Here is a 72089-nt window from a genome sequence, read left to right as displayed (position 1 = left end):
GCTGCGCTCCTACTTGCTTCCCGGCACTTTGCAGTGGATTGAAGGACCTGCGCGGACGTCAGTCATGTGACGGGTCACGCGACGCTGACGTCGGCAGGTCTTTCAATCCACCGCTGCCGGCACCGAGCGAAGCAAGCCAGCGCAGGCCATCGGAGGGTAAGTATATATTTATTTTTTTATTTTTAACCCCTTTGCAACCCATGACGTCTTAGTACGTCATAGGACTCCTCCCCCGGTTCAGTGAGGGCTGCGGCACTGAGCCCGCACTGAACCGAGCACATGTCAGCTGATTCTTACAGCTGACATGTGCCCGCAACAGCCGCGGGTGGAATCGCGATCCACCCGCGGCTGTTAATATGTTAAATGCCGCTGTCAATCTCCGACAGCGGCATTTAACGCGCGCATCCGGGAGGCGCGTCCTAAGCCCCACCCATTGGCGACCCCGTCACGTAATCGGGGGTCACCGATGGGTGGGCATGACAACCCAGGGTCTGCAGCAGACGCCTGTGGTTGTCATGAGCTGGTCGCTATGAGCGCCACCTAGTGGTCGGCGCTCATAGCACAGGACCAATTCTGCTATATGCAGGGGATCTGCTGATCCCCTGTATGTAGCAGAGGCGATCGGATAGTTGCTGCTTCTAGTCTCCTATGGAGACTATAGATGCATGCAAAAAGTGAAAAAAAAAACATTCTTAAAATTATAAAAAAAATTAAAAAATATAAAAGTTTAAATCACCCCCCTTTCGCCCCATTGAAAATAAAATATTAAAAAAAAAAACTACATAGACATATTTGGTATCGCCGCGTTCAGAATCGCCCGATCTATCAATATAAAAAAAGAATTAATCCAAACGGTAAACGGCGTAACGAGAAAAAAATTCTAAACGCCAGAATTACGTTTTTTGGTCGCCGCAAAATTGCAATAAAATGCAATAACGGGCGATCAAAACATCGGATCTACCCCAAAATGTTATCAATAAAAACGTCAGCCCGGCGCGCAAAAAATAAGCCCTCGCCCAGCCCCAGATCCCGAAAAATGGAGACGCTACAGGTCTTAGAAATTGGCGCTATTTTTTTTTTTTTAAACAAATTTTGGAATTTTTTTTCACTACTTAAATATAAAATAACCTATACATGTTTGGTGTCTACGAACTCGTAATGACCTGGAGAATAAGAATGGCAGGTCAGTTTTAGCATTCAGTGAACGTGATAAATAAAAAACAACTGTGGTATTGCACTTTTTTTGCACCTTCACCGCACTTGGAATTTTTTTCCCGTTTTCCCGTACACGATATGGTAAAACTAGTAATGGCGTTGAAAAGTACAACTCATCCCGCAAAAAATAAGCCCTCACACGGCCATATTGACCCCCAAAAAAAACGCTATGGCTCTGGGAACAAGGGGAGCAAAAAAACGAAAACGCAAAAACGGAAAATGCTCTGGTCCTTAAGGGGTACCACTCTCTCGGGTCACACTATATAAATCCATGCAGTGATGCTAATCGCTTGGAAAGCGCTTGTCAATCTGCATGCGGAAATATCAGTGATAACGCTCCATTTCCGCATGTCCCTGGCAGGAAAACGCATGTACAATCCGCATGTACAATCTGCATGTACAATCTGCATGTACAATCTGCATGTACAATCTGCATGCGTTCTTTGCTGCCAGGGAGATGCAAAAACGCTCAGGAAAAAATCCTGAGCATTTCTGCATCGTGGGCACATAGCCTTACCAAGCGTTTTCGCTGCAGAAATTCCGCAGCAAAAACGCTTGAAAAACGCATAGTGGGCACGCAGCCTTACAATGTCAGGCAATCTAACAGAACATGCCTCTGTCAAACGCCTTACATACCAATGCATAAAAAATAAAATTACAAAATGGTTATTGCAGTAATCGTTCAGATCTGGAGAATCATGTTCCAGGTATTTTTTATCACACTAAATGCTCTAAAAACAAAATTTTAAAAACAATGGCAGAATTGTATTTTTTTCAAATTACTTGAACATTTTAAAAAATATGACTCTTGGAAGAGAAGGAAAAAGCAAAAGCGCAAAGAAATAATCACCTGGTCTGGAAAGGGAGTTACATGCTAGATCTAAACACTAATGAGCAAAATCCTGTCAGGTAAAAGTGAGGGAAATGCCACCATTTCCAGCCGCACAGCGACCTCTGAGAGACAAGGAGGCAGAGAAGGAACCCTGCTAATCTGCACTTGGGCCAAACTGACTGACTTCTGACATGGTTTATTCACACAGGATACATTAGATTTTACCAATGGGGCGACTCTCATTCTATTACACAGAACACAGCATGACATGGGCTAAACAAATACATGGCCTAACTCTTATTTATTACAGTAACGGTTCTACTAAGCTGACTACATTTAGCATGCACTATGTGTCAACAGCATTGCACATTCATTTCCACCTTATATGTATAAGTGCAATATATAAAGCCAGCCATCAATCATAAAAGTACTGAACATTAGTAGCACGTAGCTATTTCCATAATATATCGGATTTGCAGCTCATTTCTTTATAGAATAAATGATGAGGCGCAGTGGCGCCATTTAGCTTGCGCTCTTCCCGCCATTTTATGTGAGTGGGCGGAGCCTCGTGGTTTCCCGCCGAAAGTCCCCGCAGTGTATGTAGTCCCGGCAGCTGCAGTGGGACTCCGCTCGCTGTTCTCATCCCGGACATGACGGCTGTCTCCTGCGCAGTCCTAATCACCGACATAAAGTCCTAATCACTGACATAACAGACTTCTGCTGAGCAGGTCTCACTCCTGCCATAATAAAACCTTTCTAATACACCCACAGCAGTAATAGGAGAGCAGAACCAATTACAGGAACAGCCTCTACCCCGCGCTGCAGTGTAACCAGCTACTAGTCAGCCATATCCCGCACATTCCCGCTCCTCACCAGCTCATGAAGGCTCCTGTCAGCAGGCGTCCAGACATGGCGAGCAGTTGTGAGGGGAAACCTTCAGTCTGTCCTCCAGGTTGCTTGCTCGTCGTTGCTGTAGTTATGACGACCCCCTCACAGCTCCAGGCTGTATTACAGGGGGGCGGATACTGTACAGTGACACGTGTGAGGGGGGCTGTCCTCTCAGCTCTGAGTGCTGCCATAATGGCTTCCTACAGCAGTATGCTGATATAATATTGGCAGACAGTGCGGAGGTATAGACACATCCCCCTAAGAACTGACTCACTGGTTGTTCTAATTCATCCATTAAAATGTTATTCACTAATTCTTTTATGGATAAATTGCAAAGTGTTTGTGAAAAAAACAACTTTGCAACTATCTTCTTATTAAGGGGATTTTCTGAGCAGAACAATAAAGAAAGCATTGAGAAAAGCCCCAGAGAATGTAGTGGGGACATGAGAGAAGTATAGAAATGGTGGTCAGGTGTCCACCCTCTGGTGCTGGCAATACAGGAGAATGGTGACAGTGTGCGCATTGCACATTGTCGCTAGTCGCCAGTCTGTGTTCACACACAAAGTGACAAGTGCAGGCTTTTCTAATCACGCTAGAAATCCCTTGTAATCCCATTCCTGATACAACCATTTTCCTTTTTTGTGTTTTTTTCCTCCCTTTCATCCAAGAGCCATCATTTTTTTATTTTTTTTCAATCCACATAGCCGTATGAGGGCTTGTTTTTTTGCAGGATTTTTCTTATGGGAATGACATCAATCATTTGACCATACAATGTATTGGAAACCAATAAAAAATAAAAAAAATCCTAAATGCAATGAAAATGCAAACATAAACCTACACAATTCCAACATTGTTTTTAAGGTTTAGTTTTTACAGCTTTCATGTTGCAGTAAAAATAATCTTACGATCCACGTCAGTATGATTACAGCAATATCAAACTTCCGCAGTTTTTTTGTTATTATTTTAGTGGTGAAAACAAAAATTCAGAAATTTGTACAAAAAATAAAACATTTTTTTGTTTGTGTCACCATTTTTCGAGACCTGTCATCTTTCCGTTTTTCAGTCGATACAGTTATGTGAGGCCTTGTTTTTTGCATGATGAGCTGACAATTGTATTAACCCCTTAAGGACCGAGCCACTTTGTAGGTTAATGACCGGGCCAATTTTTTCAATTCTGACCATTGTCAATTTATGAGGTAATAACTCTGGAACGCTTCAACGGATCCCGCTGATTCTGAGATCGTTTTTTCATGACATATTGTACTTCACAATAGTGGTAAAATTTCTTCAATATCACTTGCGTTTATTTGTTAAAAAAAAATGGAAATTTGGCGAGAATTTTGAAAATTTTGCAGTTCTCAAACTTTGAATTGTCATGCCCTGAAATCAGAGAGATATGTCACGCAAAATAGTTAATAAATAACATTTCCCACATGTTTACTTTTTATCAGTGCAATTTTGGGAAAAAAATTTTTGTCAGGAACTCATAAGGGTTAACAGTTGACCAGCGATTTCTCATTTTTCCAACAAAATTTACAAAACCATTTTTTTTAGGGACCACATCACATTTGAAGTGACTTTGAGGTGTCTATATGACAGAAAATACCCAAAAGTGACACCATTCCAAAAACTGCACCCCTCAAGGTGCTCAAAACCACATTCAAGAAGTTTATTAACACTTCAGGTGCTTCACAGGAACTGACGCAATGAGGAAGAAAAAGATTAACCTTTAACTTTTTTTCACAAAAAATTAAATTTAGACCCATTTTTTTATTTTCACAAGGGTAACAGATAAAAATGGACCCCAGAATGTATTGTGCAATTTCTCCTGAGCATGCTGATACCCCATATATGGCGGAAAACCACTGTTTGGGCGCACGGCAGGGCTCGGAAGGGACAGAGCGCCATTTGACTTTTTGAATTCAAAATTTGCTGGATTAATCAGCAAACGCCATGTCGCATTTGGAGAGCCCATGATGTGTCTAAACAGCGGAAACCCCCACAAGTGACCCCATTTTGGAAACTAGATCCCTCAATGAACTTATCTAGATGTGTGGTGAGCACTTTGAACCCCCAGGTGCTTCACAGAAGTTTACAACGTATAGCCGTGAAAATAAAAAAAAATCACAAAAATTTTCTTTTAGCCCCAAATTTTTTATTCTCACAAGGGAAATAGAAGAAAAATTTACCTCTCATTTTGTTGTGCAATTTTCTCCTGAGTACGCCAATACCCTACATGTAATTGGGAACTACTTTTGAAGCACAGTGCAAAGGTCAGAAAGGAAGGAGCACCATATTATAGTGCAGATTTTACTGTTGTGGTTTGCAGGTGACATAACCCACTGGGAGAGCCCCCCGAGGTGTCAGAACAGCAGATTCCCCCATAAATGACCCCATTTTACAAACTACTCCTCTCAATGAATTCATCTAGGGGTGCAGTGATTATACTGACACCAAGGGTGTGTCACAGAATTTTATACCATAGGGCAGTAAGGAAAAAATAATTACATTTTTACCGCAAAAAAATTGTTTTAGCCCCAGATTTTACATTTCCACACCGGGATAATGATTAAAAATGGCACCAAAATTTGTCCCATAATTTCTGCTGAATGTGGCAATACCTCATATGTGGCTGTACAGTACTGCTTAGCCACATGGCGACACTCGGGAGGGACGGAGCGCTATTTACCTGCTGGAGCGCAGATTTTCCTAGAATAGTTTGCGGACTCCATATACAAAGCCCTTAAGTGCTAGAAGAGCCGAATCCCCCCTCAAGTGACCCCATTTTGAAAATTATACACCTGCCAAACATGTGGACACTAAAAGTGGTTTTGTACTACCAGTAACGTGGAAGCCCCCTATATTTCTCTGGCACCCCAGGGGTCTGGTTTCCACAGTAATGTAATGTTATGTCTGAGAGCAGGTGCGAGGTCCTTTGGTCAGGGATCCTGTGCATGCCACACCTCCTGCCCAGTCATGGGAGGGGAAGAACTTCCCCTATATGAACCTGGGGCTGAGGCAGGGTTAGTGAGTAGAGAAGAAGCAGAGAAAAGAAGCAAATATAGGAAGAAACAACAGGAGCTCTGTGGGAGCAGTGCTACAAGGAGTCAGGGGCTGGCAGCTGCAGAGCTCGCCCTGATTGAAGAATTATCACCGGACCCGGAGTCCGAGGCTGTGGGGACTAATCCATACCCAGCAGCAGAGAATCCGTCAGGCAGGGGATTCAGGTTCTCTGGCCAAGAAACCCGAAGGCACGGTCACACGCGTGGGACCAGCACCGCCGTCGTGGAGCGGCAGCTACCAGAAGGCCCCGAGTCACCGGCCATACGGGTGAGCACCACACGGTACACTCAGGGACGTGGGCTACTTTTACCCGCCTCTAGCAAGGTAGCCAGAAGAGTACAATTAGTTGGGGAGGCCTACAACTCCGCCTGGCCAGGGGAAATCCCATCTGCTCAAAGACTGACCAGGCCCCGATCGCTAGCCAGTACTCCGGGAGGGTCTATCTTTATCACCAGTAAAGACCCTGAACTACACCGCATCGTCTCTGAGTGGTTCCTGCTACCCCCATCATCCACGTCGGCTGCCCTGAGGCCATACCCCTCCCGTTGGGGGTTATACCATCTACGCTGCATAATCGCACCACCGGCCTCAGCGGTCTGCCCTGCAGTGGCGGCCTCATAGCCGCATTCAACGGGTGGCGTAGTCGAACATTCTAACATCTACTGCCAAATATACTGCCACTTAGTTTGACACCCTGGGCACGGACCGGGTCACCGCCACGAGGACTACTACCCCTGTCAGATCCGGCTCCGGGTATCCCCCGAACATGGCCCAGGGGGCGCGTCTACTTTTGGCGTAGTCGGCAGGATTTCGTGCCCGCAACCACCGGGTACTACGTGCCTGAAAAAGACTTTTGAATTTACCTGTGGTGAAGTTTTCCCGCCATCCGGCGCCATCATCTGCCTTCTTCCCGCCATCCGTGGAGTTTTCCCGCTATCCGGCGCCATCTTCTGCCTTTTTCCCGCCATCCGTGGAGTTTTCCCGCCGTTGGACGCCATCTTGAAGACGCCGCGCGGGAAGAAGAGGGGCGTGGACTCTGAAAGCGCGCGAGAACCGAAGCCCCGCCTCACGTCCGGACGTTGCGTAAGGTCCTGGAAGGAGCCCAGCAGACGCCGACGTCACAGGAGCGCGACGGAAGGTCCTCAACCCTGACGATCCACTGCGGAGCCGCGGCCTACGGAAGAGGATCATCGCAAGGTAGGCCACGGTCCACTAGGGGGGAGGAAGATGTCGGATACGGAGGAGAGCTTCACTGCCACAGCCCCCGCCAGCGCCACCGCTGCTGCGGTCATGCCTTTCACCATGCCCTATATCCCGGGGGCAGCCTGGCTACCCCAGTACTCAGGGGAGTCACATACCCTGAATGACTTTAAAGAAAAGCTGGATAGCCTCTTCCAGGTGTACCCCCTCACAGAAGAGCAAAAAGTGAGCATCCTGGTGGCCCAACTAACCGGGGCAGCCCAAAGGGAGGTAAAGTCCTGGCCACCTGGGAGGAGGACTGTCGCGGGGATATTAACCCGGCTGAGGGACACCTTTGATACCCGCACCTCAGCCGAGATTAAGCTTAGATTCTACGGGTGCAAACAGCGAGCACATGAGAATATAAGGGACTATGCACTAAACCTACAAGAGGCCCTGAGAGCCATTAAGCAGACCGACCCTGACGGCGTGGAAAACGAGGACAGGCTGTTGACCGAACAATTTATAGAGGGACTATATTGCAATGCCCACCGAACCCAGTTGCGGGCAATGGCCTTACAGGATCCTCATCTGGACTTTGCACAGTTCAAGGACAGAGCCATCCGGGTGCTCCGGTAACCGGCACCGGGTGGCGTTGTGACCCACAGGCGCCCTACTACCACTTACCACCAGGAGGCGGCGCCCTTGTCGGCAGGGCCTGTGGGAGCTGATGCGCAGGCTTTGAACAATGACCCGGCTCCAGACCTGCACCATCAGGTCCAAGAGCTAGCTAAAAGCGTTGCTGCGCTAACCCGAACTGTGCAGTCTTTACAGGTTTCTGCTCCAGGGAAGATCCAGCTGGCATCCGGACCGGAGGACATCCCGTGGCGTCGACCAAGGAGGACCCCACCGGCCAGAGGAAGACCCAGCGACCGATACAACGAGGACGGACAACCCATCTGCCGCCGCTGCAATCAACCCGGACATATGGCAAGGTACTGTCCTTTAAACTGGCACAACCTGGGGTAGAGGGCCAACCCCCAGGAATAAGATCACCAGGCCCATCGAACTGGCGTGACAAATATGTGGGAGGACGTCCAGTCTTGCCTGTAGTACTGGATGGCATTCCTATGAGTGCCCTACTGGACACCGGGTCACAGGTCACCACCATCCCGTACGTGCTCTTCAAGCAGTACTGGAATGACTCGGATATAACCCGCTACCCTGACGACGACTTGAGTATCATCGCCAGCAATGGTCAGCCCGTGCCACAGATCGGATTTAAAGAGATGACCATTAAAATCGGTAGAGTCGAACTGGCAGCGCAGGGACTGATCATTGTAGACATTGACAAGCGCGAGAGTCACCCAAAGATAACTCTGGGAACTAATGTGATTGAAAATTGTCTTGCAGAGGTGATTTTCATTTTACAGCAGGTTGCCAAGAACGCCAGCTCCGGCCAGCAGCGAGTGCTCCAAAAAGAGATCCGGGCACTGATGCGACGGCAACAGGTGGAACTCTCCGGTGGTGAGATTGGCAGCGTGCGAATGTGTGACCCTTTCCCTATTGCCATGCCCCCAAAAAGTGAAATGATGATTTGGTGCCGGGCAGCTATTGGTCTGAGAGGTAGAGATTACCAGGCAATGGTGGAACCAGTCTACTCAGACAGTAGGCCCACCATTTTGACAGCACGGGGGGTGGTTGATGTACGCCATGGGAGGGTGCCCGTTCGCATAATAAATATCGGGAAGAGGGAAGTATACCTGCCCCGGTATGCCACGCTAGCCAAATTGTATACCATCGACCAAAATTCTGTACAGTCCGTGGAACCCTTGCCTCTATCTCATCCAGAGGAAGGTAACGGCTCTAAGCAACAAATGGAGGACTGGTGTCAGCAACTACATTTGGGTACTGACTCCACTCCCTCACACCAGAAACAGGGAGTCTATCGGGTGGTTCAAGAGTACGAGAGAGTGTTTAGTAAACACCCGTTAGACTTCGGGCGAGTAAAGGGGGTAGAACACCACATCCCCACGGGAGGCCATCCACCCATAAAGGAGAGATACCGACCTGTACCCCCTGCACACTACCAACACGCCAAGGGGATGCTTAGAGACATGAAGGAGGCTGGAGTAATCAGGGATAGCTGTAGCCCCTGGGCAGCTCCACTAGTCTTGGTTAAAAAGAAAGACAACACCATGAGAATGTGTGTAGATTACCGGAAAATCAACCGCATCACACACAAAGATGCGTACCCCTTACCAAGGATAGAGGAGTCTTTGGCTGCTTTAAAATCTGCTAATTTCTTCTCTACTTTGGATCTCACTAGCGGGTACTGGCAGGTTCCTGTAGCAGAGGCGGACCGGGAGAAGACCGCATTCACCACCCCGATGGGACTTAGCGAGTTTACCTGCATGCCGTTCGGACTCTGCAACGCACCAGGAACCTTCCAACGGTTGATGGAATGCTGTCTGGGACACCGAAACTTCGAGACGGTCCTGTTATACCTGGACGATGTCATCGTCTATTCCAAGACCTACGAGGACCACCTGAAACACCTGGCGGAAGTGTTCGAAGCCCTGGCAAACTACGGCCTAAAGGTGAAACCCTCCAAGTGTCACCTCCTGAAACCAAAGGTGCAGTACCTGGGACACGTGGTGAGTGCTGACGGAGTGGCTCCCGACCCTGATAAGATCACCGCAATTAAGGAATGGCCAAGCCCCTCCAGCGTAAAGGAAGTGCGGCAGTTCCTCGGGTTGGTAGGCTACTACCGAAGATTCATTCCCGGTTTCACCAAAAAGGCAGCTCCTATGCAGGACCTCCTGATAGGCCAGTCCAGGAAGGCCAAGAACCAGAAGCCGCCCTTCAGATGGGAGAAGCTGGAAGAAGAGTCCTTCCGCCAGCTGAAGATGGCCCTCACGGGGGATGAAATCCTGGCGTACCCTGATTACAGCCAGCCCTTTATCCTCTACACCGACGCAAGTAACATCGGGCTAGGAGCCGTACTGTCCCAGATCCAGCAGGGGAAAGAACGGGTAATTGCTTACGCCAGCCGAAAACTGCGACCCACCGAAAGAAACCCTGAGAATTACAGCTCATTCAAGCTAGAGTTCCTGGCAGTGGTGTGGGCAGTCACCGAACGCTTTAGGCACTACCTCGCCTCTTCCCGGTTCACCGTGTACACGGATAACAACCCGTTGACACACCTGGACACTGCAAGACTCGGTGCCCTGGAGCAGAGATGGATGGCCCGCTTGTCCAACTACGAGTTCACTATCAAATACCGGGCAGGACGCTCCAATACCAACGCGGATGCCTTGTCCAGAATGCCAAACCTACCGGACGTAGGAGAAGATCCAGAGGAACTGGAAGAAGTTGAACTCCCCGCGTTCCACCGTCATGGGACTATCCAGTATTCCCACCGTGTAAGGGGTAAGCAATCCGCTACGTTCAACCCCTTACCTCATTACAACTGGGCGGAAACGCAAGACAGTGACCCCGCCGTCCGACTGGTGAAGGAGATGCTGACTCGGCCAGATGCCCGCCTTGACCCAGACGCTCCGGAGGAGACCAAGCAACTGTGGGCTGAGAAGAGTCGACTGTTCCTTTACAGGGGGAAGCTGTGCCGCAGAATGGTTAACTCCCGGACGCATGAACTGGTCTGGCAAGTAGTGGTGCCAAGAAGAGACGCGGCTATGGTACTGGAGGCATACCACAACAGAGCTGGGCACTTCGGATGGAAGAAGCTGGAGTTCCTGCTGCGCGGGCGGTTCCATTGGGTAGGCATGAGGGGAACCATCGAGAAGTGGTGCAGAGACTGTGGCCCGTGCAACCTGAGAAGGAAGGACCGTGCCAGCCAGAAGACTCCCCTGCAGTCCATCGTCACCCGGCAACCGTTGGAACTGGTAGCCTTGGATCATGTAAAACTGACCCCAAGCAGAAGTGGCTACGTCTACGCGTTAACCATCGTGGATCATTACTCCCGGTTCTTGGTTGTCGTCCCCGTCAAGGACTTAACGGCTCAAACAGCAGCTAGAGCCTTCCAGCAGCACTTATGCCGTCCACACGGGTACCCGGACCAAGTGCTGACGGACCAGGGACCTGCCTTTGAAGCGGAGGTCTTTCAGGAATTCTGCAATCTGTATGGCTGCCGGAAGATAAGGACGACACCCTACCATCCGCAAACTAATGGACTTTGTGAGAAAATGAACCAGGTGGTAATGGATCTTCTAAAAACGTTGCCCCTGGAAGAACGCAGTCTGTGGCCTGAGAAGTTGCCCGATCTGGTGGACCTATACAACCACATCCCGGTAGGTTCCACCAACTGTACCCCGGCTTACCTAATGAGGGCGAGACCTGGTAAGTTACCTGTTGACCTGGAAATGGGAGTCCTGACACCCGAGGACACTTCACCAGAAGCAGATTGGGACACAGAGAGGCAGCAGCAGTACCGGAGAGTACAGGAGAGCGTGGAGCGAAGTCTCTGTCAGGCTAGGGAAAGACAAGAGAAAACCTACAACCAGTATGCTCCCGCTGTTCCCCTGGTACCTGGAGAGCAGGTCTTGAAGAGGAAGAGACGGCTCCACAAGTTGGACGACCAGTGGGAGAAGGACCCATATACCGTACTGCCCTCAAGGCACGAGAACCCGAAGGTCTGTACCATCAGTAAAGACGGAGGGGAAACCACAGCCATTGTATCCCGGGACCACCTGAAGAAGTGTCCCGAACAACTGAGGAACCCTGAAGAGGAACAAGAAGACCATCGACCCGTAGAGGAAAGGGAAGTAATGGTTAGTACTGTGCTCGGGGACTTCCCTCGGTCTTGGACTCAAGTCAATGGTGCAGTTGTGGTACCCGTACTCACCTTCCTCCAACCAGCATCCCAAGCACCTACGGAGCAACAGGTAGAGCTGGAAGAACAGCCGGTCCAGGAGGCAGAAGACTCTACACAAGCAGACCCGGAAAATCAACCCTCTGCTTATAGTGAGCCTGCCACACCCCTAGTGAGCCAAAGGGCCCATAGACAGCTGCCCAGTTTACCCTTGACAGCTCCTACACCCTGTAGTTCAGGGCCAGACAGTCAGCTCCGTAGGTCCACTAGGGCCACTAGAGGCCAGTTACCCGCACGTTGGAGGATCTAAATGTTTAAGCTATTTTATAATGTTTACCTGTCTATAGTTGCTTGTGTGTAATTTTGTGTTTCTAGTTGTTTTTAGGAGTCTGTGGTGGATTTACCGGGAATCCTTTGTATATAGTTGGAGCGTAACCCAGGACGGACTAAAGACTGTTAAGGACTCGGGGCAAGACAGACCCCTACCTGGTTACGTCTCCCTGTTTTGGTGAAATGGACACCTTTGCTTTTCTTCAAAGACTGCACCCGGTTACGGACATGCCGTGACCACCTTTATGTGTTTTCTTATTGTATTATTATTGTTATACCTTGTTATGTTTTTCTAAAAAATATGTTTAGTCCCGGAGTACTAAATTTTACTAGGGGGGAATGTGGCACCCCAGGGGTCTGGTTTCCACAGTAATGTAATGTTATGTCTGAGAGCAGGTGGGAGGTCCTTTGGTCAGGGATCCTGTGCATGCCACACCTCCTGCCCAGTCTTGGGAGGGGAAGAACTTCCCCTATATAAACCTGGGGCTGAGGCAGGGTTAGTGAGTAGAGAAGAAGCAGAGAAAAGAAGCAAATATAGGAAGAAACAACAGGAGCTCTGTGGAAGCAGTGCTACAAGGAGTCAGGGGCTGGCAGCTGCAGAGCTCGCCCTGATTGAAGAATTATCCCCGGACCCGGAGTCCGAGGCTGTGGGGACTAATCCATACCCAGCAGCAGAATCCGTCAGGCAGGGGATTCAGGTCCTCTGGCCAAGAAACCCGAAGGCACGGTCACACGCGTGGGACCAGCACCGCCGTCGTGGAGCGGCAGCTACCAGAAGGCCCCGAGTCACCGGCCATACGGGTGAGCACCACACGGTACACTCAGGGACGTGGGCTACTTTTACCCGCCTCTAGCAAGGTAGCCAGAAGAGTACAATTAGTTGGGGAGGCCTACAACTCCGCCTGGCCAGGGGAAATCCCATCTGCTCAAAGACTGACCAGGCCCCGATCGCTAGCCAGTACTCCGGGAGGGTCTATCTTTATCACCAGTAAAGACCCTGAACTACACCGCATCGTCTCTGAGTGGTTCCTGCTACCCCCATCATCCACGTCGGCTGCCCTGAGGCCATACCCCTCCCGTTGGGGGTTATACCATCTACGCTGCATAATCGCACCACCGGCCTCAGCGGTCTGCCCTGCAGCGGCGGCCTCATAGCCGCATTCAGCGGGTGGCGTAGTCGAACATTCTAACATCTACTGCCAAATATACTGCCACTTAGTTTGACACCCTGGGCACGGACCGGGTCACCGCCACGAGGACTACTACCCCTGTCAGATCCAGCTCCGGGTATCCCCCGAACATGGCCCAGGGGGCGCGTCATTTCCATTAACACATGATAGTCCTGAGTGGGGGCTTTTATGTGAAGCTTTTATTGGGAACATTTTACATAACATTTTAGATCACATTTATCCGGCGCTCTACGCTGAGGACTTACTTAGGGGTTTTAAACTAAATCTCCGAATGACGTGATTCAGATGAAACCCCTGAGAGCTCCAATCACTATAATGAGATGAGGCAGCAGAGTTACTCTGGACTCCGTCTAACCTCTGTTCAGCGTTGTCCTTCTGTTCAGAGGTGCACAAACTGTGGCCGACCGCGCTTTTATCTACGCCTAAAAAGATGGACACCGCCAAATCATAGGTCAGATGGAGTCCACAGTGCCTCCATCTGCCTCATTACAGGGAATCTTCTGTCAGGGGTTCCGTCTGAATCACTTATTTCAGAGATTTACACTGAAAGCCCGGTGAAAGCGCTCAGCGTAGAGCGCAGTATAAATGTGCGCCGAGCCATATTTTGATGTTAGGGAGGCAGAATAAACAAATCAGCAGCAGCAGGTGAATTGGTTTAATTTATTTTTTACGCCGTTCCTCGTGCCTTATAAAAGTGATTAGGCGACTTTATACTTTGAGTCGGTGCGATTACAGCGATGCCAGATTCATATTGGGTTTTTATGATTTACAGCTGTCACACACTAAAAGACAAATCTTTTTGCAAAAAACAATGTTTGCATCGCCATATTATGTGAGGTATAACTTTTCCATATTTCGGCTGATAGTGTCATGTTAAGGCTTGTTTTTTGCAGGACAAGTTGACGTTTTTATTGGTACCATTTTCGGGCAAATGACATTTTTTGATCACTTTCTATTCTGACTTTTGGGAGGAAGAATAAAACAAACAAAAGCACGAGTGGAACAATAAGAGGAATAGTATAATAGAAACACGTCACCACTTCTGTATTTATCACCCACTCCTGGTTTTGGCTTACAAATACTGAAGTAAAAAACTCACCAAATACCCGACATATGAACGTCACCATATGGGATTGTACAGGTATGTGACTGCAGACTTGTGAATCCGCACAGCGCGCGCTGTCAGGTGTCTCCAGTGGCAGTAGAGGGTAGTCATGCGACTGCAAGTATGCCATATGCATAATCTGTGTTACGCTCACGTCCGGACTGACTACTGTGAGCGTGGTTAGTGGTCCCACTGGGCCACGAACCGAGGAATGCCTGGAGGGTTGCGACTAGGGGCCTCGCCAGATCCGACCACGAACACACTGCGGCTTAATCGACTCAGTGGTCCGAAGAGGGACGTGGGAGGTGGCCGAGGTGCTACTCCAGGTCAGACCCCGGTCCCAGCTGTTGACCCACACTGGGGAATGCAGGAACAGTCAGGTTTGGCTGGTAAGCAGACAGGTGGGTACTGGCAGGCACGGCTGGTATGCAGACAGGCGGGTACAGGCAAGTATGGCTGGTATGCAGACGGGCCGGTACAGGCAGGTAGGAAAACAGGCTGGAGAGGGACCAGTACCGACTGGGATACAGGAACAGAGCCGCAGGTGGGGAGGACAAGCAGAGCAGAGCAGAGCCGCAGGTGCGGAGGACAAGCAGAGCAGAGCAAAGCAGAACCGCAGGTGCGGAGGACAAGCAGAGCAGAGTAGAACCGCAGGTGCGGAGGACAAGCGGAGCAGAGCAGAACCGCAGGTGCGGAGGACAAGCGGAGCAGAGCAGAGCAGAACCGCAGGTGCGGAGGACAAGCAGAGCAGAGCAGAACCGCAGGTGCGGAGGACAAGCAGAGCAGAGCAGAACCGCAGGTGTGGAGGAAAAGCAGAGCGGGGCTGAGCAGAGCAAAGCTGCAGGTGTGGAGGGTAAGCGGAGCAGAGCGGAACTGCAGGTGCAGAGGACAAGCACAGCAGAGCAGAACCGCAGGTGCGGAGGGCAAGCAGAGCAGAGCAGAACCCCAGGGGCGGAGGAGAAGCAGAGCAGGGCAGAGCAGAGCAAAGCTGCAGGTGCGGAAGACAAGCAGAACAGAGTGGAGCAGAGCCACAGGTGCAGGCAGACAGGACAGGGCTCTGTTCACATGGAACAGACTGGGAAACACAGGAAGATAGCTAGAACACAGGAGGTAGAAAAGGAGGCAGGGAAACGAGACAAGCAGAACCAGATACACACAAGGTACTTGCAATGAAGTAGCGAGTGGACACAAAACTCACAAACAGAAGTACAGAGACAATGAGTTGGAGTTAGGTACTGGTTCAGACACAGCAGGAAAAGGGAAGGATCGGACATAGAGACAAACAGGTAACAGACTAGGACACAGTTCAGACAGGAACTGACACTGGAACAAGATACAGGAACGAGCCTGGGTACTCAGCCCCCAGGATGGCAGGAATAGACTAGAAGTCACAGATACAGGTAACGGGCCTGGGTAATCAGCCCCCAGGGTGGCGGAAACAGACAAGATACAGGACAGGACCTGACAACTCAATTGCACAGAACACACTGAAAGAAAGTGTTGCTCAGGCCCCTCCCACTGGGTGGAGGAGCTTTAAGTATCCAGTGACTCACAGCAATAGGCTGGGGATGCATTAGGACTGCGCACGCTGTAACTTTAAGAATCAGGAAGTGCCAGCACTGCCGCCCTAAGCCAGCAGACAAGAGACATGCACACAGCAAGTAAAGGAGTATAGTGCACAGCCTAGACCGATAGGTAAGTTGGCGGTCTTGCATGGTGGGAGATTGTAAGCCATGCCAGCACGCCGCCAGTGATGTTACAGTATCCCTCCCTTTACGCCCCCTCTTCTTCAAGCCTGCAAGGATTTTCTGCAGAGAAGTTGGAGGCCGATTCTTCACAATGGATTCCCAAGACTTGTCTTCAAGAAGACTACCTCTTCTGTCCACTAGAGGAAACAAGACTGGTCTCACCATCCTGGTGACTAGGATGCTTCGTCCCACAGAGCCATCCTCAGCATCACATGGCGTGGATGAAGTACCAGGAACAGGGTGTAGGAGAGTCTCTGTCCATTTGTTAATATCAGGTAGCACTCCGGAAGATTCAAGAGACAACTGGAGGTCCTCTGGCTGGTAGGAGGGGCGCAGAGACTTGGGGGTAGCTACCGCTTTGACGTACACTTTGCCAAGCTTACTGGATGAAGTGGACGAAGTGCCAGGTGCAGGGTGTAGGAAAGTCTCTCCATTTTTTAACATCAGGTAGCACCCCGGAGGTTTCAAGAGACAACTGGAGGTCCTCCGCCTGGTTGGAGGGGTGCAGAGACTTGGAGGTAGCCACTGCCTTGAAGGACTTATTGCCAGACTTATTAAAGATGGAAGATCCTTGCTTCGGGACCATCTTCAGTCTGGTCTCTTAGATGACATATCTGAGAGGCGGGGCGGTACCTGAAGACAGATCATTGGTACAATCGTCAAGACTTCGTGGGGACATCGCCTCCGCTTCCCTTCTTTCGGAGACTTCAGTGCACAGAGAGTCAGCGACTAGCAGATCTGGTGAAGAAGACGACATTGCTGACTGTCCTGAAGATATGGGGACTGGTCACTCCTTGTACCTCAGCATTCCCCCAGGAAGCACCATGCAGGATCTCCAGACCTGAGCGGGCACTAGAGCTCTCGGCTCTGGACGACCTGTGGGTAAACCAGACAGCACCTGGAATGGGAACTTCTTCATGTGTAATGCTCCAATCTGGAGCTTGATTTGTACAGACACATTTTGACTGTTTCTGAGTAGGGCTCGTCCTACCCCTGACAATGCCCAAACCGGATTCTGGAGTTGTCGGACGGGGAACACACATCGACTCTTCACGGCTTTCAGCCCGAAACTTCCAGTTAATCCGAGGCCTTCACTTGCCACGGAGACAGTCACGGTCATCTGTGGAGAGGAAACACTAACGCCAAGGGCAGCCTCTCCTACAGGCCTAATGTCTTGGGACTCTCCAACCTTCGCTGGACAAAGACCGTCAGGGTGTTCCAAACAACCGCAGCGGGTCCACAATCCGATTTTATGACAGAGTTCCGGCCTCTGCTTTGCCTGACGAACATGGTCAACCTTCATAGATTCTGTGCGGGTAGCTGCTGTTATGTTCTGCTACCAAAGCTAAGGAAAGAGAGGAGATCTGTCCCTACTATAGGACTCAGCTGAATCCCTACGATGTAACAGGGAACCTGATCCTGCGATCAGACCTGCTAAAGTCCTAATCTAGTCTGTACGGAGACCTATAGATGTGGGGAGGGAATCCCTACAAGTACTAAGGACTGGGAGGAATATGGGACACCTCCTAACAGAAATAGTAGCAGACAGACGAACAAACAAAATAGATAGAACATAGAGGTCCGTAGACCAAGCAAACTAACAGAGTTAGATACAGAGCACAGGCTAGCTAGAAAGTAGATATACAATGAAGTCCAGCAAAGCCAGAAGGGCGGAGCAGGACTAAATAGGCCAACAAGGTCATGTGACCAGCAAAGGAAAAAAAACCTAACAGCAAGGTTCTAACAGTACCCCCCCTTCTAAGAGGATCCTCCGGATCCCCTAGGACCAGGCTTATCAGGAAATCTCCTGTGAAACGCTCTGATAAGTCTGGACGCGGAAACATCATCTGACTTCACCCAAGAGTTATCCTCGGGTCCGAAACCTTTCCAGGCCACAAGATACTGCAAACTACCTCTATACCGTCTAGAGTCAAGGATGCGAGAAATTTCATATTCCCCGTCCTCCACCACCGGAGGAACAGAGGCAGAGGCGTCACCATCCGACACAACAGCTTTTTTTAACAGAGAGACATGAAAGACCGGATTAATTCTCCAGGAGGTAGGAACCTCCAACCTAACAGCAGATTGGCTGACAACCTGAAGCACCTTAAAGGGCCCTACAAACTTGGGACCCAATTTCTTAGAAGGAATCCTCAACCGCAGATTCCTAGAGGACAACCAAACCATGTCACCAACAGCGAACAAAACCTCCTGTCGTTTCCTATCAAAGTAGTCTTTAGATTTTCTGTTGGCCTCCTGAAGATTACCACGCACATCCGTCCAAACTCTTTCCAAATCACCGGAAAAATTCTCCTCCTCAGGCACGGCAGATCCCAACTTGGAGAACGACCCAAACGACGGATGTCTCCCAGAACAACAAAAAAAAGGCGAACAACCAGCAGAAGAAGATGTATGATTGTTCAGAGCAAATTCGGCAAGTGGCAGAAACTCAGACCACCCCTCTTGATTGTCTGCCACAAAACAACGCAAGAACTGCTCAACATCCTGGTTTTTCCTTTCTGTCTGGCCATTAGATTCAGGATGATATCCGGACGAAAACGACAAATGAATTCCCAACCTGTCACAAAAGGCACGCCAAAAACGAGCCACGAACTGAGGACCCCTATCAGAAACAATGTCAGTAGGAACGCCATGAAGTCTGACAATTTCCTTGACAAAGGCCTTAGCGAGAGTTTTAGCGCAGGGCAGTTTGACGAAGGGAACCAAGTGACACATCTTGCTAAAACGGTCCACGACCACCCAGATGACAGTAAAACCCTCAGAGGGGGGAAGGTCAGTTATAAAGTCCATAGCCAAATGTGTCCAAGGAGCACTGGGGACCTCCAAAGGACAAAGCAACCCCGCAGCAGGAGTATGTGAGGACTTAGATCTAGCACATATAGTACATTGGCGCACCCACTTAATGACTTCCTTCTGCCATCCAGGCCACCAAAAACTGCGACCCACCAGTCTCTTAGTCTCAGAGATTCCGGAATGACCTGCCAACCGAGATTCGTGACACTCAACAAACAAATCTCTCCTAAAGGTCCCAGGCACAAACAACCTCCCATGAGGCGTGTTAGATGGGGCATTCTCCTGAGCTTTAAGAATCTCATCTTCCAAAACGGAGTCTAAAGCAGCTATCACAACACCTTCTTGTAAAATGTTTTCCTCTTTCTCAGCTCCGACTATGGGAGAAAAACTGCGAGACAAGGCATCCGCCTTAACATTCTTAGTACTAGGGATGTAAGTAACGGAGAAATTAAACCGCGAGAAAAACAGTGCCCACCTAGCCTGACGGGCATTCAGGCGCTTGGCAGCATCAAGATATATCAGATTTTTATGATCCGTAAGAACCTGAACGGGAAATTCCGCACCTTCCAAGAAGTGGCGCCAGTGTTCAAATGCGAGTTTAATAGCCAATAATTCCCGATTACCAATATCGTAATTCAATTCAGTCTCCGAAAATTTTTTTGAAAAAAAGGCACAGGGATGTAATCCATCCCCGTTATCCTGAGACAATACTGCGCCAACCCCCACAGAGGAAGCATCAACCTCAACCAAAAACGGCCTAGTAACATCAGGCTGCATAAGGATGGGAGCAGAGGTGAACCTCTCCTTGAGATACACAAAAGCTTCAATGGCCTCAGAAGACCACTGAACCGCATCAGCACCTTTCCTGGTGAGATCAGTCAGAGGTTTGACAATACTAGAAAAATTTTTTATGAATTTTCTATAGTAATTGGCGAAGCCCAAAAACCTCTGTATCGATTTCAAACCAATAGGCCTAGGCCATTCCTGCACAGCCTGAACCTTAACCGGATCCATCTCAAAACCTTTGCTGGAGATAATGTAGCCCAAAAAACTAATTCTCTGTACAGCGAACTCACATTTCTCCAGCTTAGCAAAAAGCGAATTGTCCATTAATAACTGTAATACCTCACGCACGCTCCGCCAATGAGACTCCAGATCTGGCGAATAAATCAAAATGTCATCCAAATACACAACCACATTTTGACCGATCAAAAGTCTAAGGATGTCATTAATCAGATTCTGAAAAAATGCAGGAGCATTAGTAAGACCAAAAGGCATAACCAGATTCTCAAAATGACCCACAGGAGTGTTAAAAGCAGTCTTCCATTCATCACCCTCCTTCATGCGCAACAGATTGTATGCCCCCTTAAGGTCAATTTTAGAGAACCACTTGGCCCCCAATAACTGGTTAAACAGATCAGGAATCAATGGCAGTGGGTAAGGATTGCGTACCGTAATTTTGTTAATCTCACGAAAATCCAGACAAGGACGTAAACCGCCGTCCTTTTTTTTTACAAAAAAAAATCCAACCGCCACAGGAGACTTAGAGGGCCTAATGTGACCGGCGGCCAAACTTGTCTGTATGTATTCCTCCAAAGCCTTCCTCTCAGGAATAGTAAGGTTAAATAAACGACTTTTAGGAAGAGTCGCTCCAGGGACAAATTCAATAGAGCAATCATAGTCTCTATGGGGAGGCAAAACCTGCGATTCTTTCTCAGAAAAAACTCTCCAAAAATCCTGAATAGGAACAGGCAATTCTCCCCTATCCAAAGCTGCAATACGCCCGTTACAACACTTGTCATAACATTTATGGCTCCAGGATTTAATTTCACTGGTAGACCAATCCAGTACAGGATTGTGAAATTTTAACCAGGGCAAACCCAATATTACTGGAGAAGGCAAGTTATTCAACACTACCAAATCCAATTTCTCATGGTGAACACCATTAATAGTGAGAGGAAATTCACAGACCTTGAGAGTAATATTCTTCAAAGGGGAGCCATCCACAGAAACCACAGCAATGGGGGATGATAAAGGTTCAGGTTTTAAATTTAGTTTTTCCACGAATCCCCCATCAATTACATTCAGTGTAGACCCGCAATCAACAAACACCCGAAATTCCATCAATTTTTCCTGAGCAATCGTGGAAGCAGCTAAAAATATACCCTTGGAATTTAAACAGGCAATACGGGCGTGACTGACCATTTTTTTTTCTTTCTTCATACGAAGCTCACAGCCTTTAATCAAATGACCAGATTTTCCGCAATAGAAATACAAGCCTTCCGAAAAACGACGGTCTTTTTCTTGAGAGCGAGGTGCCACCGATCCAATCTCCATCGGTTCACCACTGTTAGTACACACATTATCATAACCAGAAACTGACATAGCAGAGGATTTGCTCTCATTAACCCTAGCACGCAGTCTTCTATCCACCCGTATAGCTAATTGCATAGCCTGTTGCAAATCCTCAGGTGTAGGATAAGCAATTAGCAGGTCTTTAACCCTTTCACTGAGCCCAGCAAGAAATAGACTTTTCAGAGCAGAATCGTTCCACCCTGTTTGAGTGGACCAACGACGAAAATGTGTACAATATTTTTCCACATTACCCGATCCTTGTTTTAAACGTCTCAACTCAGTCTCAGCTGATGCGACACGGTCAGGATCATCATATAATAGTCCCAAAGCAGAAAAAAAACTATCCACTGATCTGAAGCATGAATCACTAGGTTGCAAAGAAAAGGCCCACTCCTGAGGCTCTTTGCGCAAAAGTGACATTATGAACCCTACGCGCTGGGATTCATCCCCAGAGGACTTAGGTCTCAAACGAAAATACAATAAGCAAGCATTTTTAAATGAAAAAAAATTCTCGGTGTTCACCAAAAAATAAATCCGGCAAACATACCTTCGGCTCCAAGAAATGTGCTCCAGGACAGTTACTCACGTGCTGACGGAGCTCGGCCACCTCCAGAGAGAGTCCCTGCAGGCGATGAGCCAAATCCTGAACCGACACCATGATGGAACAGAAAAATCTTTCCTTAGAGAATTTGCTGGCTGGACTTACTGTTATGTTCTGCTACCAAAGCTAAGGAAAGAGAGGAGATCTGTCCCTACTATAGGACTCAGCTGAATCCCTACGATGTAACAGGGAACCTGATCCTGCGATCAGACCTGCTAAAGTCCTAATCTAGTCTGTACGGAGACCTATAGATGTGGGGAGGGAATCCCTACAAGTACTAAGGACTGGGAGGAATATGGGACACCTCCTAACAGAAATAGTAGCAGACAGACGAACAAACAAAATAGATAGAACATAGAGGTCCGTAGACCAAGCAAACTAACAGAGTTAGATACAGAGCACAGGCTAGCTAGAAAGTAGATATACAATGAAGTCCAGCAAAGCCAGAAGGGCGGAGCAGGACTAAATAGGCCAACAAGGTCATGTGACCAGCAAAGGAAAAAAAACCTAACAGCAAGGTTCTAACAGCTGCCTCTACAGGCTGGGGAACAGGAGGTCTTTGGGAGGACAGAACCTGACGTGACGGTTTACTTCTATGCCTTGCACGTCTAGACTGCCTCTTGAGGTTGGGAACGGACGTATTCTGCAGAGCACCCATATATTGCTCCATACAGAATAATGAGCCCCATGTAATACTCCATATAGAATAATGAGCCCCATATAATGTTCCATACAGAATAATGGGCCCCATATAAAGCTCCATACAGAATAATGGACCCCATATAATGCTCCATTCAGAATAATGGACTCATATATTGCTCCATACAGAATAATGGACCCATATAATGCTCCATACAGAATAATGGGCCCCATTTAATGCTCCATACAGAATAATGGGTCCCATATAATTCTCCATACAGAATAATGGATCCCATATAATGCTCCATACAGAATAATGAACTCATATATTGCTCCATACAGAATAATGGATCCCATATAATGCTACATACAGAATAATGAGCCCCATATAATGCTCCATACAGAATAAAGAGCACCATTTAATGCTCCATACAGAATAATTTGTCCCATATAATTCTCCATACAAAATAATGGACCCATACATTGCTCCATACAGAATAATGGACCCCATATAATGCTCCATACAGAATAATGGACCCCATATATTGCTCCATACAGAATAATGGACCCCATATATTGCTCCATACAAAATAATTGACCCCATATAATGCTCCATACAGAGTAATGGATCCAATAAATTGCTCCATACAGAATAATAGACCCTGTATATTGCTCCATACAGAATAATGGGCCCCATATAATGCTACATACAGAATAATGGACCCATATATTGCTCCATACAGAATAATGGACCCCATATATTGCCCCATACAGAATAATGGACCAAATGTAATGCTCTATACAGAATAATGGACCCCATATATTGATCCATACAGAATAATGGATCCAATATAATACTCCATACAGAATAATGGACCCCATATAATGCTACATACAGAATAATGGACCCATATATTGCTCCATACAGAATAATGAGCCCCACATAATGCTCAATACAATATAATGGGCCCCATATAATGCTCCAAACAGAAAAAGGGCCCCATATAATGCTCCATACAGAATAATGAGCCCCAAATAATGCTCATACAGAATAAAGGGCCCCATATAATGCTCCAAACAGAATAATGAGCCCCATGTAATACTCCATACGGAATAAATGACATATATATTGCTCCATGCAGAACAATGGACCCATATATTGCTCTATATAGAATAATGGACCCCATATACTGCTCCATACAGAATAATGGGTCCCATATATTGCTCCATACAGAATAATGGACCCATATATTGCTCTATATAGAATAATGAACCCCATATACTGCTCCATACAGAATAATGGGTCCCATATAATTTTCCACACAGAATAATGGACCCATATATTGCTCCATACAGAATAATGGACCCATATATTGCTCTATATAGAATAATGGACCACATATACTGCTCCATACAGAATAATGGGTCCCATATAATTTTCCATACAGAATAATGGACCCATATATTGCTCCATACAGAATAATGGACCCCATATATTGCTCCATGCAGAATAGTGGACCCTATATATTGCTCCAAACAGAATAATGGGCCTCATGTAATGCTCCTTACAGAATTGATCCCATATATCGCTTCATACAGAATAATGGATCCCATATAATGCTCCATACAGATTAATAGACCCCATATATTGCTCTATACAGAATTATGGACCCCATATATTGCTACATACAGAATAATAGACCCCATATATTGCTCCATACAGAATAATGGACCCCATATAATGGTCTATACTGAATAATGGACCCCATATATTGCTCCATACAGAATAATGGACCCCATATAATGTTCCATACAGAATAATAGACCCATATATTGCTCCATACAGAATAATGGACCCCATATATTGTTCCATACAGATTAATGGACACCATATATTGCTCCATACAGAATAATGGGTACCATATATTGCTCCATACAGAATAATGGACCCCATATATTGCTCCATGCAGAATAGTGGACCCCATATATTGCTCCAAACAGAATAATGGGCCTCATATAATGCTCCATACAGAATGGATCCCATATATCTCTTCATACAGAATAATGGACCGCATATAATGTTCCATACAGAATAATAGACCCATATATTGCTCCATACAGAATAATGGACCACATATATTGCTCCATACAGAATAATGGACCCCATATATTGCTCCATACAGAATAATGGGTCCCATATATTGCTCCATACAGAATAATGGACCCCATATATTGCTCCATGCAGAATAGTGGACCCCATATATTGCTTCATACAGAATAATGGGCCCCATATAATGCTCCATACAGAATAATAGACCCTATGTATTGCTCTATACAGAATAATGGACCCCATATATTGCTCCATACAGAATAATGGGCCCCATATAATGCTCCATAAAGAATAATGGACCCATATATTGCTCCATACAGACTAATGGACCCCATATATTGCTCCATACAGAATAATGGACCCCATATATTGCTCCATACAGAATAATGGACCCCATATATTGCTCCATATAGAATAATGGACCCCATATATTTCTACATACAGAGTAATGGACCCATGTATTGCTCCATACAGAATAATGGACCCCATATATTGCTCCAAGAAGAATAACGGACCCCATATAATGCTCCATACAGAATAATGGACCCCATATATTTCTACATACAGAGTAATGGACCCATGTATTGCTCCATACAGAATAATGGACCCCATATATTGCTCCAAGAAGAATAACGGACCCCATATAATGCTCCATACAGAATAATAAACCCTTTTTATTGCTCTATACAGCATAATGGACCCATATATTGCTCCATACAGAATAATGAACCCCATATATTGCTCCATACAGTATAATGGACCCCATAAAATGCTCCATACAGAATAATGGGCCCCAGATATTCCTCCAAACAGAAAAATGGACACCATATATTGCTCCATGCAGAATAGTGGACCCTATATATTGCTCCAAACAGAATAATGGGCCTCATATAATGCTCCTTACAAAATGGATCCCATATATCGCTTCATACAGAATAATGGATCCTATATAATGCTCCATACAGAATAATAGACCCCGTATATTGCTCTATACAGAATTATGGACCCGATATATTGCTCCATATAGAATAATAGACCCCATATATTACTCCATACAGAATAATGGACCCCATATAATGCTCTATACAGAATAACGGACCCCATATATTGCTCCATACTGAATAATGGACCCCAGATAATGTTCCATACAGAATAATAGACCCATATATTGCTCCATACAGAATAATGGACCCCATATATTGCTCCATACAGAATAATGGATCCCATATATTGCTCCATACAGAATAATGAGTACCATATATTGCTCCATACAGAGTAATGGACCCAATATATTGCTCCATGCATAATAGTGGACCCCATATATTGCTCCAAACAGAATAATGGGCCTCATATAATGCTCCATACAGAATAATGGACCCATATATTGCTCCATACAGAATAATGGACCACATATATTGCTCCATACAGAATAATGGACCCCATATATTGCTCCATACAGAATAATGGGTCCCATATATTGCTCCATACAGAATAATGGACCCCATATATTGCTCCATGCAGAATAGTGGACCCCATATATTGCTTCATACAGAATAATGGGCCCCATATAATGCTCCATACAGAATAATAGACCCTATGTATTGCTCTATACAGAATAATGGACCCCATATATTGCTCCATACAGAATAATGGGCCCCATATAATGCTCCATAAAGAATAATGGACCCATATATTGCTCCATACAGACTAATGGACCCCATATATTGCTCCATACAGAATAATGGACCCCATATATTGCTCCATACAGAAAAATGGACCCCATATATTGCTCCATATAGAATAATGGGCCCCATATAATGCTCCATACAGAATAATAGACCCTATGTATTGCTCTATACAGAATAATGGACCCCATATAATGCTCCATAAAGAATAATGGACCCATATATTGCTACATACAGAATAATGGACCCCATATAATGCTCTATACAGAATAATTGACCCCATATATTGCTCCATATAGAATAATGGACCCCATATATTTCTCCATACAGAGTAATGGACCCATGTATTGCTCCATACAGAATAATGGACCCCATATATTGCTCCAAGAAGAATAACGGACCCCATATTATGCTCCATACAGAATAATAAACCCTTTTTATTGCTTTATACAGCATAATGGACCCATATATTGCTCCATACAGAATAATGGACCCCATATATTGCTCCATACAGTATAATGGACCCCATAAAATGCTCCATACAGAATAATGGGCCCCAGATATTCCTCCAAACAGAAAAATGGACACCATATATTGCTCCATGCAGAATAGTGGACCCTATATATTGCTCCAAACAGAATAATGGGCCTCATATAATGCTCCTTACAAAATGGATCCCATATATCGCTTCATACAGAATAATGGATCCTATATAATGCTCCATATAGAATAATAGACCCCGTATATTGCTCTATACAGAATTATGGACCCGATATATTGCTCCATATAGAATAATAGACCCCATATATTACTCCATACAGAATAATGGACCCCCTATAATGCTCTATACAGAATAACGGACCCCATATATTGCTCCATACTGAATAATGGACCCCATATAATGTTCCATACAGAATAATAGACCCATATATTGCTCCATACAGAATAATGGACCCCATATATTGCTCCATACAGAATAATGGACCCCATATATTACTCCATACAGAATAATGAGTACCATATATTGCTCCATACAGAGTAATGGACCCAATATATTGCTCCATGCATAATAGTGGACCCCATATATTGCTCCAAACAGAATAATGGGCCTCATATAATGCTCCATACAGAATGGATCCCATATATCTCTTCATACAGAATAATGGGTCCCATATATTACTCCATACAGAATAATTGACCCCATATATTGCTCCATACAGAATAATTGACCCAATATATTGCTCCATACAGAATAATGGGTCCCATATACTGCTCCAAACAGAATAATAGACTCCATATATTGCTCAATTCAGAATAAGGGACCCCATATAATACTCCATGCAGAATAATGGGCCCCATATAATGCTCCATAAAGAATACTGGACCCATATTTGGCTCCATATAGACTAATGGACCCCATATATTGCTCCATACAGAATAATGGACCCCATATAGTGCTCCATACAGAATAAATGACCCCATATAAAGCTCCATACAGAATAATGGACTCCATATATTGCTCTATACAGAATAATGGGCCCCATATAATGCTTCATACAGAATAATGGACCCATATTTTGCTCCATACAGAATAATGGGTCCCAGATATTCCTCCAAACAGAATAATGGACCCCATATATTGCTCCATACAGAATAATGAGCCCGATATAATACTCCATAGAGAATAATGGACCCATATATTGCTCCATACAAAATAATGGGTCCCATATATTGCTCCATACAGAATAATGGACCCCATATATTGCTCCATGCAGAATAGTGGATCGCATATATTGCTCCATACAGAATAATGAGCCTCATATAATGCTCCATACAGAATGGATCCCATATATCGCTTCATACAGAATAATGGATCCCATCTAATTCTCCTTACCGAGTAATGGACCCCATATATTGCTTCGTACAGAATAATGGGCCCTATATAATGCTCCATACAGAATAATAGACCCTTTATATTGCTCTATGCAGAATAATGGACCCCACATATTGCTCCATACAGAATAATTGTCCCCATATAATGCTACATACGGAATAATGGACCCATATATTGCTCCATACAGAATAATGGACCCCATATATTGCTCCATACAGAATAAATAACCCTATATAATTCTCCATACAGAATAATGGACCCCATATATTGCTCCATACAGAATAATGGACCCCATATATTGCTCCATACTGAATAATGGACCCATATACTGCTCCATACAGAATAATGGACCCCATATATTGCTCCATACAGAATAATGGACCCCATATATTGCTCCATACAGAATAATAGACCCATATATTGATCCATACAGAATAATGGACCCCATATATTGCTCCATACAGAATAATGCACCCCATATATTGCTCCATACAGTATAATGGACTCCATATATTGCTCAATTCAGAATAAGGGACCCCATATAATACTCCATGCAGAATAATGGGCCCCATATAATGCTCCATAAAGAATAATGGACCCATATTTGGCTCCATACAGACTAATGGACCCCATATATTGCTCCATTCAGAATAATGGACCCCATATATTGCTCCATACAGAATAAATGACCCCATATATTGCTCTATACAGAATAATGGACCCATATATTGCTCCATACAGAATAATGGGTCCCATATATTGGTCCATACAAAATAATGGACCCCATATATTGCTCCATAGAGTATAATGGACTCCATACAATGCTGCATACAGAATAATGGGCCCCAGATATTCCTCCAAACAGAATAATGGACCCCATATATTGCTGCATACAGAATAATGGGCCTCATAATGCTCCAAACAGAATAATGGACCCCATATATTGCTCCATACAGAATAATGGGCCCGATATAATACTCCATAGAGAATAATGGACCCATATATTGCTCCATACAAAATAATAGGTCCCATATATTGCACCATACAGAATAATGGACCCCATATATTGCTCCATGCAGAATATTGGATCCCATATATTGCTCCATACAGAATAATGAGCCTCATATAATGCTCCATACAGAATGGATCCCATATATCGCTTCATACAGAATAATGGATCCCATCTAATTCTCCTTACCGAGTAATGGACCCCATATATTGCTTCGTACAAAATAATGGGCCCTATATAATGCTCCATACAGAATAATAGACCCTTTATATTGCTCTATGCAGAATAATGGACCCCACATTTTGCTCCATACAGAATAATTGTCCCCATATAATGCTCCATACGGAATAATGGACCCATATATTGCACCATACAGAATAATGGACCCCATATATTGCTCCATACAGAATAAATAACTCCATATAATTCTCCATACAGAATAATGGACCCCATATATTGCTCCATACAGAATAATGGACCCCATATATTGCTCCATACTGAATAATGGACCCATATACTGCTCCATACAGAATAATGAACCCCATATAATGCTCTATACAGAAAAATGGACCCCATATATTGCTGCATACACAATAATTGACCCCATATATTGCTCTATACAGATTAATGGAAACATATATTGCTCCATACAGAATAATGGACCCCATATATTGCTCCATACAGAATAATGGACCCCATATAATTCTCCATAGAGAATAATAGACGCTTTTTATTGCTCTATACAGTATAATGGACCCATATATTGCTCCATACAGAATAATGGGCCCTGTATGTTGCTCCATAAAGAATAATGGGACTCATAATGCTACATATAGAATAATGGACCCAAAAATTGCTCCATACAGAATAATATACCCCATATTTTGCTTCATACAGAATAATGGGCCCCATATAATGCTCCATACAGAATAATATACCCTTTATACTGCTCTATGCAGAATAATGGACCCCACATATTGCTCCATACAGAATAATTGTCCCCATATAATGCTCCATACGGAATAATGGACCCATATATTGCTCCATACAGAATAAAGGACCCATACATTGCTCCATACAGAATAATGGACCCCATATATTGCTCCATACAGAATAATAGACCCCATATAATGCTCTATACAGAATAATGGACCCCATATCTTGCTCCACACAGAATAATGGACCCCATATAATGCTCCATACAGAATAATGGACCCCATATAATTCTCCATACAGAATAATGACCCCATTTAATGCTCCATACAGAATAACGGGCCTCATAAAATGCTCCATAGAGAATAATGGGCCCCATATAATACACCATACAAAATAATGGACCCATATATTGCTCCATACAGATTAATATACCCAATATATTGCTCCATACAGAATAAGGGACCCATATATTGCTACATACAGAATAATGGACCCCATATATTGCTCCATACAGAATATTGGGCCCCATATAATGCTCGATGCAGAATAATGGACCCATATATTGCTCCATACAGAATAATATACCCCATATAATGCTCTATCCAGAATAATGAACCCCATATATTTCTCCATACACAATATTGGACCCCATATATTGCTCCATACAGAATAATGGACCCCTTATATTGCTCCATACAGAATAATAGACCCCATATATTGGTCCATACTGAAAAATGGGTCCCATATATTGGTTCATACAGAAAAATGGACCCCATATATTGCTACATGCAGAATAGTGGACCCTATATATTGCTCCAAACATAATAATGGGCCTCATGTAATGGTCCTTACAGAAAGGATCCCATATATCGCTTCATACAGAATAATGGATCCCATATAATGCTCCATACAGAATAATAGACCCCGTATATTGCTCTATAAAGAATTATGGACCCCATATATTGCTCCATACAGAACAATAGACCCCATATATTGCTCCATACAGAATAATGGACCCCGTATATTGCTACATTCAGAATAGTCGACCCCATATATTGCTCCAAACAGAATAATGGGCCTCACATAATGCTCCATACAGAATGGATCCCATATATCTCTTCATACAAAATAATGGACCCCATATAATGTTCCATACAGAATAATAGACCCATATATTGCTCCATACAGAATAATGGACCCCATATATTGCTCCATACTGAATAATGGACCCCATATATGGCTTCATACAGAATAATGGGCCCCATATAATGCTCCATACAGAATAATGGACCCCATATATTGCTCCATGCAGAATAATGGGTCCCATATATTGCTCCATACAGAATAATGGACCCCATATATTGCTCCATACAGAATAATTGACCCCATATAGTGCTCCATACAGAATAATGGGTCCCAGATATTCCTCCAAATAGAATAATGGACCCCATATATTGCTCCATACAGAATAATGGACCGTATACGTTGCTTCATACAGAATAATGGGCCTCATAATGCTCTATACAGAATAATGGACCGATATATTACTCCATACAGAATAATGGACCCCATATATTGCTCCATACAGAATAATGGACCCATATATTGCTCCATACAGAATAATGGACCCAATATATTGCTCCATACAGAATAATGGGCCCCATATATTGCTCCATACAGAATAATGGACCCATATATTGCTCCATACAGAATAATGGACCCCGTATATTGCTCCATTCAGAATAATAGACCCCATATAATGCTCCATGCAGAATAATGGACCCCATATAATACTCCATACAGAATAATGAGCCCCATGTAATGCTCCATACAGAATAATGGGCCCCATATAATGCTCCATACAGAATAATGGACCCATATATTGCTCCGTACAGAATAATGGACCCCATATTATGTTCCATACAGAATAATGGATCCCATATATTGCTCCATACAGAATAATGGACCCCATATATTGCTCCATGCAGTATAGTGGACCCCATATATTGCTTCATACAGAATAATGTGCCCCATGTAATGCTCCATACAGAATAAAAGACCCTGTTTATTGCTCTATACAGAATAATGGACCCCATATAATGCTCTATACAGAATAATAGACCCCATATATTGCTCCATACAGAATAATGGACCCCGTATATTGCTCCATGCAGAATAGTGGACCCCATATATTGCTCCAAACAGAATAATGGGCCTCATATAATGCTCCATACAGAATAGATCCCATATATCTCTTCAAACAAAATAATGGACCCCATATAATGTTCCATACAGAATAATAGACCCATATATTGCTCCATACAGAATAATGGACCCCATATATTGCTCCATACTGAATAATGGACCCCATATATTGCTTCATACAGAATATTGGGCCCCATATAATGCTCCATACAGAATAATGGACCCCATATATTGCTCCATGCAGAATAGTGGACCCCATATATTGCTTCATACAGAATAATGGGCCCCATATAATGCTCCATACAGAATAATAGACCCTATGTATTGCTCTATACAGAATAATGGACCCCATATATTGCTCCATACAGAATAATGGGCCCCATATAATGCTCCATAAAGAATAATGGACACATATATTGCTCCATACAGACTAATGGACCCCATATATTGCTCCATACAGAATAATGGACCCCATATATTGCTCCATACAGAATAAATGACCCCATATAAAGCTCCATACAGAATAATGGACTCCATATATTGCTCTATACAGAATAATGGGCCCCATATAACGCTCCATACCGAATAATGGACCCATATATTGCTCCATACAGAATATTGGACCCCATATAATGCTCTATACAGAATAATGGATCCCATATATTGCTCCATACAGAATAATGGACCCCATATATTTCTCCATACAGAGTAATGGACCCATGTATTGCTCCATACAGAATAATGGACCCCAAATATTGCTCCAAAAAGAATAATGGGCCCCATATAATGCTCCATACAGAATAATAAACCCTTTTTATTGCTCTATACAGCATAATGGACCCATATATTGCTCCATACAGAATAATGGACCCCATATATTGCTCCATACAGTATAATGGACCCCATAAAATGGTCCATACAGAATAAGGGGCCCCAGATATTCCTCCAAATAGAATAATGGACCCCATATATTGCACCATACAGAATAATGGATCGTATATGTTGCTTCATACAGAATAATGAGCCTCATATTGCTCCATACAGAATAATGGACCGATATATTACTCCATACAGAATAATGGACCCCATATATTGCTCCATACAGAATAATAGACCCATATATTGCTCCATACAGAATAATGGACCCAATATATTGCTCCATACAGAATAATGGGCCCCATATATTGCTCCATACAGAATAATGGACCCATATATTGCTCCATACAGAATAATGGACCCCGTATATTGCTCCATTCAGAATAATGGGCCCCATATCATGCTCCATGCAGAATAATGGACCCCATATAATGCTCCATACAGAATAATGAGCCCCATGTAATGCTCCATACAGAATAATGGGCCCCATATAATGCTCCATACAGAATAATGGACCCATATATTGCTCCGTACAGAATAATGGACCCCATATTATGTTCCATACAGAATAATGGATCCCATATATTGCTCCATACAGAATAATGGACCCCTTATATTGCTCCATGCAGTATAGTGGACCCCATATATTGCTTCATACAGAATAATGTGCCCCATGTAATGCTCCATACAGAATAATAGACCCTGTTTATTGCTCTATACAGAATAATGGACCCCATATAATGCTCTATACAGAATAATAGACCCCATATATTGCTCCATACAGAATAATGGACCCCGTATATTGCTCCATGCAGAATAGTGGACCCCATATATTGCTCCAAACAGAATAATGGGCCTCATATAATGCTCCATACAGAATGGATCACATATGTCTCTTCATACAAAATAATGGACCCCATATAATGTTCCATACAGAATAATAGACCCATATATTGCTCCATACAGAATAATGGACCCCATATATTGCTCCATACTGAATAATGGACCCCATATATTGCTTCATACATAATAATGGGCCCCATATAATGCTCCATAAAGAATAATGGACCCCATATATTGCTCCATGCAGAATAGTGGACCCCATATATTGCTTCATACAGAATAATGGGCCCCATATAATGCTCCATACAGAATAATAGACCCTATGTATTGCTCTATACAGAATAATGGACCCCATATATTGCTCCATACAGAATAATGGGCCCCATATAATGCTCCATAAAGAATAATGGAAACATATATTGCTCCATACAGACTAATGGACCCCATATATTGCTCCATACAGAATAATGGACCCCATATATTGCTCCATACAGAATAAATGACCCCATCTAAAGCTCCATACAGAATAATGGACTCCATATATTGCTCTATACAGAATAATGGGCCCCATATAATGCTCCATACCGAATAATGGACCCATATATTGCTCCATACAGAATATTGGACCCCATATAATGCTCTATACAGAATAATGGACCCCATATATTGCTCCATACAGAATAATGGACCCCATATATTTCTCCATGCAGAGTAATGGACCCATGTATTGCTCCATACAGAATAATGGACCCCATATATTGCTCCAAAAAGAATAATGGGCCCCATATAATGCTCCATACAGAATAATAAACCCTTTTTATTGCTCTATACAGCATAATGGACCCATATATTGCTCCATACAGAATAATGGACCCCATATATTGCTCCATACAGTATAATGGACCCCATAAAATGCTCCATACAGAATAATGGGCCCCAGATATTCCTCCAAATAGAATAATGGACCCCATATATTGCTCCATACAGAATAATGGACCGTATATGTTGCTTCATACAGAATAATGGGCCTCATAATGCTCCATACAGAATAATGGACCGATATATTACTCCATACAGAATAATGGACACCATATATTGCTCCATACAGAATAATGGACCCATATATTGCTCCATACAGAATAATGGACCCAATATATTGCTCCATACAGAATAATGGGCCCCATATATTGCTCCATACAGAATAATGGACCCATATATTGCTCCATACAGAATAATGGACCCCGTATATTGCTCCATTCAGAATAATGGACCCCATATAATGCTCCATGCAGAATAATGGACCCCATATAATGCTCCATACAGAATAATGAGCCCCATGTAATGCTCCATACAGAATAATGGGCCCCATATAATGCTCCATACAGAATAATGGACCCATATATTGCTCCGTACAGAATAATGGACCCCATATTATGTTCCATACAGAATAATGGATCCCATATATTGCTCCATACAGAATAATGGACCCCATATATTGCTCCATGCAGTATAGTGGACCCCATATATTGCTTCATACAGAATAATGTGCCCCATGTAATGCTCCATACAGAATAATAGACCCTGTTTATTGCTCTATACAGAATAATGGACCCCATATATTGCTCCATACAGAATAATGGACCCCATATAATACTCCATAAAGAATAATGGGCCCATATATTGCTCCATACAGACTAATGGACCCCATATATTGCTCCATACAGAATAATGGACTCCATATATTGCTCCATACAGAATAAATGACCCCATATAGTGATCCATACAGAATAATGGACCCCATATATTGCTCTATACAGAATAATGGGCCCCATATAATGCTCCATACAGAATAATGGACCCATATACTGCTCCATTCAGAATAATGGACCCCATATAATTGTCTATACTGAATAATGAAAAAACAAGGGGAAAGGGAAAGGGAAAACGTATGTCAGCTCACCATGTAATAGCCAGACTCATCCAGTCCCAACGAAGTCTTGCAGCGGAGACGCCCAGGTCACGGGCTACCAAAGTTCAAGTAATGAGAAAGCAAGCAAAGATGTCTCCAGCAGGACCAGGGTTGAAGTTTTAACAAGATATATACAACCCTGGTCCTGCTGGAGACATCTTTTCTTGCTTTCTCATTACTTATACAGAGTAATGGACCCCATATATTGCTCCATACAGAATAATGGACCCCATATATTGCTCCATACAGAGTAATTGACACATGTATTGCTCCATACAGAATAATGGACCCCATATATTGCTCTAAAAAGAATAATGAACCCCATATAATGCTCCATACAAAATTATAAACCCTTTTTATTGCTCTATACAGCATAATAGACCCATATATTGCTCCATACAGAATAATGGACCCCAGATATTGCTCCTTACAGTATAATGGACTCCATACTATGATTCATACAGAATAATGGGCCCCAGATATTTCTCCAAACTGAATAATGGACCCCATATATTGCTCCATACAGAATAATGGACCCTATATGTTGCTTCATACAGAATAATGGGACTCATAATGCTCCATACAGAATAATGGACCCATATATTACTCCATACAGAATAATGGACCCCATATATTGCTCCATACAGAATAATGGACCCATATATTGCTCCATACAGAATAATGGACCCATGTATTGCTCCATACAGAATAATGGGCCCGATATAATGCTCCATACAGAATAATGGACCCATATATTGCTCCATACAGAATGAGCCCCATGTAATGTTCCATACAGAATAATGGGCCCCATATAATGTTCCATACAGATTAACCCCTTAAGCCCCGCGGGTGGTTTGCACGTTAATGACCGGGCCAATTTTTACAATTCTGACCATTGATACTTTATGAGGTAATTACTCTGCAACGCTTTAACGGATCCCCCTGATTCTGAGACTGTTTTTTCGTGACATATTGTACTTCATGATTGTGGAAAAATTTCTTCGATATCACTTGCGTTTATTTGTGAAAAAAATGGAAATTTGGCGAAAATTTTGAAAATTTTGCGATTTTCAAAATTTGAATTTTTAAGCCCTGAAATCAGAGCAATATGTCACACAAAAGAGTTAATAAATAACATTTCCCACATGTCTACTTTACATCAGCACAATTTTGGAACCAAAATTTTTTTTTGTTAGGGAGCTATAAGGGTTAAAAGTTGACCAGCGATTTCTCATTTTTCCAACAAAATTTATAAAACCATTTTTTTAGGGACCACATCACATTTGAAGTCACTTTGAGAGGTCTTTATGACAGAAAATACCCAAAAGTGACACCATTCTAAAAACTGCACCCCTCAAGGTGCTCAAAACCACATTCAAGAACTTTATTAACCCTTCAGGTGCTTCACAGGAATTTTTTGAATGTGGAAGAAAAAAATGAACATTTAACTTTTTTCACAAAAATGTTACTTTAGACCCAATTTTTTTTATTTTCACAGGGGTAACAAGAAAAAATGGACCCCAAAATTTGTTGTGCAATTTCCCCTGGGCACGCAGATACCCAATATTTGGGGAAGAAACACTGTTTGGGCGCACGGCAGGGCTCGGAAGGGAAGGAGCGCCATTTGACTTTTTGATTGTAAAATTTGCTTGAATAATTAGCGGACACCATGTTCTGTTTGGAGAGCCCCTGTGTGCCCAAACTTTGGAGCTCCCCCACAAGTGACCCCATTTTGGAAACTAGACCCCCCAAGGCACCTTTCTAGATGCATAGTGAGCACTTGGAACCCCCAGGTGCTTCACAAATTGATTCGTAAAAATGAAAAAGTGAAAAAAAAAACACTTTTTCATTTTTACGAATCAATTTGTGAAGCACCTAGGGGTTCCAAGTGCTCACTATGCATCTAGATAGGTGCCTTGGGGGGTCTAGTTTCCAAAATGGGGTCACTTGTGCGGGAGCTCCAATGTTTGGGCACACAGGGACTCTCTAAATGCAACATGGTATCCGCTAACAAATTGAATGGAAAATCGGCTCAAATTGTTAGCGGACACCACATTGCGTTTGGAGAGCCCCTATGTGCCCAAACTTTGGAGCTTCCCCACAAGTGACCCCATTTTGGAAACTAGACCCCCCAAGGCACCTTTCTAGATGCATAGTGAGCACTTGGAACCCCCAGGTGCTTCACAAATTGATTCGTAAAAATGAAAAAGTGAAAAAAAAAACACTTTTTCATTTTTACGAATCAATTTGTGAAGCACCTAGGGGTTCCAAGTGCTCACTATGCATCTAGATAGGTGCCTTGGGGGGTCTAGTTTCCAAAATGGGGTCACTTGTGCGGGAGCTCCAATGTTTGGGCACACAGGGACTCTCTAAATGCAACATGGTATCCGCTAACAAATTGAATGGAAAATCGGCTCAAATTGTTAGCGGACACCACATTGCGTTTGGAGAGCCCCTCTGTGCCCAAACTTTGGAGCTCCCCCACAAGTGACCCCATTTTGGAAACTAGACCCCCCAAGGCACCTTTCTAGATGCATAGTGAGCACTTGGAACCCCCAGGTGCTTCACAAATTGATTCGTAAAAATGAAAAAGTGAAAAAAAAAACACTTTTTCATTTTTACGAATCAATTTGTGAAGCACCTAGGGGTTCCAAGTGCTCACTATGCATCTAGATAGGTGCCTTGGGGGGTCTAGTTTCCAAAATGGGGTTACTTGTGGGGGAGCTCCAATGTTTGGGCACACAGGGACTCTCTAAATGCAACATGGTATCCGCTAACAAATTGAATGGAAAATCGGCTCAAATTGTTAGCGGACACCACATTGCGTTTGGAGAGCCCCTCTGTGCCCAAACTTTGGAGCTCCCCCACAAGTGACCCCATTTTGGAAACTAGACCCCCCAAGGCACCTTTCTAGATGCATAGTGAGCACTTGGAACCCCCAGGTGCTTCACAAATTGATTCGTAATAATGAAAAAGTGAAAAAAAAAACACTTTTTCATTTTTACGAATCAATTTGTGAAGCACCTGGGGGTTCCAAGTGCTTACTATGCATCTAGATAGGTGCCTTGGGGGGTCTAGTTTCCAAAATGGGGTCACTTGTGGGGGAGCTCCAAAGTTTGGGCACAGAGGGGCTCTCCAAACACAATGTGGTGTCCGCTAACAATTTGAGCCGATTTTCCATTCAATTTGTTAGCGGATACCATGTTGCATTTAGAGAGTCCCTGTGTGCCCAAACATTGGAGCTCCCCCACAAGTGACCCCATTTTGGAAACTAGACCCCCCAAGGCACCTTTCTAGATGCATAGTGAGCACTTGGAACCCCAGGTGCTTCACAAATTGATTCATAAAAATGAAAAAGTGTTTTTTTTTTCACTTTTTCATTTTTGCGAATCAATTTGTGAAGCACCTGGGGGTTCCAAGTGCTTACTATGCATCTAGATAGGTGCCTTGGGGGGTCTAGTTTCCAAAATGGGGTCACTTGTGGGGGAGCTCCAATGTTTGGGCACACAGGGGCTCTCCAAACGCAACATGGCGTCCGCTAACAATTTGAGCCGATATTCCATTCAATTTGTTAGCGGACACCATGTCGCGTTTGGAGAGCCTGTGATGTGCCTAAACAGTGGAGCTCCCCCACAAGTGTCCCCATTTTGGAAACTATACCCCTCAAGGATTTTATTAAGGTGTATAGTGAACATTTTGAACCCAGAGGTACGGCACAGAATTTGTTTACATTAGGTCATCATATTGAATAAGTTGTCATTATTCTTGAGCTCAAGTGCTCGCTACTTGAGTTTGCATCGGGTACTCAGGTATGCACCATGTACAGCGTGTGCTTGAGTGACATGCTCGAGTCCCTGCTCCGCATGTTTCACGGTTATTAGGCACCCAAAAAAAAACATGCGGGGATCGCTCGTGCATGGCAGGCAATCCCCGTAAAGTTTTTTGGCCGCGAAGCATATGGGGCAGAGACTCGAGCATGTCACTCAAATACCCACGATACTCAATGCATACCAGAGCACCCGATGCAAACTCAAGTAGCGAGCACTTGCTCTCAACACTAGTCACCATATCGTCATCTTTTTTTCTTACTTTTGAAAAAAATCCCAACCCCAGCCCTAGCCCTAGCACAACCCTAGCCCTAGCACAACCCTAGCCCTAGCACAACCCTAGCCCCAGCACAACCCTAGCCCCAGCACAACCCTAGCCCCAGCACAACCCTAGCCCCAGCACAACCCTAGCCCCAAACCCAGCCCTAACCCTAGCCCAATCATAACCCAAGAGTTTATTTTTGACGCCGTTCCTTGTGCGGTATAAGTGATTAGACGACTTTATTCTTCGGTTCGGTGTGATTACAGCAATGCCAGAATCATATGGGGTTTTTATGACTGACAGCTGTCACACACTAAAAGACGCATTTTTTGTAAAATCTAGTTTTTGCATCGCCATATTTTGAGAGCTATAATTTTTCCAGATTTTGGCAGACAGTCATGTGACGGCTCGTTTTTTGCGGGATGACTTGACATTGTTATTGGTGCCATTTTCAGGCACGTGACATTTTTTGATCGCTTTCTATTCCGATTTTTGGGAGGCAGAATAAACGAAAACCAACAATTCAGGAATTGTTTTTTTTTTTTTTTTTTTATTCTGTTCCGCGTGTGGTAAAATTGATGAGGTAGCTTTATTCTTCGGGTCAGTACGTTTACAGTGGTACCACATTTGTATAATTTTTCTATGTTTTGGCGCTTATACACAATAAAAGCTATTTTATAGAAAAAAATATTTTTTAGCATCGCTTTATTCTGAGAGCTGAAACTTTTTTATTTTTCGGCTGATGGAGCTGTATTGCGGCTTGTTTTTTGTGGGACGAGATGACGTTTTCAGCGGTATCATTTTTATTTATATGCGTCTTTTTGATCGCGTGTTATTCCACTTTTTGTTTGGCGGTATGGTGATAAAGCATTGTTTTTTGCTGCGTTTTTTTTTTTTTTTTTTTACCGTGTTCACTGAAGGGGTTAACTAGTGGGACAATTTTATAGGTCAGGCTGTTCCGGACGCGGCGATACCAAATATGTGTACTTTTATTGTTTTTTTTTAATTTTTTTTATAATAATATTTATTGATGGGTACATTATATTTTTATTTTTGGTGTATTATTTTTTTTATTTTTTTATAATATTTTTGCACATTTTTTTTTTTTTCCACTTTCAGACAGTTTGTACACCTTATTACTTTGTCCCACTCTGGGGCTTTCACTTTTTTTTTTCTGATCGCCTGCATGGCATAGGAATGGAGCACCATCCCTATGCCATGCAGGCTGTCAGAAGTGCACAGTGTTAAGATTGCTTGGAGATGCACTGCGCATGTCCAAGCAATCTTCCTGCTCTCTGGTGACCCGGATGTTGTCATGACGACATCGGGTCGTCATGGCAACACCCGGGAAGCCGCTGCAGTCTGCGCTGGAAGCCGGAAGAGGAGGTGAGTATCGCCGATCACCTCCCCTTGCCCCCGCAATGCCGCGATCGATTTCGATCGACTTCGATCGCAGCATAGCGGGGGTTAATGTGCTGGGAGCGGTGCAGGACCGCTCCCTGCACATAGTACCGGGTGTCAGCTGTGACAATCAGCTGACACCCGGCGGCGATCGCGCCCGCACAGCCTGTGTGCGCGCGCGATCGCCATGACGTACTAATACGGGTCTGGCTCTTAAGTCCCAGGGCACAGACGCGTATTAGTACGTCAAATGTTATTAAGGGGTTAATGGACCCCATATATTGCTCCGTACAAAATAATGGACCCCATATAATGCTCCATACAGAATAATGAGCCCCATTTAATGCTCCTTACAGAATAACGGGCCTCATAAAATGCTCCATAGAGAATAATGGGCCCCATATAATACACCATACAGAATAATGGACCCATATATTGCTCCATACAGATTAATGGACCCAATATATTGCTCCATACAGAATAAGGGACCCATATATTGCTCCATACAGAATAATGGACCCCATATATTGCTCCATACAGAATATTGGGCCCCATATAATGCTCGATGCAGAATAATGGACCCATATAATGCTCCATACATAATAATGTACCCCATATAATGCTCTATCCAGAATAATGGACCCCATATATTTCTCCATACACAATATTGGACCCCATATATTGCTCCATACAGAATAATGGACCCCATATATTGCTCCATACAAAATAATTGACCCCATATATTGCTCCATACAGAAAAATGGGTCCCATATATTGGTCCATACAGAAAAATGGACCCCATATATTGCTCCATGCAGAATAGTGGACCCTATATATTGCTCCAAACAGAATAATGGGCGTCATGTAATGCTCCTTACAGAATGGATCCCATATATCGCTTCATACAGAATAATGGATCCCATATAATGCTCCATACAGAATAATAGACCCCATATATTGCTCTATACAGAATTATTGACCCCATATATTGCTCCATACAGAATAATGGACCCCATATAATGCTCTATACAGAATAATGGACCCCATATATTGCTCCATACAGAATAATGGACCCCATATATTGCTCCATGCAGAATAGTGGACCCCATATATTGCTCCAAACAGAATAATGGGCCTCATATAATGCTCCATACATAATGGATCCCATATATCTCTTCATACAAAATAATGGACCCCATATAATGTTCCATACAGAATAATAGACCCATATATTGCTCCATACAGAATAATGGACCCCATATATTGCTTCATACTGAATAATGGACCCCATATTGTTACGGGTCTGGGAGGTGGAACCTCTGTGCAACCATACAAGGGGGCAGTCCTTGTAAGGAAGCGGGTGGCTCCCAGGGAAGACGGGCAGGTAGTCACGGCAAGTGACAGGGACAGTCTCTGGGTAGAGGAGCAGGTAGTCACGGCAAGTGACAGGGACAGTCTCTGGGTAAACGGACGGGTACTCACGGCAAGTGACAGGGACAGTCTCTGGGTAGAAGGACAGCAGGCAGGTGGCTGGTGAGTGCTCCCAGGTGAGCGGGCGAGAGTCTCTGGACGGGCAGGTGGTCACGGCAAGTGACGGCAGAGCCTCCAGGTAGGCTAGCAGGCAGGTAGCAGGTGAGCGCTCCCAGGTGAGCAGGCAAGAGTCTCTGGACAGGCAGGTGGTCACGGCAAGTGACGGCGGAGCCTCCAGGTAGGCTAGCAGGCAGGTAGCAGGTGAGCGCTCCCAGGTGAGCGGGCAGGCTGGTCCATAGACAGACTGACAGGTGTCGGAAAGCAGACCTTCGGACCGCAGGCTTGCAAGCAGGTAAACGGATATCAGGCAGATATCAAGCAGGAATCTGGCAGGTAACTGGCAGGTAACAGGCAGGAATCCGGCAGGTGACTGGCAGGTAACAAGCAGGAATCTGGCAGGTGACTGGCTGGTAACTGGTAACGGGACCTGAGGGCTGAAGCAGAGTGAAGGCTTTGCAACAACATTGCTCGGGCACCTCCATCTTGGAGGAGGTGCCTTAAATATGGGAGGTCCTCCGGCAATTGGCCGGGGACTCCTTAGGACGGCGCGCGCGGTCCCTTTAAGAGAGGGGGAGCGCGCGCGCCCTAAGCACACTGCCGGGGAAGGAGCTCGTGCCGGAAGCAGCGGGGAGAGAAGCGCAGGAGGACGCCGCGCCAGGAGCGGGGAGGTGAGAGGGACGGCGTCTCTGCCTAGTACGGGGCAGAGACGCCGATGCTACACATATATTGCTCCATACAGAATAATGGGTCCCATATATTGCTCCATACAGAATAATGGACCCCATTTATTGCTCCCTGCAGAATAGTGGACCCCATATATTGCTTCATACAGAATAATGGACCCCATATAATGCTCCATACAGAATAATAGATCCTATGTATTGCTCTATACAGAATAATGGACCCCATATTTTGCTCCATACAGAATAATGGGCCCCATATAATGCTCCATAAAGAATAATGGACCCATATATTGCTCCATACAGAATAATGGACCCCATATATTGCTCCATACAGAATAAATGACCCCACATAAAGCTCCATACAGAATAATGGACTCCATATATTGCTTTATACAGAATAATGGGCCCCATATAATGCTCCATACAGAATAATGGACCCATATATTGCTCCATACAGAATATTGGACCCCATATAATGCTCTATACAGAATAATGGACCCCATATATTGCTCCATACAGAATAATGAACCCCATATATTTCTCCATACAGAGTAATGGACCCATGTATTGCTCCATACAGAATAATGGACCCCATATATTGCTCCATACGGAATAATGGGTCCCATATATTGCTCCATACAGAATAATGGACTCCATATATTGCTCTATACAGCATAGTGGACCCATATATTGCTCCATACAGAATAATGGACCCCATATATTGCTCCATACAGTATAATGGACCTCATCAAATGCTCCATACAGAATAATGGGCCCCAGATATTCCTCCAAACAGAATAATGGACCCCATATATTGCTCCATACAGAATAATGGACCCCATATATTGCTCCATACAGAATAATGGGCCCCATATATTGCTCCATACAGAATAATGGACCCATATATTGCTCCATACAGAATAATGAACCCCATATATTGCTCCATGCAGAATAATGGACCCCATATAATGCTCCAAACAGAATAATGAGCCCAATGGAATGCTCCATACAGAATAATGGTCCCCATATAATGCTCTATACAGAATAATGGACCCATATATTGCTCCATACGGAATAATGGGTCCCATATATTGCTCCATACAGAAAAATGGACCCCATATATTGCTCCATACAGAATAATGGGTCCCATATAGTGTTGAGCGAACATGCTCGACACTGCTCGGTACTCGCCCGAGCATCACGCTACTCGGGATGTTCGGCGAGCACCGAGCATTTCCGGTTTACTCGGGCGGGAGCTCGGGTCTCCGCCCTGCATGTTTGGCGCTCTTTACAGAGCCAATGAACATGCAGGGATTGCCAGCCAGTCACTGAAATGCTGCAGCAATGTTGGTTGTGGGCATTACAGTGATAGGCTGGCCGCACAGCGTCACCTCGAGTATTTAAAACGGGGCGCCGCCATCTTGGACACAGTCGCTCCAGTTTAGACAGTGTAGGGACAGCGCTGCTGATTTAGGGAGAGATGTAAACTGCAAAATAGTTAGTGTAGGGTCTGTAAAGGCTGCCAGAACAAACCAACAGTCCTTTTCAGGACTAATATCCATCCCAGATACCAGGCAGGCAGGCTGTATAGGAGACACAGTGGTTATACCAGCAAACGCTGCATTACAGTCCTGTGTGCTCCTGTTGCTGAAATTGCTGGACTTAGCACCAGGTGTCGGGGGCCAGGAAAAATCCTTTTTTTTCCATCTAAATCCTCCTTTTTGTTTCCTCCTTCCCACTGTACAAATACCCGTCTTATTAACCTTTTGGTGTGTCCCCCCTCCCCCCCCAAAAAAAAGCGTGTCTCTGATTTTTCAGACACAAATATAACTGTTGAAAATAGTCTGGTGTAGGCTAGAGAAACAGAAGTGTTGTTTTGCACTTCCACGGTTCAAACCTCTGTATTATCCATTTTGGGCCATTTGTATCTAAAAAAAAAACAGTTTGAGTGTGTCGCTCACTGTTCAGCCGCAAATATTTCTAAACAATAACTGTGGTTTTGCCATCCCACGGTAAAAAATCTCTATTATTCAGGTTTTGGTAGTTTTTCCCGTAAAGAAAAACAGTAGTGTCTCCTGACTTTTGTGACACAAAAATATATCTGTTGAAAATAGTCTTGTGTAGGCCCGACATCCCAGTGTGGTTTCGCAGTTCCACGGGTCAAATCGCTGTACTATCCAGTTTTGGGCCTTTGGTATCTAAAAAAAAAGCAGTTTGAGTGTGTCGCTCACTGTTCAGCCGCAAATATCTCTATTTAAAAAAGTGTGGTATACCCCAGTAAACAATAACTGTGGTTTTGCCATCCCACGGTAAAAAATCTCTATTATTCAGCTTTTGGTAGTTTTTTCCGTAAAGAGAAACAGTAGTGTCTCCTGACTGTTGTGACACAAAAATATATCTGTTGAAAATAGTCTTGTGTAGGCCCGACATCCCAGTGTGGTTTCGCAGTTCCACGGGTCAAATCGCTGTACTATCCAGTTTTGGGCCTTTGGTATCTAAAAAAAAAGCAGGTTGAGTGTGTCGCTCACTGTTCAGCCGCAAATATCTCTATTTAAAAAAGTGTGGTATACCCCAGTAAACAATAACTGTGGTTTTGCCATCCCACGGTAAAAAATCTCTATTGTTCAGCTTTTGGTAGTTTTTTCCGTAAAGAAAAACAGTAGTGTCTCCTGACTGTTGTGACACAAAAATATATCTGTTGAAAATAGTCTTGTGTAGGCCCGACATCCCAGTGTGGTTTCACAGTTCCACGGGTCAAATCGCTGTACTATCCAGTTTTGGGCCTTTGGTATCTAAAAAAAAAGCAGGTTGAGTGTGTCGCTCACTGTTCAGCCGCAAATATCTCTATTTAAAAAAGTGTGGTATACCCCAGTAAACAATAACTGTGGTTTTGCCATCCCACGGTAAAAAATCTCTATTGTTCAGCTTTTGGTAGTTTTTTCCGTAAAGAAAAACAGTAGTGTCTCCTGACTGTTGTGACACAAAAATATATCTGTTGAAAATAGTCTTGTGTAGGCCCGACATCCCAGTGTGGTTTCACAGTTCCACGGGTCAAATCGCTGTACTATCCAGTTTTGGGCCTTTGGTATCTAAAAAAAAAGCAGTTTGAGTGTGTCGCTCACTGTTCAGCCGCAAATATCTCTATTTAAAAAAGTGTGGTATACCCCAGTAAACAATAACTGTGGTTTTCCTCTTCCATGGTTCTAATCTACTCTTTATTACCCTTTTTCCATTGATAGTGCAAGTGTAAGCTATTTTACTTAATTTACAATGGGCAAGGCGCGTGGCAAGGGACGTGGAAGTGGACGTTCTGGTGATGGTTCGTGCAGAGGACGGGGCCGTGGCCAAGGTGAAAATGTGCCACAACCAACAGCCACATCTTCTCGCTCCCACTTCTTGACCGAATTACTAGAGAAGCACAGAACAACACCAGTATTGAGAACTGATCAGTGTGAACAGGTTATTAATTGGATAGCAGACAATACTTCCAGTTACCTGGGCACCACCACCTCCGGTCTGTCTTCCACACGGTCAACTCTTAGTAGCCGTGAGTCTCAACCGCATACTCCTCTTCACCCTGATGCTCCTTCCTCCCACCATGCCGAGTGTCGTCAGACAGCAAGTGATCCCACACTTGGACACTCTGAAGAGCTGTTCACTGGTCCATTTCCATATTTGGGCCCCTCGCCTGAAACGCTTGAAGTGGTGGAAGAGGAGATCCCATGTTGCGATGCCCAAATATTTGAACAGCCACGGCCACAGGAAGTCGACGTTGGCAATCTGTCACAAGAGATGGACGATGACGAGACACAATTGCCAGGAAGTGAGGAGGAGGATCGTGGTGCGCAAGTGGAAGAGGAGGAGGTGGTGGATGATCTAGTAACTGACCCAACGTGGAAGGAGGACATGCAGAGTGAGGCCAGCAGCACACAGGGGGAGGGAGGCAGAGTACCCCAACAGGCAAGAAGAAGCAGTGTGGTGGCCGCAGACAGAAGGCAGGCAACCGTTCCCCGTAACACCAACACGAGGGACGTTGCCAGTACAAGCGGTAGGTCTTCCAGAGTCTGGAATTTTTTTAAAGACTCTGCTGATAACCCCAAAAAGGCCATATGTTCCACCTGCCATGCCAGCATCAGCAGGGGTGACAAAACTACCAGCCTGACCACCACCAGCATGATCAGGCACATGGCAGCAAAGCACCCGACTTTGTGGGGCGAAACCCAGGGTCCACGACCAGTGTCAGCGGGTGTCACCACTGCTTCTTCCACTGTTGTGCGTGCAATAGAACCCCCTGTTGTGTGTGCAAGGCAATCCCCTGTCCACACTGCATGTAAAGATGCCCCCTCCTCTCAGTCTTCACTTGTTATGGCAGTTTCTCAAGAAACAGCATCAACGTCCACGTCCACGTCCCACCGCAGCGTTCAATTGTCCATATCCCAGACCTTTGAACGAAAGCGGAAATTCGCAGCTAACGCCCCACAGGCCACAGTCCTAAATTCGCACATTTCACGACTGCTTGCATTGGAAATGCTGCCTTTTAGGTTGGTGGAGACGGAATCCTTCCGCAATCTTATGGCGGTGGCCGTCCCTCGGTACTCGGTCCCCAGCCGACACTATTTTGCCCGGTGTGCCATCCCCGCACTACACAATCACGTGTCCCAAAGCATCTGCCGTGCCCTCTACAACGCAGTTACTGGGAGAGTCCACCTGACAACGGACACGTGGACAAGTGCTTGTGGCCAGGGACGGTACATCTCTCTGACGGCACACTGGGTAAACATAGTGGAAGCCGGGACCCAGTCGGACCTTGGGACGGAACACATCCTCCCCACACCGAGGATTGCGGGCCCTATGTCAGTCAGAGTTGCCCCCACAGTGTACAGCTCCTGCGCATCCTCCTCCTCCTCCTCATGTTCAGCCTCCATCTCAGATATCACCACATCAGTTACAAGCTGGAAGCATTGCAGTACTGCCTCCGCCAAGCGGCAACAGGCTGTGCTGAAACTCATAAGCTTAGGTGATAAACCTCACACTGCTTGTGAGTTGTGGACAGCTGTGAAAGAGCAGGCAGATCTGTGGCTGAGACCGCTGAACCTACATCCAGGCATGGTCGTGTGTGACAATGGCCGTAACCTGGTGGCGGCTCTGAGGCGAGGTGAGATCACACACGTACCATGCCTGGCTCATGTGCTTAACCTCGTGGTTCAGCGGTTTCTTAAATCGTACCCCGAGTTGCCAGATCTGCTTGTGAAAGTACGCCGCCTGTCAGCTCATTTTCGCAAGTCGACTACAGCTTCCGCCGCCCTTGCTGTGTTGCAGCAGCGTTTGCAGCTTCCGGCACACCGACTGGTGTGTGATGTCCCCACACGTTGGAACTCTACCCTTCACATGTTGCAAAGGATTTGTGAGCAGAAGAGAGCAGTTGTGGAGTACCAGCTGCAACAAGGCCGTCGATATTCAGGTCAGACTCCACACATAAGACCTCAGGAGTGGACCTGGATGTCTGACATATGTACCATCCTGACAAACTTTGAGGAGGCCACCAAGATGGTGAGTGGCGATGACGCCATCATTAGTGTCAGCATCCCACTTGTCTGTCTTTTGCAACGCTCTCTGCAGAGAATTAAAGAGGAGGCATTGCAGCCAGAGTATGATGAGATGGATCAAGAAGCCGTAGCGGGCGATTACACACAGCCCAGCCTCATCTCATCCCAACGTGCATTGGGGGACAATGAGGGAGAGGAGGAGGAGGAGGAGGAAGAACAGGAGCTGCTATCATGCGTTGTAGACGGTAGTACCTGTACAAGTGTCATACCGTCGGTTCAGCGTGGGTGGCCTGAGGACAGAGGGGAGGAGGAAGAGGAGGAGGAGGAGAGCATAGTCAGTCGTCATCTTGCCCGTTACCAGTCCGGCACGCATGGCTGACTTTATGTTACGCTGCCTTAACCGTGACCCTCGCATTGTTAAAATGTTGGGTGACAGTCATTACTGGTTGGTGACACTTGTAGACCCCCGCTACAAGGAGAACTTTCACTCTCTTATTCCTGAGGTGGAGAGGTCTACAAAAATGGGGCAGTACCAGAAGGCCCTTGCTGCAGAACTCTTAAAAAAATTCCCATCTGAACACGCTAGCGGCAGAAGTCACAGTTCATGGCCCAACCAAGGCGTACAGGCGAGAGAGATGCAACTCCAATCCAGCAGAGGCAGAGGAACACTGTCAACGTTCTGGGACAGTTTTCTGACACCCGCCCAGCTTAAAGGCCCTGAGGCGCGGGGTACTCTCACAAGGAGTGGAAAGTTTCAAAAGATGGTGAGGGAGTACCTTGCCGATCGTACCAGCGTCCTCCGTGATTCCTCTGTGTCTTTTAATTATTGGGTATCCAAGCTGGACACTTGGAATGAACTCGCTCTGTACGCCTTGGAGGTCCTGGCCTGCGCTGCCGCTAGCGTGTTATCGGAGCGTGTTTTTAGTGCCGCTGGGGGAATTATAACTGATAAGCGCACTCGCCTGTCAACTGACAATGCTGACAAGCTGACCCTTATCAAAATGAACAAGGGCTGGATTGGGCCAGACTTCTCATCACCACCAAATGACAGCAGAGTAACATAAAGTCAAATCCACTGTGTTATTTCGGGAGGTGTATTCACATGCACCGCTACACACCCACACATGGGTATACGCTTCCTCGTTTCGGCTGTTTTATCTTCTTCTCCTTATTCTCAGCCTCCACCACCACTATACCACCAGGGTGCCAGCATTGCAAGTTCCTCCGTCCTTATTTTTGGCAGCTTTTGCTTGCAAGGCATAAGCAAATACTATGGGACACCCACTCCCCAATAATGGGACTTATGTTTGTAATATGCTGTACTGCATGGCTCTTGTAAGGGGCATTGCAAGTTGCTCCGTCCTATTTTTTGGCAGCTTTTGCTTGGAAAGCATAAGCAAATACCATGGGACACCCACTCCCCAATAATGGGACTTATGTTTGTAATATGCTGTACTGCATGGCTCTTGTAAGGGGCATTGCAAGTTGCTCCGTCCTAATTTTTGACAGCTTTTGCTTGGAAAGCATAAGCAAATACCATGGGACACCCACTCCCCAATAATGGGACTTATGTTTGTAATATGCTGTACTGCATGGCTCTTGTAAGGGGCATTGCAAGTTTCTCCGTCCTAATTTTTGGCAGCTTTTGCTTGGAAAGCATAAGCAAATACCATGGGACACCCACTCCCCAATAATGGGACTTATGTTTGTAATATGCTGTACTGCATGGCTCTTGTAAGGGGCATTGCAAGTTGCTCCGTCCTAATTTTTGGCAGCTTTTGCTTGCAAGGCATAAGCAAATACTATGGGACACCCACTCCCCAATAATGGGACTTATGTTTGTAATATGCTGTACTGCATGTGACGCGCCCCCTGGGCCGTGTGTACACGTGTGTGGGATACCCGGTGCCGGGTCTTTGGGGTCTGTAGTCTCCGTGGCGGTGACCCGATCCCGTGGCTCAGGCTGGTCAAACCAGTGGCAGTCTTTCTTAGGTTTTGAGGTTAATTGTCCAACTGCGCCACCCGTGGATTGCGGTCAGGGAGTACCACCGCTGCGAGGCAGACCGCTGAGGCTGGTGTGTGCGCAGCATAGAATGGGATAACTCCCCTCGGGAGGAGTATAGCCTCAGGGCAGTGAGTGTGGATGATGGGGGTGATGGTGCACGAGCGCAGCAGGAATGACTCAGAGTCTTTGCAGTGCAGTTCAAGGTCTTTACTGATGATTATAAGGTAGACCCTCCTGGGAGTACTGGCTAGCATAAGAGGCCTGGTCAGTCTGTGAGCAAGCAGGAGTTCCCCTGGCCAGGTGGAGTTGTAGGCCTCCCCGTCTGTCTGCACTCTTCCTGGCTACCTTGCTGTAAGCGGGTAGAAGTAGCCCACGTCCCTGATTGTACCGTGTAGTGCTCACCCGTATGGCTGGTGACTTGGGGCCTTCTGTTAGCCTCCGCTCCACGACGGCGGTGCTGGTCCCTTGCTTGTGACTGAGCCTCCGGGCTTCTATGGCCAGAAGACCTGAAATCCCCTGCCGGCTGGTTTCTGCTGCTGGATATATAAGTCCTCACAGCTTCGGACTCCTGTGTCCGGTTCCTATTGTCTTCTGCCAGGGCGAGCTCTGCTCAGCTTCCAGCCCCTGGTCTTTAGCTCCTAGCTCCTACAGAGCTCCTTGCTGTTACTTTCCCTTGCTCTCACTCTGACTCTGACTGTTCTCTAACTCACTCAACCCCACCCCAGATCCAGTTTATAAGGGCAGAATTCTCCCCTCCCAGGACTGGGGCAGGAGGATGTTGCATGTTTAAGGGATCCTGACCAGGAAACCTCCCACTTGCTCTCCGACGTAATATCTCTATTACTGTGGTGACCAGACCCCTGGGGTGCCACACATGGCTCTTGTAAGGGGCATTGCAGTTCCTCATAATTTTTGGAAAGCCTTCCATTCACTGCTTAGGCCAACAGTGCACGGGAGACCCAGTTGCTATAAATGGAAAAAAAGGTTTAGTTAATGCCCTCTGACCTCCATGTCATTTCCAAGGGGCATTGGAGTGGCTTGAAATTTTTGGTAGGCATTGCACTCACTGTATGCCCTATAACTGTGTAGCCGAACTGCTCCTTTTGTTACAGAAACATATCCTACAAGACATATCTGGTTGACTGGCCTGATATTGATGTGAATGGTCCCTGTTCCTCCTGCTCTTTCTCCTTTGCCACCATCTCATCCATCATTCATCACCTGAAGCTTTGTTTTAACGGGAGTCATAGAACTGGGATAGTAGCAGGAAAACATCCAGCAATCCTCGGAGGAGGTAGGATATGCGCCAAAACGCGGACCACCTCAGGCCTAGCCGCTACTACATACATGCGCTTGCATTCCAAAAAAACAAAGCAGATGCTAACTTCTATCATCATAATCATGCTCCTCACCTTCGCACTCTCAACTCCCCTGATGGAGAAGCCAGGGCCCACCGGAGGAGTCTGGTTCTCTGGTGGGCTTGTCCAATGCTGTCCTAAAGCAGGCCAGGCTAAGAAAAGTGTGGGGGAAGGTGACTGGAGATATCAGGGCGGCTGGGGACCGTTTATGGACAACCGGCCGCCCCCAGGTGGCTGGCGACCGTGTGTGGACACCCGGCCGCGGGGCGGCTGGGGACCGAGTATGGACACCTGGCCGCCACCTGGCGGCTGGGGACCGAGCGTGGACACCCGGCCGCCGGGCGGCTGGGGACTGAGTATGGATACCTCGCTGCCGAAGCGGCCATGAGGTAGTGGCCAGCTTCGGCCTCCTCCAAACTAAAAGGCCCCATTTCAAGTGAAAGCTAGCAGTATGGTATTGCAGCCTGCGGGTGGGTGGGTGGTTGGCTGCATATTTTCGCTTGCATTGCAAGGAATGGGGGAGGTACAATTGAACACTGCCCTGGGACAAGGACTTGCACGGGGATAGTTGCAAGTCTGCATCTTCAGATGCGGCAAGGATCACTTCTGATGGGCACACTTTTAGGCAGTGACCTGGGAGTCAGAGATGCTTCCAGGGGTCTTCCCCATGCTGATCCCTTGTCTTTTCAGCACTGTATGCATGTGTCACACAGCACATGGCCAGATAAGGTTGTAAAATGTTAAAATGACATTTCCCGGTGAACGCATTTGTCACGGTTGAAAGCAATACAAAAGTGCAAAAACGCATGAAAAATGCTACTTGTGAACATAGCCCAAGGTGTGGAGGAGTATTTTTGTTTTTGGTTATTTATTTTACCTTATACACAAGTTTTTACCCTGGAAAGGAAATTCCTTAACATATTTCACAGGAAAACCGTTTCAGTTTCGTTTTTGAACGTTTTATTGTGAGCCCGCAAAAGTGGCTTTATACCTCTGACCACGTTGTTGACAGCAGTGACCTGGGGGTCAGAAATGCTTCCAGGGGCGATCCCCATGCTGCCCCCATGTCTTTTGAGCACTGTCACTATTGTTTTGGGCACTTTTTAGGCTTTCTACAGACTGCCGGGGGTGCTGCCGCAAAAATGCTCGGGTCTCTCATAGACTAACATTGGGCTCGTTGCTCGGGTCGAGCACCCGAGTATCACGGTAAGCTCGGCCCGAGCTTCGAGCACCCGAGCATTTTAGTGATCGCTCAACACTATCAGTCGTCATCTTGGTGAGGACACGGAAGTCTTGCCCGTTACCAGTCTGGCACCCATGGCTGACTTTATGTTACGCTGCCTTAACCGTGACCCTCGCATTGTCAAAATGTTGGGTGACAGTCATTACTGGTTGATGACACTTTTAGACCCCCTCTACAAGGAGAACTTTCACTCTCTTATTCCTGAGTTGGAGAGGTCTACAAAAATGGGGCAGTACCAGAAGGCCCTTGCTGCAGAACTATTAAAAAAATTCCCATCTGAACACGGTAGCGGCAGAGGTCACAGTTCGCTGCCCAACTAAGGCATACAGGCGAGAGAGACGCAACTCCAATCCAGCAGAGGCAGGGGAACACTGTCAATGTTCTAGGACAGTTTTCTGAGACCTGCCCAGCTTAAAGGCCCTGAGGCGCAGGGTACTCTCACAAGGAGTGGAAAGTTTCAAAAGATGGTGAGGGAGTACCAGCGTCCTCCGTGATTCCTCTGTGCCTTTTAATTATTGGGTATCCAAGCTGGACACTTGGAATGAACTCACTCTGTACTGCCTTGGAGGTCCTGGCCTGCCCTGCCGCTAGCGTGTTATCGGAGCGTGTTTTTAGTGCCGCTGGGGGAATTATAACTGATAAGCGCACTCGCCTGTCAACTGACAATGCTGACAAGCTGACCCTTATCAAAATGAACAAGGGCTGGATTGGGCCAGACTTCTCATCACCACCAAATGACAGCAGAGTAACATAAAGTCAAATCCACTGTGTTATTTCGGGAGGTGTATTCCCATGCATCGCTTCACACCCACACATGGGTATACGCTTCCTCATTTCGGCTGTTTTTTGCTCTTCTCCTTATCCTCAGCCTCCATGACCACTATACCACCAGGGTGACCGTGGTCCATGTTGCCAGCATTGCAAGTTCCTCTGTCCTAATTTTTGGCAGCTTTTGCTTGGAAGGCATAGGCAAAGACTATGGGAGACCCACTCCCCAATAATGGGAATAATGTTTTTAATATGCTGTACTGCATGGCTCTTGTAAGGGACATTGCAAGTTCCCCCTTCCTAATTTTTGGCAGCTTTTGCTTTGAAGGCATAGGCAAAGAATATGGGAGACCCACTCCCCAATAATGGGAATAATGTTTTTAATATGCTGTACTGCATGGCTCTTGTAAGGGGCATTAAAATCGTCTTGTTAAGCTACTGTGACCTCCACGTCTCTTCCCAGGGTCGTTAATATTGTCTTTTTATTCCACTGCGACCTCCACCACTCTTCCAAGGGCATTGAAAGCGTCTTGTTAAGCTACTGTGACCTCCACGTCTCTTCCACAGGGCATTGATATTGTCTTTTTATTCCAGTGTAACCTCCACCACTCTTCCAAGGGGCATTGATATTGTCTTTTTATTCCACTGCGACCTCCACCACTCTTCCAAGGGGCATTAAAACCGTCTTGTTAAGCTACTGTGACCTCCACGTCTCTTCCACGGGGCATTGATATTGTCTTTTTATTCCACTGTAACCTCCACCACTCTTCCAAGGGGCATTAAAACTGTCTTGTTAAACCACTCTGAACTCCACGTCTCTTCCAAGGGGCATTAAAACCATCTTGTTAAGCTACTGTGACCTCCTCGTTGCAACATACCTGGCGGCGTCCTTGCATAGTGGTCCATCTCCCACTGTGCAAGAGCGTGCACTTGATCTCCAGTCCAGAATGTCTCAATGGCTTCCCTCCATGCTGTCTGCTTGCTTCTGTGTCTGCTGCTTAAGGGCAGCGCCCGATCGCTTCCTGCTTTTTGTACCTGCTGCAGGCACACCCCTTGTGCGTCTTCAGCCTATTGCTGTCTGTCATCTGGTATTTAAACCAGCTGCTCCAATTAACCCATGCCTGAGCATTGAGTTCTGTCAGTTGGCCTTTGGTCACTGATATGCCTGGTCCCATTTATGTTTCCTGCCTTCGGTATCAGTTCCCGTGTCTGAACTGTGTCCTGTCTGTATTATCTTCTAGCCTGTTGTCTTCTGCCTATCCTGGAGGCTGTATTTCCAGGCCTGTGTGAACACGCTCCTAGCCTGTTCCTCCCACCTTCTAGGGGCGTCTACCTAGACCAGCTCCTGTATCTTGCTACTGTGTCTGTTCTTGTCTGTATACTCTTCTAGCCTGTTTCCCGTGTTTCTCTATGTCCGTACCTTTCCTTTTTCTGCAGAGTCTGAACTCGTACCTAACTCCTGCTCGTTGTCACTGTACTCCCGTTTCTGAGTTTGTGGTCCACTCGCTACTTCACTGCAAGTACCCTGTGGGTATCTGGTTCTGCCTTTCCCTTCTAGTCTGTTCCGTGTGAACAGAGCCCTGTTCCCTCTGTGTCTGCGGTTTTCGCTTTGCTCAGCTCTGCCCACCGCGTCTGCGGTTTTCGCTTTGCTCAGCTCTGTCCACCGCGTCTGCGGTTTTCGCTTTGCTCAGCTCTGTCCACCGCATCTGCGGTTTTCACTTTGCTCTGCTCTGTCCACCGCGTCTGCGGTTTTTGCTTTGCTCAGCTCTGTCCACCGCGTCTGCGGTTTTCGCTTTGCTCAGCTCTGTCCACCGCGTCTGCGGTTTTCGCTTTGCTCAGCTCTGTCCACCGCGTCTGCGGTTTTCGCTTTGCTCAGCTCTGTCCACCGCGTCTGCGGTTTTCGCTTTGCTCAGCTCTGTCCACCGCGTCTGCGGTTTTCGCTTTGCTCAGCTCTGTCCACCGCGTCTGCGGTTTTCGCTTTGCTCAGCTCTGTCCACCGCGTCTGCGGTTTTCGCTTTGCTCAGCTCTGTCCACCGCGTCTGCGGCTTTCGCTTTGCTCAGCTCTGTCCACCGCGTCTGCGGTTTTCGCTTTGCTCAGCTCTGTCCACCGCGTCTGCGGTTTTCGCTTTGCTCAGCTCTGTCCACCGCGTCTGCGGTTTTCGCTTTGCTCAGCTCTGTCCACCGCGTCTGCGGTTTTCGCTTTGCTCAGCTCTGTCCACCGCGTCTGCGGTTTTCGCTTTGCTCAGCTCTGTCCACCGCGTCTGCGGTTTTCGCTTTGCTCAGCTCTGTCCACCGCGTCTGCGGCTTTCGCTTTGCTCAGCTCTGTCCACCGCGTCTGCGGTTTTCGCTTTGCTCAGCTCTGTCCACCGCGTCTGCGGTTTTCGCTTTGCTCAGCTCTGTCCACCGCGTCTGCGGTTTTCGCTTTGCTCACCTCTGTCCACCGCATCTGCGGTTTTCGCTTTGCTCAGCTCTGTCCACCGCATCTGCGGTTTTCGCTTTGCTCAGCTCTGTCCACCGCGTCTGCGGTTTTCGCTTTGCTCAGCTCTGTCCACCGCGTCTGCGGTTTTCGCTTTGCTCTGCTCTGTCCACCGCGTCTGCGGTTTTCGCTTTGCTCAGCTCTGTCCACCGCGTCTGCGGTTTTCGCTTTGCTCAGCTCTGTCCACCGCGTCTGCGGTTTTCGCTTTGCTCAGCTCTGTCCACCGCGTCTGCGGTTTTCGCTTTGCTCAGCTCTGTCCACCGCGTCTGCGGTTTTCGCTTTGCTCAGCTCTGTCCACCGCGTCTGCGGTTTTCGCTTTGCTCAGCTCTGTCCACCGCGTCTGCGGTTTTCGCTTTGCTCAGCTCTGTCCACCGCGTCTGCGGTTTTCGCTTTGCTCAGCTCTGTCCACCGCGTCTGCGGTTTTCGCTTTGCTCAGCTCTGTCCACCGCGTCTGCGGCTTTCGCTTTGCTCAGCTCTGTCCACCGCGTCTGCGGTTTTCGCTTTGCTCAGCTCTGTCCACCGCGTCTGCGGTTTTCGCTTTGCTCAGCTCTGTCCACCGCGTCTGCGGTTTTCGCTTTGCTCAGCTCTGTCCACCGCGTCTGCGGCTTTCACTTTGCTCAGCTCTGTCCACCGCGTCTGCGGTTTTCGCTTTGCTCAGCTCTGTCCACCGCATCTGCGGTTTTCGCTTTGCTCAGCTCTGTCCACCGCATCTGCGGTTTTCGCTTTGCTCAGCTCTGTCCACCGCGTCTGCGGTTTTCGCTTTGCTCAGCTCTGTCCACCGCGTCTGCGGTTTTCGCTTTGCTCTGCTCTGTCCACCGCGTCTGCGGTTTTCGCTTTGCTCAGCTCTGTCCACCGCGTCTGCGGTTTTCGCTTTGCTCAGCTCTGTCCACCGCGTCTGCGGTTTTCGCTTTGCTCAGCTCTGTCCACCGCGTCTGCGGTTTTCGCTTTGCTCAGCTCTGTCCACCGCGTCTGCGGTTTTCGCTTTGCTCAGCTCTGTCCACCGCGTCTGTGGTTTTCGCTTTGCTCAGCTCTGTCCACCGCGTCTGCGGCTTTCGCTTTGCTCAGCTCTGTCCACCGCGTCTGCGGTTTTCGCTTTGCTCAGCTCTGTCCACCGCGTCTGCGGTTTTCGCTTTGCTCAGCTCTGTCCACCACGTCTGCGGTTTTCGCTTTGCTCAGCTCTGTCCACCGCGTCTGCGGTTTTCGCTTTGCTCAGCTCTGTCCACCGCGTCTGCGGTTTTCGCTTTGCTCAGCTCTGTCCACCGCGTCTGCGGTTTTCGCTTTGCTCAGCTCTGTCCACCGCGTCTGCGGTTTTCGCTTTGCTCAGCCCTGTCCACCGCGTCTGCGGTTTCGAATTTGTCTCCCAGTCTGTACTGGACCCTACCAAGCCTGCGCTCTAGTCTGCCTGTTCCTGTATTCCCCGGTGTGGGTCAACAGCCGTGTCCAGAGTCTGACCTGGAGTAGACCCTGGTTCCTCTGCTCGGTTCCTCCCTGGTGCACTGGCGTCGTATGCCGTCGTGCGACCTTGGTCGGATCGGGCAGATACTTAGTTACGCCCCTCCAGGCATTCACTCTCGGTTCATGGCACAGTGGAATTAGTACATAAACACACACACGCCAGTCAGTCCGGGCGTATGCATTACACTCGTCTCTTCCACGGGGCATTGATATTGTCTTTTTATTCCACTGTAACCTCCACCACTCTTCCAAGGGGCATTAAAACTGTCTTGTTAAACCACTCTGAACTCCATGTCTCTTCCAAGGGGCATTAAAACCATCTTGTTAAGCTACTGTGACCTCCACATCTCTTCTAAGGGGCATTAAAACCGTCTTGTTAAACCACTCTGAACTCCACAGCTCTTCCAAGGGGCATTGACATGTTGTTTTTAATTACCTCTAACCTCCATGACTCTTGCAACGGGTATTGCATTTCCTCCTAATTTTTGTCAACTTTTGCTTTTCAATGCATAGGCGAACACTAAGGGAGACCCACTCCCCAATAATGGGTAGAAGGTTTTTAATACGCTGTAATCCACGTCTGTTTCAAGGGGCATTGCAGTGCCTAATAATTTTTGAAAAGCCTTCCATTCCCTGCTTAGGCCAACAGTGTACAGGAGACCCAGTTGCTATAAATGGAAATAACGGTTTAGTTAAGGCCCTCTGACCTCCATGTCACTTCCAAGGGGTATTGGAGTGCCTCGAAATTTTTGGTAGGCATTGCATTCACTGTATGCCTTATAACTGTGTAGCTGAACCGCTCCTTTTGGTACAGAAACATATCCTACAAGACATGTGTGGTTGGCTGGCCTGATATTGATGTGAATGGTCCCTGTTCCTCCTGCTCTTTCTCCTTTGCCACCACCTCATCCATCATTCATCACCTGAAGCTTTGTTTTAACGGAAGTCATAGAACTGGGATAGTAGCAGGAAAACATCCAGCAATCCTCGAAGGAGGTAGAATATGCGCCAAAACGCTGACCACCTCAGGCCTAGCTGCTACTACATACATGCGCTTGCATTCCAAGGAACAGAAAGCTAAGGAGGTGGATGGCCTCATGATTATGAATAATTTACTCGTTGTGTAGGAGGCCGACCACTGCTGCTGTCTACCTTCTGAACTTTGTGTTGAAGCCTGATTGACCCAGGACCCGCAATCCTCTATGTCTGGAGGACGTGTTGCATCCCAGTGTCCAACTGTGTCCCGGCTTCCACAATATTAACCCAGTGTGAAGGCGTCAGTGAGATGGACCATTCCTGGCCACATTCACATGTCCACGTGTTTGTGGTTAGGCTGTCCTTCCCACTAAATGCACTGGGGAGGGCACAGGTAATGTTTTGGCATGCGCGCTTGTGTATAAGGCGCACCGGGACAAATAGGGGCGGCTGGGGACCGTTTATGGACACCCGGCCACCCCCACGCGGCTGGGGACTGTGTGTGGGCACCCAGCCGCGGGGCGGCTGGGGACCGAGTATGGACACCCGGCCGCCCCCTGGCGGCTGGGGACCAAGCATGGACACCCGGCCGCCGGGCGGCTGGGGACTGAGTATGGATACCAGGCTACCGACGCAGCCATGACGTGGTGGCCAGATTCCACCTCCACATGCCTAAAAGGCCCAATTTCAAGTGCAAGCAAGCTAGCAGTATGGTATTGCAGCCCGGGGGTGGGTGGGTGGCAGGCTGCATACTTGCGCTTGTATTGCAAGTTATGGGGGAGGTACAATTGAACACTGCCCTGGGACAAGGACTTGCACGGGGATAGTTGCAAGTCTGCATCTTCTGATGCGGCAAGGATCACTTCTGATGGGCACACTTTTAGGCAGTGACCTGGGTGTCAGAGATGCTTCCAGGGGTCTTCCCCATGCTGTTCCCATGTCTTTTTAGCACTGTATGCATGTGTCACACAGCACATGGCCTGATAAGGTTGTAAAATGTTAAAATGACATTTCCCGGTGAATGCATTTGTCACGGTTGAAAGCAATACAAACGTGCAAAAATGCATAAAAAATGCTACTTGTGAACATAGCCGAAGGTGTGGAGGAGTATTTTTGTTTTTGGTTATTTATTTTACCTTATACACAAGTCTTTACCCTGGAAAGGATGTTCCTTAACCCCTTTCCGACCTGGTCAGTAATAGTATGCACCAGGTCGGGAAGGCCGGTTCAGCGGGGGCTCCGGCGGTGAGCCCGCACTGAAGCGAGCACATGTCAGCTGATTATTGGAATCGCAATCCACCCGCGGCTGTTAACATGTTAAATCTCTGACAGTGGCAGAGACTGGAGACTATAGAAGCAAGCAGAAAGTGTAAAAAAAAAGTTTTTAAAAATATTAAAAAAATAAAAAATATATAAAAGTTTAAGTCACCCCCCTTTCGCCCCATTCAAAATAAAATATATATATATAAAAAAAAAACAACACATACATATATTTGGTATCGCCGCGTTCAGAATCGCCCGATCTATCAATATAAAAGAAGAATTAATGCAATCAGTAAACGGCGTAAAGAGAAAAAAATTTTAAACGCCAGAATTAATTTTTTTTGGTCGCTACAACTTTGCAATAAAATGCAATAACGGGCGATCAAAACATCGGATCTACCCCAAAATGGTATCAATAAAAACGACAGCTCGGCACACAAAAAATAAGCCCTCACCCGGCCCCAGATCCCGAAAAATGGAGAAGCTAAGGGTCTCGGAAAATGGCGTCATTTTTTTTTGTTTTTTTTAGCAAGTTTTGGATTTTTTTTTCACCACTTAAATAAAAAAGAACCTATACATGTTTGGTGTCTATGAACTCGTAACGACCTGGAAAATAATGATGGCAGGTCAGTTTTAGCAATCTGTGAACGTGGTTAAAAAAGGACCCAAAAAACAACTGTGGAATTGCATTTTTTTGCAGTTTCACTGCACTTGGAATTTTTTTCCCATTTTCCAGCACACGATATGGTAAAACCAGTGATGGTGTTTAAAAGTACAACTCGTCCCGCAAAAAATAAGCCCTCACATGGCCATATTGAACGAAAATTAAAAAAGTTCTGGCTCTGGGAAGAAGGGGAGGAAAAAAGGAAAACACAAAAACAGAGAGACCCAAGGTCGTTAAGGGGTTAACATATTTCACAGGAAAGCACTTTCAGTTTCGTTTTTGAAAGTTTTATTGTGAGCCTGTAAAAGTGGCTTAATACCTCTGCCCACGTTGTTGACAGCAGTGACCTGGGGGTCAGAAATGCTTCCTGGGGCGATCCCCATGCTGTCCCCATGTCATTTGAGCACTGTCACTATCGTTTTGGGCACTTTTTAGGCTTTCTAAAGACTGCCGGGGGTGCCGCCGCAAAAATGTTCGGGTCTCCCATAGACTAACATTGGGCTCGTTGCTCGGGTCGAGCACCTGAGCATTTTAGTGCTCGCTAAACACTAGTTATCAGTCATTATACAGGGGGAGGAGGTGAGCTGTGATACCACCTATTGTGAATGGTGGGTCCCCCTGTGTTATCTACTGTATAAAGAGGTGTTATCAGTCATTGTACAGAAGGAGGACGTGAGCTGTGATCTCACCTATTGTGAATGGTGGATCCTGTGTTATCTACTGTATATAGAGGTGTTATCAGTCATTGTACAGGATGAGGAGGTGAGCTGTGATATCACCTATTGTGAATGGTGGATCCTATGTTATTGTTAGGATTTGAACCTGTGACCCATTGCTTGCTAGTCTGTTCCTTTGCTGTGGAGCTATTCGGAACTTGTTTAACTCCTGCCTGAAACCATATGAACTTCGTCTGGGATAGAGATCATCACCTGCCCTGCTGATTGTTCCCGCCCTGATTGAGATTGATTGGACCTGCTATATATACCTGGCCCTGTGCAGCTTCCTGTTGCTGAGTATTGTGGTGCTCAGTCTAACTGAGTGAAGCATTATCTGAGCTCCTGACTTGGAAGGTGTTCTGCTGGCGCTTTCCTGCTTCTTGTGAAGACTCTGCTGTTCCTACCTCAAACTCCTATTGCCTAAACGAACCTGGTGCTCGTGTGTGATCCCGGCCGGCCCTTGCTCGGGCGGGCCCCTGCATCTGCTGACAAGGTGAACTACTACCGCCATATACTGCATCTTCTGACAAGGTGAACTACTACTGCCATATACTGCATCTTCTGACAAGGTGAACTACTACCGCCATATACTGCATCCCCAGAAGTCTTCCCACGGTCAGGTCACCTGTACACATCTGCTCCGGCCACTGACCTCCAGTCCAGTATCGCCAGTAGCGTGACAGAATACTCAGCCTCTCAAAAATGGAGGCCACTGGGGCAGAAACTATGGAGGCACGTGTCAGAAAACTGCAGGGTGCAATATCCAGTCTGCACGCCGAACAGATGAATGGAAAATCACGGGTAGACGCATTTATTGTACAGAGCGATCATAATGTTCAGAATCACCAACAAGCTATCCAAGATCTGCAGAATGCGGTACAAGTGTTGACTGCTCGAATTTCACAGCTAGAAGGACAAGCTCCCGTCTCGGCGTTTGCCATGCCCCCCAAGCTACCACCTTTTCGTTTTGGCGGTGATCGAGACAAATTTCGTGGATTTTTGAATCAATGCTACCTGTTCTTTGATACACATGCTAATCAGTTCCCGACCGATAGGTCAAAGGTGTTATGCATCATTATGCTGTTAACCCACAAAGCGATCGCTTGGGCTAATCCTCTGATTGAGACTCGGGACGCACGTTTAGACAATTTGAATGAGTTTATTCGAGCGATGCAGCAGATGTTTGATGACCGAAATCGTGCAGCTACAGCTGAATCAACGTTGCTGGCATTACGACAAGGCAAACGTCCCGTCGCAGAGTATGCTATGGAGTATAGGAGGTGGGCCGTCGACACCGAATGGAATAATGCAGCAAAGGTAACTTTCTTTAAAAGAGGACTTTCTAGTGCAGTAAAGGACGAACTTGCCCGTGGAGAGACCCCTTCGGATCTGGATGATTTTATCAAGCATTGCATCCGGGTTGACACCCGTCTGTCTGAACGACGACAAGAGAAGTGGACCTCCATGAATCGTTCAACTAACTCGTATAACTCCTCCCTGCCATCGGTCACTAAAGAAGTGCCTAGCCGAAATTTCCGAGATACAGAATTAGAGCCAATGCAAGTGGATGCGATCCAGAGACGAGCGAGTGCAGAACGAAGAGAACAGAGATTTAAAGAGAATCTATGTTTGTACTGCGGGGAAGCAGGACATTTTCTCATTAACTGTCCAAGTCGTCCCACAAACCGTTCAAGGAAAATGGTGGCGGCCATAATGGATCCTGATTCTTCCGACGAGGAGTCTTTCATCTCAGAGACTGATTATGCTAAAGATGAGATCCAGTCCATATCATCCATAGCTCCACATACCAGGAAGGAGAGCCGAGAATCCCATTATTTTGTAACTATCAAACTGAAGGTTAACTCCCAGTGGATCACCGCATCAGCCATGATTGACTCTGGGGCCAGTGGGACTTTCATGGATTCTGCATTTGCTCAAAAACATGGCATAGATGTGCAGAAAAGACGTTCACCTATTGTGATGGAGACAGTAGATGGATCTCCACTGAATTCAGGGCCAGTGGATCATGAGACAGGACTTTTGGAGATCTATATTGAGCCGCAGCATCGCGAGATGTTGACATTCCTAATTATTTCTTCTCCACATTTTCCCATCATTTTAGGTCTGCCGTGGTTGCAGAAGCAAAACCCTATCATCGATTGGGAGATGAAAAAGATTAGTTTCCCCGAAAACGAAGTTCAGGCGGAGGTTCCAAGTGAGTCCTCATTAGAAGCAGCTCAGAATCCAGAACTGCCTCAGCTGCCAGCGGTGTATGAAGATTTCTTAGATGTCTGTGACAAGAGGGGAGCGGATACACTTCCCCCACATCGACCGTACGATTGCCCAATAGAGCTACTCCCGGGGGCGGCTATACCGTTTGGAACTATCTACCCTCTAGCGGGTCCTGAACTGAAGGCTCTCAAAGAATTTATTGATGAAAATCTAAGCAAAAAATTCATCTGTCCATCATCCTCGCCCGCTGGAGCCCCTATATTCTTCGTTAAAAAGAAGGATGGAGCACTACGGCCAGTAGTGGACTACAGGGAGCTTAATAAAGTCACGGTCAAAAATCGTTATCCCCTACCGTTGATCCCGGAACTCCTAGAAAAAGTACAAAGTGCGAAAATCTTCACTAAGTTAGATTTACGTGGGGCATATAATTTAGTACGTATAAAACCTGGGGATGAATGGAAGACGGCTTTTCGTACCCGATATGGACACTTTGAGAGTCTAGTGATGCCCTTCGGACTTTGCAATGCTCCAGCTACTTTCCAGCACCTGGCAAATGATATTTTCCGAGACCTGTTGGACCAGTTCATGGTCGTTTATCTAGATGACATCCTGATCTTTTCAAACTCTGTGGAGGAACATCAGACGCACGTAAGACGAGTGCTACAACGGTTAAGGGAGAATTCGTTATATATTAAATTAGAAAAATGTGAATTCCATCAAGAAGAGATCCAGTTCTTGGGATACATCATTTCACCTCAAGGATTACGGATGGATGCTAAGAAAACGCAAGCTATCACCGAGTGGCCTATCCCTAAAAATGTGAAAGAAGTTCAGCTTTTTGTGGGGTTCGCCAACTTTTACAGACGTTTTATCAAGAATTTTTCAGAAATCGTGGCACCCATCACGCAACTAACAAAAAAAGGAGCAAAATTCATCTGGACCCCCCAAGCGCAAGAAGCATTCTCTCGTTTAAAAATGAAATTCACGACGGCTCCCATACTACGCCATCCTGACCCTGAATTGGCTTTTATTGTCGAGGTGGATGCTTCAGACTGTGCGGTCGGTGCTATCCTCTCTCAGAGGACAGGGGAAAAGAAGTTGCTGCATCCCTGCGCATTTTTCTCACAACGTACAGTACAGACCAAAAGTTTGGACACACCTTCTCATTTAAAGATTTTTCTGTATTTTCATGGCTATGAAAATTGTACATTCACACTAAAGGCATCAAAACTATGAATTAACACATGTGGAATTATATACTTAACAAAAAAGTGTGAAACAACTGAAAATATGTCTTATATTCTAGGTTCTTCAAAGTAGCCACCTTTTGCTTTGATGACTGCTTTGCACACTCTTGGCATTCTCTTGATGAGCTTCAAGAGGTAGTCACCGGAAATGGTTTTCACTTCACAGGTGTGCCCTGTCAGGTTTAATAAGTGGGATTTCTTGCCTTATAAATGGGGTTGGGACCATCAGTTGTGTTGTGCAGAAGTCTGGTGGATACACAGCTGATAGTCCTACTGAATAGACTGTTAGAATTTGTATTATGGCAAGAAAAAAGCAGCTAAGTAAAGAAAAATGAGTGTCCATCATTACTTTAAGAAATGAAGGTCAGTCAGTGCGAAAAATTGGGAAAACTTTGAAAGTGTCCCCAAGTGCAGTTGCAAAAACCATCAAGCGCTACAAAGAAACTGGCTCACATGAGGACCGCCCCAGGAAAGGAAGACCAAGAGTCACCTCTGCTTCTAAGGATAAGTTTATCTGAGTCACCAGCCTCAGAAATCACAGGTTAACAGCAGCTCAGATTAGAGACCAGGTCAATGCCACACAGAGTTCTAGCAGCAGACACATCTCTACAACAACTGTTAAGAGGAGACTTTGTGCAGCAGGCCTTCATGGTAAAAGAGCTGCTAGGAAACCACTGCTAAGGACAGGCAAAAAGCAGAAGAGACTTGTTTGGGCTAAAGAACACAAGGAATGGACATTAGACCAGTAGAAATCTGTGCTTTGGTCTGATGAGTCCAAATTTGAAATCTTTGGTTCCAACCACCGTGTCTTTGTGCGACGCAGAAAAGGAGAACGGATGGACTCTACATGCCTGGTTCCCACCGTGAAGCATGGAGGAGGAGGTGTGATGGTGTCGCGGTGCTTTGCTGGTGACACTGTTTTATTCAAAATTGAAGGCATAATGAACCAACATGGCTACCACAGCATCTTGCAGCGGCATGCTATTCCATCCGGTTTGCATTTAGTTGGACTATCATTTATTTTTCAACCGGACAATGACCCCAAACACACCTCCAGGCTGTGTAAGGGCTATTTGACCAAGAAGGAGAGTGAAGTGATGGGGTGCTACGCCAGATGACCTGGCCTCCACAGTCACCAGACCTGAACCCAATCGAGATGGTTTGGGGTGAGCTGGACCGCAGAGTGAAGGCAAAAGGGCCAACAAGTGCTAAGCATCTCTGGGAACTCCTTCAAGATTGTTGGAAGACCATTTCCGGTGACTACCTCTTGAAGCTCATCAAGAGAATGCCAAGAGTGTGCAAAGCAGTCATCAAAGCAAAAGGTGGCTGCTTTGAAGAACCTAGAATATAAGACACATTTTCAGTTGTTTCACACTTTTTTGTTAAGTATATAATTCCACATGTGTTAATTCATAGTTTTGATGCCTTCAGTGTGAATGTACAATTTTCATAGTCATGAAAATACAGAAAAATCTTTAAATGAGAAGGTGCGTCCAAACTTTTGGTCTGTACTGTATGTCTTTAGCCGAAAAAAATTATGACGTGGGAAATAAAGAATTGCTCGCCATCATATCAGCATTCAAAGAGTGGAGACATCATCTCCAGGGGGCTGCACAACAAATTCTAGTGTTGACCGATCATCGCAATCTAGAGTTTATCAGGTCTGCAAAATGCCTCTCTCCTCGGCAGACCCGTTGGAGTCTGTTTTTGAATCAATTCAATTTTGTAATTTCATACCGACCAGGCTCCCGTAACAAGAAAGCAGACGCATTATCCCGAATGTTTTCAAGTGAGGCTAACCTCGTGACAACACCCAAACCCATTGTGGCAGATACTAAGATCTTGGGAGTAATACATGATGGAGATTTGCTGGAAGATTTGAAAGCAGCATACGAAACAGACTCGTTTCTATCACGTCCATCAGGGGACGTGCATCTGTTTTTTAAAAATCAAGTATGGACCGATGGTCGACGACTATATGTGCCAGAAGCAGCTCGGTTAAAAGTTCTACAACTAGTGCACGATTCTAAAGTTGCAGGGCACAAAGGGGTACAAAAAACGCAGGAATTTTTGTCACGTTTCTTTTGGTGGCCTAACTTTCAAGAAGACGTGAAGAAGTACGTTAATTCCTGTGACATCTGTGCCAGATATAAGACTCCACGTGCATCTCCTATGGGACTATTGCAGCCTCTCGCCATCCCAACTCGACCATGGGGATCGATTTCAATGGACTTTATAGTAGACCTACCAGACTCCAAGGGAAAAACATCCATTCTGGTAGTAGTGGACCGACTTACGAAAGCAGCGCATTTTATCCCGTGTTCAGGTCTGCCTTCAGCAAAAGATACAGCTGATCTGATAATTTGCAATGTTTTCCGCCTCCACGGAGTGCCGGATGAAGTCGTCTCAGATCGAGGTGTGCAATTTACATCTAAATTTTGGCTCAGTCTATGCTCAGCGCTAGACATCAAGGTACGATTGTCAACCGCTTATCATCCCCAATGTAATGGTCAGACAGAACGTACGAATCAGACGCTGGAGCAGTATCTTCGTTGTTATATTTGCCATCTGCAAGACGACTGGGTAGATCTGTTGCCATTTGCGGAATTTTCATATAACAATTCACAGAATGCCTCTACGAAACAGACGCCATTTTTTGCAAATCTTGGATATCACCCAAACATCCTTCCCAAGAATCCTGTGGCACCATTAATACCAGCAGTCGCAGAAAGAATCTCTCTTCTACAGCAAAATCTGAATCTTCTGAAAGACACATTAAGGGAAGCTCAGGAGAAATATAAAAAAGCTGCCGACAGGTATCGTAGACCCACTCCCACGTTTAGGATTGGAGATCGAGTGTGGTTATCCACTAAGAATTTGAAATTGAAGATTCCTTCTCCAAAATTAGGACAAAAGTTTGTGGGACCATACAAAATCAGTAAGATTGTGAGTCCATTGGCCGTACGTCTACAGCTACCAACATCAATGAGAATTCATCCCGTGTTTCACGTGTCTTTGTTGAAAGCCGCCACAGCCAATCCATTTCCAGAACGTTCCCCTCCGCCTCCCGATGCAATTGAAGTGGACGGACAGGAGCAGTTTGTGGTGGAAAAGATCTTGGATTCCAGAATACACAGAAATTGTTTACAATACTTAATCAAATGGCAGGGCTACGACACGGAAGAAAATTCATGGGAACCAGTAAGCAACGTCAATGCTCCCCGTTTGATTAGACAATTTCATCAGCGGTATCCTACAAAGCCTGGGCAAATTGCGTCCAGAGGCCGCCGTTAAGAGGGGAGTATTGTTAGGATTTGAACCTGTGACCCATTGCTTGCTAGTCTGTTCCTTTGCTGTGGAGCTATTCGGAACTTGTTTAACTCCTGCCTGAAACCATATGAACTTCGTCTGGGATAGAGATCATCACCTGCCCTGCTGATTGTTCCCGCCCTGATTGAGATTGATTGGACCTGCTATATATACCTGGCCCTGTGCAGCTTCCTGTTGCTGAGTATTGTGGTGCTCAGTCTAACTGAGTGAAGCATTATCTGAGCTCCTGACTTGGAAGGTGTTCTGCTGGCGCTTTCCTGCTTCTTGTGAAGACTCTGCTGTTCCTACCTCGAACTCCTATTGCCTAAACGAACCTGGTGCTCGTGTGTGATCCCGGCCGGCCCTTGCTCGGGCGGGCCCCTGCATCTGCTGACAAGGTGAACTACTACCGCCATATACTGCATCTTCTGACAAGGTGAACTACTACTGCCATATACTGCATCTTCTGACAAGGTGAACTACTACCGCCATATACTGCATCCCCAGAAGTCTTCCCACGGTCAGGTCACCTGTACACATCTGCTCCGGCCACTGACCTCCAGTCCAGTATCGCCAGTAGCGTGACAGAATACTCAGCCTCTCAAAAATGGAGGCCACTGGGGCAGAAACTATGGAGGCACGTGTCAGAAAACTGCAGGGTGCAATATCCAGTCTGCACGCCGAACAGATGAATGGAAAATCACGGGTAGACGCATTTATTGTACAGAGCGATCATAATGTTCAGAATCACCAACAAGCTATCCAAGATCTGCAGAATGCGGTACAAGTGTTGACTGCTCGAATTTCACAGCTAGAAGGACAAGCTCCCGTATCGGCGTTTGCCATGCCCCCCAAGCTACCACCTTTTCGTTTTGGCGGTGATCGAGACAAATTTCGTGGATTTTTGAATCAATGCTACCTGTTCTTTGATACACATGCTAATCAGTTCCCGACCGATAGGTCAAAGGTGTTATGCATCATTATGCTGTTAACCCACAAAGCGATCACTTGGGCTAATCCTCTGATTGAGACTCGGGACGCACGTTTAGACAATTTGAATGAGTTTATTCGAGCGATGCAGCAGATGTTTGATGACCGAAATCGTGCAGCTACAGCTGAATCAACGTTGCTGGCATTACGACAAGGCAAACGTCCCGTCGCAGAGTATGCTATGGAGTATAGGAGGTGGGCCGTCGACACCGAATGGAATAATGCAGCAAAGGTAACTTTCTTTAAAAGAGGACTTTCTAGTGCAGTAAAGGACGAACTTGCCCGTGGAGAGACCCCTTCGGATCTGGATGATTTTATCAAGCATTGCATCCGGGTTGACACCCGTCTGTCTGAACGACGACAAGAGAAGTGGACCTCCATGAATCGTTCAACTAACTCGTATAACTCCTCCCTGCCATCGGTCACTAAAGAAGTGCCTAGCCGAAATTTCCGAGATACAGAATTAGAGCCAATGCAAGTGGATGCGATCCAGAGACGAGCGAGTGCAGAACGAAGAGAACAGAGATTTAAAGAGAATCTATGTTTGTACTGCGGGGAAGCAGGACATTTTCTCATTAACTGTCCAAGTCGTCCCACAAACCGTTCAAGGAAAATGGTGGCGGCCATAATGGATCCTGATTCTTCCGACGAGGAGTCTTTCATCTCAGAGACTGATTATGCTAAAGATGAGATCCAGTCCATATCATCCATAGCTCCACATACCAGGAAGGAGAGCCGAGAATCCCATTATTTTGTAACTATCAAACTGAAGGTTAACTCCCAGTGGATCACCGCATCAGCCATGATTGACTCTGGGGCCAGTGGGACTTTCATGGATTCTGCATTTGCTCAAAAACATGGCATAGATGTGCAGAAAAGACATTCACCTATTGTGATGGAGACAGTAGATGGATCTCCACTGAATTCAGGGCCAGTGGATCATGAGACAGGACTTTTGGAGATCTATATTGAGCCGCAGCATCGCGAGATGTTGACATTCCTAATTATTTCTTCTCCACATTTTCCCATCATTTTAGGTCTGCCGTGGTTGCAGAAGCAAAACCCTATCATCGATTGGGAGATGAAAAAGATTAGTTTCCCCGAAAACGAAGTTCAGGCGGAGGTTCCAAGTGAGTCCTCATTAGAAGCAGCTCAGAATCCAGAACTGCCTCAGCTGCCAGCGGTGTATGAAGATTTCTTAGATGTCTGTGACAAGAGGGGAGCGGATACACTTCCCCCACATCGACCGTACGATTGCCCAATAGAGCTACTCCCGGGGGCGGCTATACCGTTTGGAACTATCTACCCTCTAGCGGGTCCTGAACTGAAGGCTCTCAAAGAATTTATTGATGAAAATCTAAGCAAAAAATTCATCTGTCCATCATCCTCGCCCGCTGGAGCCCCTATATTCTTCGTTAAAAAGAAGGATGGAGCACTACGGCCAGTAGTGGACTACAGGGAGCTTAATAAAGTCACGGTCAAAAATCGTTATCCCCTACCGTTGATCCCGGAACTCCTAGAAAAAGTACAAAGTGCGAAAATCTTCACTAAGTTAGATTTACGTGGGGCATATAATTTAGTACGTATAAAACCTGGGGATGAATGGAAGACGGCTTTTCGTACCCGATATGGACACTTTGAGAGTCTAGTGATGCCCTTCGGACTTTGCAATGCTCCAGCTACTTTCCAGCACCTGGCAAATGATATTTTCCGAGACCTGTTGGACCAGTTCATGGTCGTTTATCTAGATGACATCCTGATCTTTTCAAACTCTGTGGAGGAACATCAGACGCACGTAAGACGAGTGCTACAACGGTTAAGG

This window comes from Phyllobates terribilis, unplaced genomic scaffold (assembly GCF_046119375.1).
Source record: "Phyllobates terribilis strain yellow unplaced genomic scaffold, ASM4611937v1 Scaffold_121__1_contigs__length_5197421, whole genome shotgun sequence".
Taxonomy (NCBI): Eukaryota; Metazoa; Chordata; class Amphibia; order Anura; family Dendrobatidae; genus Phyllobates; species Phyllobates terribilis.
The sequence above is the reverse complement of the archived record's forward strand: the minus strand, read 5'-3'. Positions refer to the sequence as shown.